Genomic DNA, 58,785 nt, shown 5'->3' on the forward strand with positions numbered 1-58,785 from the left:
AGTTCTCCGTGATTTCTTGGCATGTGGTGGAGTGGAGTGTAAAGATGCCCTTGAATCCAAGATCCATGATTCAATCGGACTATTGACGCTTAGAATCATGGCATCACCTGTCTCCTCTGTCATGTTGGCAGATTCCTGTGCACCGGTATCTTTCTTCAATGCTCGGCAATCTCTTTTAAAGTGACCCTTCTTGCCATAATTATAACAGGTAAAATCTTTCTTTCTCGTTCTTGATTTTCCCCTTATGGATTTGGCTTTGCCACGATTTGAATTTCTTTCTGAAGTTCTCTCTCTAGACTCCGTGTGCAAGGCTGAGAAGGTTGATGTTTCACTCGATTCTCTCCGTCGAATTTCTTCGCTCAATATCAGATCCAGAACATCGTCAAATTTTAATTTGTTGTTTCCCGACGAGCTGCTGACTGCTATAACAGTAGTGTCATAACATGTTTTTGCACGGACACAAATTTTTTTTTACTTGGCGGGAAAATTAAAATGAATAAATGATTTTGATTTTAAAAAATATTTTGGGAGTCACCATTGACCTTTTTGGGTTAGGTATGTCAAATACCTAAAAAATTGTATTTTAAAATAGTTTTTAAGAAAACATAATTTAAAAGATAAACTGATTTGCGTTTTAACCAAAAATTCGTTCTTTTTAATAATAAAAAAAGGGATTCGTGGTCGATTACGTTTGGGGAAGAATTAACACCCCCACAACGCCCAAAATTGGTACTCATTAATTATAAATTGTCTCTATTATTGGAAATTTAAAAATTCAAAGATATATTTAATTCATAATCCTATTTATTTCAATTTTAATACTATAATTTTAAGAAAATCTATTAATATATATATATATATATATAAGATATTTATTTATTTAGAAATATCAGAAAATGGCTTCTAGGTGCTTTAAGATAATTTTTTTAATATTAAAAATAAATAAATATTAATAAAACATTTATATAAAAATAATAATTTAAAATATTTATTTATTTAAAAATATCAGAAAATGGACATCCAGTTGCTTTAAGACTGCCCTTTCTTAATATTGAAAAATTAATATAAAAATATGATTAAAATGATTTAAAATATATTAAATTTATAAATAGGATTTTAATATAAATAAAATAAAATAAATAAATATTATTTATTATATATATATTTATAATTATAATAATTAAATATATTGAAAATAAACATATAAAATTAAAATATAACTAAACAGTGACTAAAATAAATAAAATTAAAACTATATTTAAAATATAAAAAGCAATAAAATTTGTAATGAAAATATTAAAATTAGTGACTAATTATAACATGTTAAAATTAAATATCTAATTAGTAATTAATTATTTAAAATTACAGTGGCTAAACATGTTATTTTACCCATTTATTAATTTAGTGACTAAAATAAAATTATATCAAATTTGTACATAAAATTAAAAGAAATTAAAACATGCTATTCGGGGTTTAAATATTAATTATTAAAATTAGAGGACTAAATATGTTATTTTACTTTTTATTCATTTATGGACTAAAATAAATATCTATAAAATTCGAATATCAAATTTAAATAAATTAAAACATGCCTTCATGATTAAAATATTAATTATTAAACTTAAAGGTCTAAACATGTTATTTTACCTAAAATATATATATTTATATCAAGGACTAAATTATAAAGTAAATAAAATTCACAGGCCAAATTAAAACATTCATAATTTAAATCTAGTGACTAAAATATAAATTTATAAATTTAAGGTGGATGCGGAAAGGATTTTACCCTTATCAAATTACACACAAGCCCCTCCCCAGAATGATATCGTTCGGGGAGGGGTATTTAACCCTGAACCGAATGGCCTTAAGGTAATTTTTTTTTATTTTCTTCTTCCCCTATCTCTCTAACTGAGAGAGTTTTAAAACTCTCTCGCTTCTCTCTAGCTTCCCTCACTGGAGGGAAGCCGTTCACCGGCTAGCAGCCGTCTGCTGTCGCAATCCTCCGTCGCCGGCCACCGTACATGGTAGTCGGAACTATTTTTACCCCAAATCGAAGCCCATTTTTTTCTTATCCCAAATATGGTCTCTCTTTTACATAAAAAACCCTAAATCACCCTAGATCTAAAAAAACGAAGGTTTTTTACCTTCGATGGCTTTGTTTTTCTGGTTTCACGTGAAGACCCCGACGACCGTGGTAAGTGTTTTCTTCTTTTCTTTTTTTCTTTTCGAATGGTTTTTGTTGGTTGTCTTTTTGGTTGCCTTCGAGTTTTTTTTCTTGGTAGAGGCTCGGTGGCTTTTATAGCCACCACCGGTGATGTCTTCGGACCGGGTAATAGAACGGTTTTCGGTGAGTCACCGAACTATGTGGTGACTCACCCTATAGCTGCGACGTGGACGGCTAGAGTTGAACTCTCTAGAGCCCTTGGTTTGAACGTGACAGCGGCTGAAACAGAGTGGAGCGGCGACAAAAGCAACGACGGCCGCGTGGCCCTAGGGTTATGATACCCTAGGGTTTCAAGCTGGTGCATCTAGGATCATTGGATCAAGATTAGATCCAACGGCAGCAAGCAATGACGACTGGGAGTAGAGGAAAACCCTAATATGATTTTAGGGTTTGGTTGGGCTTGACAGGGTTGGATCGGGACTATGTTGTAAACGGGCTCTGATTTTGGGCCTGTAATATATAATAATAATATTTAATAATAATAATAATTATTATTATTAATATTATTATAATTATAACAACAACAATAATAATAATTAAAATAAAACGGGCAAAAATTTAGTGTCTACAAGTAGCATTCCAACTGTCTGGTAGAGATGATAAGAGAATTAAAGCTCGAACTTCAGCATCGAATTCAATTTCCACGAAACTCAACTGGGTTGTGATTGTGTTGAGTTCATTCAGGTGTTGAGCCACTGATACCCCTTCCGCCATCCGCAAATTGAATAATCGCCTCATCAAGTGAACTTTGTTTGAGGCCGATGACTTCTCATACATACTGGAGAGAGCTGCCATAAGACCCGCTGTAGTCTTTTCCTTTGCTATGTTGAAAGCAACATTTCGAGACAACGTCAGTCGGATAACTTCGAGGGCTTGTCTGTCGAGAAGAGCTCAGTCTTCATTCTTCATGCCCTCTGGTTGCTTTCCTGATAGAGGCTGATATAGATTTTTCTGGTATAGAAAATCTTCAATATGTATCTTCCAAAAGCCAAAGTCTGCACCATCGAACTTTTCAATTTTCACCTTCCCTTCGTCTGCAACCATCGCTCCCACTCGAATCTGGCTTTGTTTGGATCGTTTTTGACAATTTCCGCGAACCACCGTGTATTAGAACACCTCCGTCGACAAATTCGTATTGCCGACAAAATTTTTACTATTCACAAAATTCACTATTCACATGAATAGTAATGAATATTAACCTCGCACAAAATTGACAAAATTCACAACCAAAAGCTTTGATACCAGTTGTTGGGAAATAAACGAGTTCGAGTAATTTCCCTATAACCAGATTAGTGAGAATGCGAAATAAAAGAGGAAAAATAATACCCGAAATTGATAACGAAGTTCAGCCAATTTTACCAACGTCTCCGGACTGCTGCAGATCTTTTACTAAATAGAGAAAATTTACAGGTGTTTACAAAACACTCTCTACTCACAAGAGAACTGTCTAAACTCTTTAGTATTGATAGAAAGAAATGATTTGGGATGATTTTGAAACTAAATGAATTAGGGTATTTATCGTTGAAATTTAGAGACTAATCTTATAAATATTCTAAAATATACAGAAACTAAAATACTATTACCCCATTTTTATTTTCAATAAAATACTAATGTTGAAAATAATTTCTGCAGCCCAAAAATTTGATATTTAGCCTGCCATTCTAGAATTCCATTCTAGAATTTTGACTGACTTTTCAACATTTTACTCTTCTTCCCATTCATCCTCTTCAGCTACAGCGCGCAACTTCTCTCGTCCTTTGAAGTAACTGGAAAAACATGTGGTTCTTTTGGTTTCCTCTGATGGGTTTCGATTTGGGTACCAATTCAAGACTCCAACACCGAACATCCACCGTTTGATTGAAAACGGGGTTGAGACTGAGATGGGTTTGATTCCTGTTTTCCCTTCTCTTACTTTTCCTAATCATTACTCAATTGTTACTGGTCTTTATCCTGCTTATCACGGTATTATAAACAACCATTTTATCGATCTTAAAACTGGCGAGTTTTTTCATAGTGCTAGCCATGAACCCAAGTGGTGGTTAGGTAGCCACTTTGGGAGACTGTGGTCAATCATGGAATAAAGGTTGTTACCAATTTTTGGCCTGGAAGTGAGGTGAAAAACAACAACAACAACAACAACAAAACCCAATTCCCATATGTATGGGGTAAGGGGGAGGTAGGGTAGTAGGCTGCCCCCAACGCCAGGTTGAGAATAGCTTCCGTGAAAGACCTCCGGCAGTCAGAAAATTAAAAATATAGATAAAATGCAATGAATGTATAAATAATTACATAAATACATAGCTAAACAGTATTCATATGCAGTCATTAATATCATATGTGCTTCTGTAATGGGGAGTAATCCCTGCAAAATAATCCCTGTGAAAGAATCTCTGCATATAGACAGAACCCTAAGACCCGGCTAAATTTAACAGAAGAAACATGATGAGAATGATACACATGAGACAACGATAGCAAGCCCAGTTCTAATCTTTCATAAATACCAATAACAGAAAAGTATAAAAAGTAAAAGTCATGGAAATTACTACAAATGCATTTAAAAGAAGACAAAGATGATAAACCCTATAGATGTGACCCACACTACTCGACTACCCTAACCTCCATAATTTCCTATCACAGGTCTGTCTTCGGTAAGGCCTAAATCCATCAAATCATCTCAAGCAGTCATCCCACTTCCGCCTTGGTCGTCCTTTCCTTCTGGCACCGTCGACTGTAATCGACTACCCTCCTGACCGCATCCGACGGTAGTCGCCTAAGGACGTACCCAAACCACCGTAGTCTTCCCTCCCTCATTTTTTCGGAAACAGACACCACCCCTAAGGACATCCTAATAGCAGAGTTTGTCGTCATCCCACAGAGTCCTACCACAGTCCATCGAAGCATTCTCATTTCTGCGGCCTCTATCCTCCTTACGTGATCCTTCTTGGGTGCCCAACATTCTGATCCATACAACAGCGCTGGTCTTATTGCCATTCTATAAAATTTTCCCTTAAGTTTTAGAGGCACCTTCTTGTCACACAAAATTCCAGTAGCGGCCTCCACTTTAGCCATCCCGCCTTTATACGGTGTGTAACGTCTCATCTACACCCCCATCTTATGTATCATAGACCCTAAGTACTTGAAACAATCCTTTGAGGGAAGAACGTGTCCTTCTATGCTACTTCTACATCTTCATCATTTTGGTTCCCACTGAAGTTTGAACATAAATACTCTGTCTTTTCAATATTGATCCTTAAACCTTTTTCTTCCAAAGCAGTCTTCCAGGTAGCCAGTCTGCTATTCAACTCAGATTTTGTTTCAGCCACTAAGACAATGTCGTCAGCGAAAAAGCATACACCAAGGTACCGTCTGTGTCGCACAATGATGTCGTCCATAATCAAGGCGAAGATGTAAGGGCTAAGAGCCGACCCCTGGTGTAGTCCGATTTCCACCGGGAATGCCTCGGTGTCGCCAACTGTAGTCCTGACGTAAGTAGTAGATACAGTACATATCACGAATCGCCCGATATAAGCAGTTGGTATCCGTCTCGTTTCCAAAGTCTTCCAGATCGTATCGCGAGGAACGCTATCATAAGCTTCTCAAGGTCAATGAACGCCATGCGAAGATCTCTAGACTTTTCCCTATATTTCTCCATAAGCCGTCGAAGTAGATGAATCGCCTCCGTGGTAGACCTGTTTGGCATAAAGCCAAATTGGTTTTCCGAAACCCTAGTGACTTGTCTCAACCTAGCCTCTATCACCCTTTCCCATAGCTTCATGGTATGGCTGAGTAGTTTAATACCTCTGTAGTTACCACAACGTTGGGGATCTCCTTTATTTTTATAGATTGGTATCACCGTAGACTCTCTCCACTCCTCAGGCATCTTGGCAGTCTCTAAAATAATTAAAGATGTTGGTCAACCACTTAACTCCCTCATCTCCTAGGGCTAACCACACAGTTAGGAATTTGATCAGGACCGACCGCTTTCCTCCCATGTTTCTAAGAGCCATTTTGACTTCCTCAAACCCAATCCTACTTGTAGGGCAGTCATTGGTCGTAGTATGATGGTCGGCTGACCCAACAACGATATATCTCTATATGGAGAGGCACCATCATTAAATAAGCCAAGAAGTAAACTACCCCAAACCCTCTTAATATCCTGATCTTTCGTTAAAAGAACATGTTGTCCTTAATAAACCTAATGTTACCTAGATCCTTTTTCCTAATCCCCTAGATTTTGCAAGTCTGAAGATGCCATTTTGTCCTTCCTTAGTGTCTAATCTCTTGTACATTTCCTCATATGCCTTATCATTTGCTTTAGCTACCGTTTTCTTGGCTTCCCGCTTTGCCTCCTGGTATCTTGTTTAGCTCCCGACCTTTCTTCGTCGTTTGCATTGAAGAAACTCCTTGAAGCAAGTTTGTTTTGTCTTCACCTTAGTTTGGACTTCGTCGTTCCACACCACGATTCTTTATGTTCCTGGCCTTCCGTCGACAACCCAAGGTGTTTTTGCCCACCTCTCTGATGGAATTTGCCATATTTTCCATAACATATCTGCGTTATTTGAGTTTGTAGTTTCAAAAACCTGTATTAGACAAAAGCTTACTCCTAAAGTCATCAGTTGTTGCTCCATGTAAGTTCTTCCAGAGGATCCTAGGTTTACCCAGTTAGCCCTCCTATGAGTGCTCCGCCCGTTGGGTACGCGGAAACCAAAACCAAAATTTGTGTTGTGTTGCACATGCCTCTTCAGGGAACACCTTACAGTCAATGCAAGCCCATCGTTCCCGATTTCTAACCAAGATGTAGTCGATTTGGGTACAATGTCCCCCGCTGTGAAACGTAATCAAGTTCGCATCTCTTTATTAAATAAGGAGTTAGTGATCACCAAATCGTGAGCAGTAGCAAAATCAAGCAACATACGCCCCTCATTCCTGCTCCATAACGAAACCCCCATGAACACCGTCTACCGTCGATGCACTACCTATATGGCCATTGAAGTCTCCCCTATGAAAACTCTTTGGTCCTCCGGAATGCCCTAAGTACAATATCAAACTGATCCCAGAAGCAACGTTTCTCCCCTCCCCTAGGCCAACGTGTGGAGCGTAACTGAAAGGACATTCACCACTTCCGCTTCTATAATAACCTTAATCATCATGATCATATCCCGGTATCTACAAACTTCAACTACATTTTCCTTGAGACTAGAGGATACCAAGATTCCCACCCCATTTCTAGCGTTATCTACTCCTGAATACCACAACTTGTACCCATTACACTCTCTGGCGCGAGCCCCTTTCCACCTAGTCTCCTGAATACATGCAAAATCTATTTCCTATTACTAAGTACGTCGGTCAGCTCCAGCGCCTAGCATTTAATGTGCCTACATTAACGAACAAACTCTAAGTCTAGTCTCCTTGACACCACTCGCCGGTGAGAAGTTGATTTTCGTAAAAATAAGCTTTTTGTTTTTGAAAAAAAAATAATAACAGCCAAATTAAAATTAACTAAAGATATAGAGATTCGAAAACTTTCTGAAAATTAGAAAGGAGAACAAGAGGAAAGAACGCACTGAGGAACGGAAATCAAATGGCTGAGAGAGTAGATCTGGGGATTTGCAGAGCTAAAAGCAAAGAAAGAGAGCAAAGAATTATTAAATTTATTTTGCGTGAACCGAAGAGGAGTTAAAGGAATTTTCAACAGTTTTAAAGCTGAGAATATTTGAGTTTAGAGAGGAGAAATCAAATCGAAAAACGCAGGAGATGGCCTGTCCAGTTAAATCAGACTCTTTCGCTTCTTTTCTTGCCTCCTAAAAAGATGAAATTTTTCTTTCTTCCCAGCGTTGATGCTGGCGTGTATGAGATGATCAAAGTCTCAAATAAGAAATAGAATATGTATAACGAAGAAAACCCAGATCTAGATCTTGCATCAAACAGTGAAAGAACAGTCAAGACGCGTGAACCGAAGAGGAGTTAAAGGAATTTTCAACAGTTTTAAAGCTGAGAATATTTGAGTTTAGAGAGGAGAAATCAAATCAATAAGAAATAGAATATGTATAACGAAGAAAACCCAGATCTAGATCTTGCATCAAACAGTGAAAGAACAGTCAAGACAAATCAAAGCACACACCTTTTATGTATACATATAAATCTAAACAAAAATCAAAGGAAAGCAGAACACATAAACAAGATATGGGAGATAATCGCAAAGCAGAAACCTTTCTGAAAATCCTCAGACCCGAAAATGCAACACCCAAAAACTGTTCCCTGGAAATTGCCCTGGAAAGTTGTGCATGAAATATAATGGTTCTGTTCCCTTTGAGGATAGAGTGGATACTACTTTAAGTTATTTTGATTTGCCTAGTAGGGAGATTCCTGCGTTTATGACTTTGTATTTTGAGGATCCTGATCATCAGGGTCATAAGGTTGGACCCGATGATCCCCAGATCACTGAGGCTGTTGCTAGAATTGATAGAATGATCGGGCGATTGATTTCTGGTTTAGAAAATAGAGGGATTTTTGAGGATGTTACTATAATTATGGTTGGAGACCATGGAATGGTCGGTACATGTGATAAAAAACTGATATTCCTTGAGGATTTGGCGCCGTGGATTGAAATTCCGGCCGAGTGGGTTCTGTCTTATAGTCCGGTGCTTTCTATTCGTCCACCTCCAAGTTATGTCCCATCAGATGTTGCTGCAAAGATGAACGAAGGACTGGAATCGGGGAAGGTTGAGAATGGGAAACATTTGAAGGTTTATCTAAAGGAGGACTTACCTAGTCGGCTACATTATGCTGCAAGTGACCGTATTCCTCCCATAATCGGGCTGATTGAGGAGAGCTTTAAGGTGGAGCAGAAAAGGACTAAGCCAAAAGAGTGTGGAGGATCACATGGATATGACAAGGCAATTTTCTCAATGAGGAGCATTTTTATTGGTCATGGTCCTCAATTTGCCAGGGGGAAGAAGGTGCCATCTTTTGAGAATGTTCAGATATATAATTTGGTAACTTCAATTCTCAATATACATGGTGCTCCCAATAACGGATCTTCAACATTTCCGGCTTCTATTCTTTTGCCTAGACAGTAATAATTATCTCCGATGCACGTTTCGAGTGATCTTAGCTGCTGAAATATACTGTAAAAGTTGGCAAGATGATAACTTCATTGCCAAAATGACTACCTGTTTATCCATGAGTCATACATAATGAGAGAGTGCAGGAGGAGGTTAGTGAAATAGGATTCTTTGAGATGAGTATCAGATGTTTGTACTTTTTATCTCCAATAGTTCCTTGGCTCCCGTTTTTCATGTATTTGGCTGGACCATGTCATCTGAAAACTCATTATTTTGTGCCATTATGATGTTATAAAAGTATATAGTAAAATTACATTGCAGAAGAGCAAAGTATTCTGAAATTTGTCTCTGTTTCTCCACCCTCCTTAGACCTAGGCCATTTCAATTAAATATATGTTCCAAGCGTATAGGCAAGGGTTGCATGATTTGAGCTCATTCTTATTGGAAATAATTAATATTAAATTGTAGGATCTTTGAACTTATGCAATTTAAGGGTACAAATTCTTTACATCGGCTTGTTTTCGAAGATTTGTCAATGAAAAAAGTCACAAAACTCGGAACCCATGTCTTTGTTTTTACACATCAATAAGACAGACATTAATAATACATACTTGGATTCAAAGCAAAGTTGAAAGTGAGAGGGATCGGAAATCATTATTGTCTACAACTGCCGATTCCCCTATACCTGGGAGAACCAAAACCCGGGTTATTTTGTCACGTTTTTCAGATTTACGTGGGGGAGAAACATAGAGATTTCGGCAATCATTTGTGGCCACACAAAATCTTCCTTAGAAAAGTAGTGTTCCACGCGTTCTTACAAGTTTCAATACCGGTGTCGTCACAGCTTGCAAATTAAATGTTCACAAAAGATGTCCATTTCAGGTTTCATTGACGCTAAAATTGTCCGCTTCTTTAATTTTAAATATGTCAAGTTTGAAGGTTCATGGGATATAGGAGAAAGAAACAACTTTTGGTTGATTAGGTTTGATAAGTTAATGTCTTTGCTGGCAATACTCTGGCAGTTTCTGTCTACTCTCCGTTTACCAGAGGAAAAATTCCATTCTACTATTCCCCTTTTACACTTCACAATCTTCTCAGCTGGAGAAAAAAACCAATTCTACAACTTACTAAAACTTCATATTGTTCGTTTAAAATTCACAACTTGCGACACAAGTTACATACAAACTACCAAAATTCAGAGCGTGTTTTCCTCTTTGCCTTTTCGTGTATGTGCGTGTCGCACAGTTTGACCTTTTACTTGTCGAACTCCGATTCTTATTGACTTTCACCTATATAAATCAATGATTAAATCCCACCGAAGTTTGATACCAACCAGAAAAACAAAACATACTTCATTATACTACCGGTATATAAAAATCTTTCTTCACGTCAAGTGTTTTACTTCTTTCTTAAGAATCTCTAAACTAGACTAGACTAGATGGCGGATGTTATAAGATTGTCAGCGGCAGCGTTTCGTTGTTCATCGTTGCTCTTTGCATCCACGTTGAATTCTGGACAACCGGGTCTTTCACCCAAATTTAATTTAGGTAGTGAAAGTAGTAATCTTTCTTCTTCTTTTGCCGGTGTTTCTCGCCTTCCTTTGACTTCCAGAAAGCAATTGCAATCTTTCAAGGTAATGGGATTTACGTTATTAATTCATTACTAGAACATAGTTTTTTTTTTCAGATGATGTTTTAGTTTTCCTGCATTGAACTTTACTGGCAGTCGAGGATGGACTGAGGGGGTAGACTCCTCTAAAAATTTACAACTATCATATATTTTAGATTTTTTTATGTATTTTCTATTGAAAATCTATTTTCGACTCCTGAAATTTTATAAGTTCACCCCTTTCAAAAATTTTAGAAGTCCGTCCCAGCTGGCGGTGGCATTTCTCAATACCATATATGTAAAAGAAACTATTGAGATTGACAAGTTCTTGTTCTGTAGGTGCACGCAACTATCACTGAAATAAGCCAACCGCAATGGTGGGAAATAAATGCAGGGCCTAATATGATCGACATTCACTCTACTGAAGAATTTTTGAGTGCCTTAAATGATGCTGGAGATAGATTAGTTATTGTTGAATTTTATGGAACTTGGTGTGCTTCTTGCAAAGCTTTATTCCCCAAGGTAATTTATGCCTTTCTTGCATACTAATTCATGTTTTCTAATATCTGCAATTAGCCTACTTCGAAGTAGCTATGATGATTCTGAGTGCTTGTGTTTTTCTGATGTTGCTTTGTGATGACACCGACAGCTCTGCAAGATAGTTCGAGATCACCCGGAAATTTTGTTCCTCAAAGTTGATTTTGATGAGAATAAGGCTATGTGTAAAAGTTTGAATATTAGGGTGCTTCCTTATTTCCACTTCTACCGTGGAGCGCATGGACAATTGGAGTCGTTTTCATGCTCACTTGCCAAGGTGTGTATTTTATCCAGGCTTCGAAACTGGCATGTATATATGATTTATTAGCATATATATAATTCTTTTCCGTATCAATTGCAGATTCAGAAAATGAGGGATGCCATTGAAATGCACAGCCAGCCGTGTAAAGTCGGTCCATCTAAGAGGGTTGGAGGCCTGAATCTTGAATCAGTATCCGCACCGTTTAAAAATATTGGAGAATCGAACTAAACACGTGATTTGTTATAAAGTATTGTCTCTATACATGTGCGTTGCCATATATATTGCACACCAGTAACCTCTCCTTTTGATTTTGCACAATGTTTATGCATATTGCTATTCTTTTTCCTGTAAAAGAATACAAACAAGCAATTCCTAGCTTGCTCCATTCTTTTTACATTCTTAATCTGCCGGTGATATATGCAATGTGACCTCACAATTCAATCAGAAATCAAATTCCTATGTCACTGTTGAATTAGTATTTGTTTTTGGTCCATGGAATATTCAAAAGTACTGATGAATTATTCATTGGGATGGTCAAGAAGCAAATAGAATTCCATCAACGAAGGCTGTCATTTGATTTAGAGTTACACCGTCGAGAAGTCGACTTCTTTAGGAGAAAACTTTGTTGCAGAAATAGTCGCAGATGCCACCGCCCACCGGTTGTTTTGATAATAAGAGAATGAGTTGCATATGCCGGAAAACAATTAGAATATTCGTTTTTTGGTATATGAGGGAGAATGGAGTTTGCTACCCAGCTTCCTATATAATATATTATATTTGCTTACCAAAAAAAAATGCCTGGATCTGATCTTTTACAAATTTGGAGATTACAAATCTTAATGCATAGATGTGAAAGCTTACCAGGCTGGCTGGCTGGCAGCAATGTCCCTGGCGAGGAGATGCTAAATAAATAAATAGAAGGAAATTCGGCTAGCTTTGAAGGCAAACAATAATGTTGTTTTTTGTTCTCTTCTAGTTGGCCTCGCGTTTCTTGTGTGAAATCTCAACCTTTTGTTAGGTGCGTAACGTGCGTTGGGTCTACAGTTTTGTACTTTTCATGCTTTTTCTCCCTTCATTGAAAGCCACAATATTCAGACCAAACCAAACAAAATAATCCACACTTTTGGTGGTTAAGAACTATCAACTTTGTTTGTGTGAGCTTACATCACTTTTGATCCCCAATCTCATCATTTCCATGTAATTCAACCATAATCTGCATCTGCAATCCCACTTTCCGGTGATAAAGTTGAATAAATTTCAGGGGATCTGCATATATAATCATAGATCGGTAAACATCCTCAAAAGAAGATGAAAATGGTGAATTTCAGGGGATGGATCCACCATCCACAGATGGAAAATAGACCCCTTTCCGCTTTCTATACAAATGATATCAGCCCAGTCCAAAAGGGAACAGAGGAATCTTTGCCCCATCAATTAAGCTTTTAAAGGAACCATCATCAATCATATCAGCTTGGCTGCTCCTCACCCTCTTGTTTTTCTTGTTACAGTTCAAGCAACTCAATCTAAATCCATGAACACGACAAAAGATGGAACAGAGACAATAATTCAAAGTTGCACAAGATATTAAAATGCATCACAAAGATTGAACTTTTATTGATTGATTTCCATTTTCATGGTTTGGATTTGGCTTTTTCAACCAAGATCTCTTCTTTTACATCAGTTGGTCGGTAATTCCAATCTTTTTAATTGATTCAACATGCTTATATAAACATAGACTATACTTGGAATTCAAATTTGTTAAACTAGGTTTTTGTACAATGGAACACATTAAACTCGCACTTTGGAGAAATGCACTCCAAAAGCAGCCTTGAAGTGTGTTCTTGTTTAATAACAGCGTCCTCTTTCTCCACCAGAACCGCCCCAACAATCCTCTCATAACCTGCTCCGCCACAGTTCGCCACGTAAGCCACGATCGCCGCCTGAGCAGGCGGCAAACTGGGGTTATAAGCAGCTGATTCCATGTAAGACCCTTTATATATCTTCCCTTCAACGTCCAGCAACGCCACCCCAGATGGACACCCGCTGTAAGGCGCGTGGGACATATTGGCCGCTTCAAGAGCCGCGTGTTTTAAGTCATCGCCATCGATGATTTTTCCGTTGCATAAATCGCTGCGAAACCACAAGCCGTTTCGATGAGACTCGAGGAGAAGAGGGACGTCTTTTTCTAGCAAATCGTCTGGGCCGAACCTGTGAGGTAAAAAATGGGACAAATGAGTAAATTCTTGGTCGTTAACATTACAATTGTTGTTTATTTTGTTTTCTTTTTCGTCTTCCGACGAAGTTATGAGGATCTTGACATCGGGGGCGCCACGGAGCTCTTGGAGGAATTGGCGGCAATGGCCGCAAGGGGCAGCGGAGACGGCGAGGTACTTAAGACGTGGTTCCGCATTGATGGAAAGGTTGGTGATGAGGAATTGCTCGGCGTGGACGGATTGGTTGAGGGGAAGACCAGGGAATTCCAGATTGACTCCCAAAAAGATCCGACCAGAGGACCCCATTCCGACTGCTCCGACGTGATATTTTGAGATTGGCGGGCGAGCCAAGGTCTGGGCGGATTTGACCAACGACGGGAGGAGTTGGAGCACGGTTTGGCCTGATTGTTTGGCCATCTGTTCGGCTTCGGCGGAGTCGATCACGAATCTGGGTCGATCCATTTTGAGAGATAAGTAGATGAGTTGACCCGTTTACGGAGAGGGCAAGCGGGTCTTAGGGTGAATTTTGGATGAGGATTGAGGACGACGAGCGTTGTTTAAAATGAGGAAGGAGAAGGGAAGAGGGAAGGAATTATTATTAGTGGAGGTTATTTATAGTTGAATTGGTTCATGGTTGTCATGAAAACAGTAATGAATTATTTACTACACTAATTTTTACTATATGCCTCCTTCAAAGTTAACCCTTTTAACATTATTGGAGTAAAAGATAATTATATTTTTATAAAAAATAATTCAATTAACAATCATAGAAAAAATCTTTGATATAAATTTGTTTGTTTATGATTTAGGATTTTAATATTTAAATTTAGGTTTATCTATTCAAACATATTAGGTTTATGATTTAAGATTAAAATAAATAGATTGCGTATTATATAATTCGTGTATCAAATAGTAACTTATGATATATATTATAATAATAATAGTTTATATAAATTTTCTATTAATAGTGTTCAAACTTTGTTAATAAATTTTTTTAGTCTAAAGAGTGTGTAAAAGTACGATAAAGTATACAAATGATCCCGATTATATTGTGTTGTTTATTAAGTTTTTTTGCCATTAAAATTTTTAAATGATCACCCGACTATATGATGTTACTTTGTTGAGTTCTCTAATTATTAAAAGTTACAAAATGATCAATGACTATTCATATTTTCCAAACTCGTCATATTTTTTATTAAAAATTGACTGTCGTCTGACATGGATGTTAATGTGTTAATTAGGATATGATAAAATATGATATCAAAATCGTTTTAGTTGTATTTTGTGGATCGAATCTTCGTTTGCATTATATCATCGAGCAAATACTTGAAGGCAACGAAGGTGCTATTATACATGATTAAAGTATAATTTTATCATATCTCAGTCAGTATGATAACATCCAGCTCAGACTAATGTCAATTTTTTAATAGAAAAAAATATGATTTTGGAACATATGAATAGTCATGTGATTATTTTCTAACTTTTAATAATCGAGGGACTCAACAAAACAATGTCTTATAGTCAAGAGACCATTTGATAATTTTTAATAGTCAGAAGACTCAATAAAACAAGACTTAATATAAAAAATAAGTGTACAAGCTATACCCCTTTTTTTCACTTATGTGTCTAAACTTTTTTAGTCAATTTAGGTGTCTAATGTTACAAACTTTACCATTTTAAGTGTCCCGAACGTAACTGTCATTAAACAACTTCGTTAAGTGACATGTGTCATATTTATATAATTTTAAAGTTTTATTTTATAATTTTAAAATTAAAAAAAATTAAAAAATAGTTTCCCCCGTCTCACTTCTCCCCCCTCCGCATCGCATGACACCAGATTGTTGAAGAAGATCAAACGGTCGACCGATTGCTACTGCCCAAATGATCGACCCGACTGCCACTGCCCAAACAACTTGTGAAAGGGGTTTAAGGAATTTTTAGGGATTTAAATATTTGGAATTTTAGGGATTTAAGTTTAGAAATTTAGGGGAATGGAGCGACGGTCCATTAATGGTGGTTCGTTGGTAGTTATTCATCGGGTGAAGACACGATCGGAGGTAGGTCCAATCGACGATAATGATGATGGCAAAGGGCAGCTAGTCGGCATAAGTATAGGAATTTAAATTAGAGTTTTTAAAGTTTTATGGTGATGATTTGAGAAAAATTAGTTTTTTTTTGTTTTTTTTAAATTAAGTTTTTTATTTTTAAAAAAATTTAAAATTATATAAATATGACACATGTCACTTAACGGAGTTTTTTAACGGCCGTTACGATCGGGACACTTAAAATGATAACATCTATAGTGTTAACAATCTTAATTGACCGATAAAAAATTTAGACACATAGAAAAAAAGTATAATTTAGACACTTATTTTTATATTAAGTCATAAAACAACACTTTATAGTTTGAAGGGAACATTGTGTCATTTACTATAAAAGCATTAAATATAAAATTATGCATGTAATATTATTAAATATTTTATTAAAAAATTTCTGGTTATCAATTAACAAAAATTAGAATCAAATTACATGGTAAATGGGTTTGAGACAAGGAAAAAAAAAAGGAATTTTAGTGTCCGTTAAAATCATTATAGTATTTTATATTTTGAAGTTGAAAAGGCCAAAGCAAAATCAAACAAAAAAAATTGACTTGGAAATTCTTATATTTGCCAATTAGCCATCAAAATCATTGAGAATGAAAGCGAAAGCGAAAGCGAAAGCGAAAGCGAAAGCGAAACCATCTAACGTAAAGCTGTTTGATTTTAGTTCGTTGATTTTGATTCAAAGTCCATTTCTATGAATCAAAGTTACAACCTTTACCTACAATTTCACTATTTACCAACCAGTTTACCATACAGGTCAGAAACTTTTACGTGCCTTAGAAGACACTTCCCCAGGTGAGAATATGCATATTCTCCTTAAAGATCACAGTAATATATATATATATATAGACATTAAAGTTATTAATACCACTCTGTTATTAATCTAAGGCATTCTCCTTATGATTAAGTCAAGGTTTTATCGAAATTAATATTTATATTTAATATATTATAAAATATTACTTATTTTCAAACCCAATTATGTAGAGAGATGATTGATTAAGTTGTTTAGCATATTGTAAATGTGCACAATGCCGATGTGCAATGTTTAGTGGCACTTGGAGGAAAAGTCGAGGAAGGAACAAATCCCGGTTGGTTATTTTAATAAAAAAAAATTTAAAGATGCTTTATATTTTGGTAAGACCGAGACACAAAAGGATTGTTTAGTGGAAACGAGTCAATTATATGAATCATACCCTATGTGCTGGTGATTTATAATTTAGCACTTGAGAGTATGATATACGTAAATATGAGTTTCCAACCCAGGAAAACGACCTACATCCTCTTTTATATGTTAAAATATAAAGAGTCAATGTACGACCTAATCATTAGGATTAGGGTAAACTAGAAGTTTCAAAAGTAATAATCATTAATTTATAATAAAATAATTACTCTATTGTCATGCCGTTAAACTAATGACAACGTTGACAAAAATATTAATATCTACTTTCAGGCTTAAACTATTGTTATAACATTAAATAGATCATTGAACAATAATTTTATATCTAATTTACCCTCGTAACTTTCTAATTTTTATTTTCTCCAAACAACTCACCACCTCCACTATATTCAAATCACATTCTTTATAAAAACCAAAACCACACTTAAACAAATCTTTGCCATAATTGTTAACACCTTTCCTTTCCTTCCTCAAATTTTGGTGGTTATTACAAATGCCACTGACCATATATTTACCAAGTTGTGACTGACAGATGCCAAACAGTCTCAATTTGCATCTCAGCGTATATAGTTTATGATTTCCGAATGCCCCAATTAGAAAAAGGAAAAGAGCAAAACCACATTAATAGGTTATGTACTAGTGAATCTATTAGATGAACCTTGGCTTTAGTCTTCGATATTAGCAACATTTCAAAGATTGGAAGATCTGTCATCGATCAATTTTCTATAGGGTGATAAGAATACACAACCCATACCTGCAATGCTAATATTTTCCAATCAGTTTCTACATCAAGATGGACACTACTTTATCTGATGCTGCTGCCAGCAAAATAGCAAATGTCCAACTCTTGGTTGGAATCTCTACTTGGGCCATACCTCCCTGCATTAAAAATCTGAGGAAAAAATCTATAAAATGTAATGCACCATAACTATATGAAACCTTGAAGAGGCTAGACAGGAGAAGAAGAATCGCCAACCTTGGATATCCGGGTGCATGAGAACGTATTGAGATTCATATAGCCTATTTCATTGTCATTATCACAAAAGCAAAACAAGTTCGTCTTCTTGGGGTGGAAATCAAGGGACATCACAGGTGAAGTATGGCCATTGTGTATGCTTTCAAACAATAGCATGGCTGTGACAATGAACTTACCTTGTTAACCAGTAGCACAGAAATATTTATCACGCACACATGCTTCATTAATGTCTGCAATGCCAGAAAATTGACGGCAAATAGAGAGAGAATAGAATAACAAAAGATGTAATCTCAAATATCCACAAAACTTAAACAAATATCGAAGTTGTAAGAAGATGATGATGATTACGTTGGCTGCATCCCATAATCGCACAATTTTACCAAACGAAGCTGTTGCTAGTTGAGTTGAATTTGGTCTAGAGCTCTATGGCGAGGGTTTGTTTAAGTGTGGTTTTCCTTTTGTAAGGAATGTTGTTTGACTATAATGAGGCGGTAGGGTGTTTGGAAAAAATAGAAAATTTATGGGGTAAATTAGTTATAAAATCGTTGTTCAACAACTTATTTGATGTTTTAACAGTAACTTAGGGGTATAATTAAATATTAATTTTTTTGTTAATTTTGTCACGTCGTCAATTTAACGGGATGACGGTGGAGTGATTATTTTGTTACGAATAAATAATATTAGTGATTAAATTGTTACTTTTGAAACTTCATTAGAAATTTTTTTTACTCAGATGTTAATGATGATTGATATAGTTTATCCTTTAAAATTATATCTCGTTCCGCACTATAATATGAAAGAAAATCACAAGTTTAATGTTGTCCAACAACTTGCTCAAGCAATTACGAAATTTTGATGTCACATTACTTAATCAATCAACAATTGACATTTTAAACCTCAGTGATAGCTTCTTCTCCCCCAGAAGCTTTTAATTTTGCAGAAAAGAATCAGGTTCCCGGCCCTGTTTGTTAATTTTGGATGAGATATCAGCTGATATAACAGGAATATGCTGCTGCGTAGCGTATATCGTCAACAAGCCTCAAAGTTTGCAAATTGAAACTATACTTTATGCTGCATTCATGGAAATCCATGTGCATTCATATGAAGGCATCTAAATTAAAATGCCCAACTTGACGCTAAACTCTAATTTAAGCTCTTCTCTTACCAAACAAATAATATCAGTCTTATCTCCATGCTGTCGATATATTTGTAATCTATTCTTGCCACGCATGAAAAGTGGAGGGTAATTCATAATTAATTATATAAATTAAAAGTAAAAAATATGTATTAGGATTGAAGCAGGGGCCAAACTCGTCCCACTTATAAGGCAGCTCCGTTAGTGTATATGACCATAACCTACCACAGATTGGTTAAAAAAATAAACAAATGTAACCAAATTTCAATGGAGAATCAGAAAATGGAGATTTGTTTTGAAAGATTTATCAAATCCAACCCTGTTTGAGCATTTTTCAAGGCACTGCAATCAATGACATAAGACGCATATCAGTACGACCACTGCCACTATGGGAATTGTGTGGCTTTCCCACACTCACTCCTCAGACAAGCTTAGTTACACTCATCATATATTGTTGTTGAGTTAATTTAAGACAAAACAGCGGCGTCCTCTAAACTAGCCGCTTTCTTGTAGCAGCAGGCACTGTCAAAACCAGCAACGGAGACAATGAGGATGAGGAAACCAAGGGTAATGACAGGGCATCGGAATATGTGGATGCCAACGTTGTCGGGCTTTTGGGCGAGCCAGATGCCTGAGACAATGGTGAGGATGGAGCAAAGGAAGGCTACGAAATTGAAAACCGCTGTTATGTAATGATGAGGTGGCCCAACCTTTATTTTTAATAGACTTAAAAGAATTAGACTAACAGCCCGACCTTTGGCCCAAATTTAAAAAGTTATTAGAGGATATGTTTCGAATGTGAATATTAGATTCAATTGCAATATAAATAACATGACTACGATATCTATTAATTGGTTCAGTAATTAATAATGTATATATTATCTTATATTGTACAAATTCAAATTTTAATATTTAATATTTATCTTAAAAATACAATGCCTTTCTATCATCTAAAAAAATAACATGACTTCAGTATTTCCAAAGTAATATGCAACGTTACATTGAAAGGTTATTTTTTAAACATTACTATTTACGAAATTATCATTATCACTGTACACTTTTTACGTTAAGATAGCCATATACGTCGAAATTGAGGGGAGTTAACTCATTTTTGGCATGAGATTTCTCTGATTAGATAGGACCTCGTTTGACATGTGTAAGCTGTGGTTTGCAAATTGCAAACTTGATGACAGAACTTATGAATTTTTTAAGCAGCGATTATTTATCCTAATGGTTATCAATATTAATATTAAATATTAGTAGTCTAATGTGACTACAAGATAATATTTATCAGATCTTTTTAGTTATTAATAATATACACACCCTGTAAATATAAATACTCGAACTTCATGAGAAAACATGTCTCCGGACATTGTACGACTTGAATTAAAGATCGGATCCCTTTTATCACTAAATTTTTTCAATAGATTCACTACTATTAATAATTAATAATTCAAATATATAATTAAAACTGTGGAACAAAGCATGTGTGATTGTGTTTATTAAAGCTGTTTTGAGGAAGAAGGGTTTTTTGTGGATTGCTTGGTTGTATGTGTTGGGGAAAACGGGTTATTTCCCACACGAACGTAGTTTTAAAATTGACCTAAAATGTCAAGATTAAAACCACCAAAGGTTGCACAGTTGATAAACCTGTCAAACTATTGAATATTGAAATACAATGGAAAAGAACCGAATAAAAAACAATAAAGGAGAGAACACACCAAATTTACGAGGTTCGACGAGAATATCGTCTACTCCTCGGGCATCACACCGGATGATAACTTCACTATATCGCCAATATTACAACAAATGGAATTCTTTGGAATTCCCAAAGTGGGAGAATGAAGAATACAAGAGGAAGAGAGAACTTGTTTTTGGGATGATTTCTAATGGAAATACTTAAGCCTATTTATAGTTGAGTTTCAAGAACAATATGTTCAAAGTTTGGCCACCTACCAAAGAATTTTCCAATGTGTACAAGTTAGCCACCAAATATGAAATTAACATGTTCAAAGTTTGGCCACCAACCAAGATGAAATTTCCAATAAGTTGGCCACCAACCAAGATGAAATTTCCAACTTGTCAACTTAATTTCTAGACAAATCTAACAAATCTCCACCTTGGCTTGAAATTACCAAGCCTACTCAACTTCTTCAACTCCCCAAATTTGTAGTGCCTCTAATTGCGCTCACAAGCGCCACACACCCGAAGGTGTTCATACTTTCAGGATGTTAATCAAGTTCAAACAATGATTGAACTTGATTACTGTTACCACCTTGGTTATCATATCTGCAGGATTTTCTGATGTCACAATTTTCTAAAGTAGAATCTTTCCTTCTTCAAAGATCTCCCGCACAAAGTGATACCTCACGTCGATATGCTTAGTCCTTGAATGGTAGACTTGATTTTTCGCTAAGTGAATAGCGCTCTGACTGTCACAATAGAGACTAATGTGACTTTGAACAACTCCTAAGTCTTCCATCAACCCGTTAAGCCAAATTGTTTCCTTTACAGCCTCTGAAACTGCCATGTATTCTTCCTCAGTAGTATACAAGGCCACCGTAGATTGCAATGTAGACTTCTAACTTACTGGGGCTTTAGCAAGAGTAAACAAATACCCAGTAGTTGATCGACGCTTATCCAAATCACCAGCATAATCGGAATCAACATATCCAACCATACACTGACCAAGTGTTTCATCCTGTTCAAAAACTAAACCAATATCCACGGTTTGTTGGAGATACCGTAGAATCCATTTCACAGCTTGCCAATGTCCTTCTCTAGGATCATGCATGTACCTGCTCACAACTTCAACTGCTTGTGAAATGTCAGGACGCGTACACGCCATTGCATACATCAAGCTCCCAACTGCATTAGCATATGGAACTTTTGCAATATACACTCGTTCTTCGTTAGTTTTAGGAGATAATTGAGAACTAAGTTTCAAATGAGAAGCCAATGGGATACTTACATGTTTGGTATTTTCATTCATGCCAAAACATTGTAATACCTTTCTCAGATACTGCTTCTGTGTTAAACAAAGCTTCCCTCTCTGTCTATCTCTGCTTATCTCCATACCAAGAATCTTCTTGGCCTCACCTAGATCTTTCATCTCAAACTCTTGATTCATCTGAGCCTTTAATTTGTCTATCTCCTTTTGACTCTTCGAAGTGATCAACATATCATCAACGTACAAGAGAAGATAAATGAAAGATCCATCTTTGAGCTTTTGCAAATACACACAATGATCATATTTGCTTCTAGTATACTTTTGCCTCCTCATAAAGCTATCAAATCGCTTGTACCACTGCCTCGGAGATTGCTTCAATCCATATAGCGATTTGTTCAGCTTACAAACCCATTTCTCACAACCACCATCTTTGTATCCTTCTGGTTGTGTCATATAGATCTCCTCTTCTAAATCACCGTACAAGAAAGCCGTCTTTACATCAAGTTGAGCTAACTCCAAATTCAACTGTGCTACCAAGGCCAACAATATTCTAATGGAGGAATACTTCACAACAGGGGAAAATACTTTATTGAAGTCGATTCCCTCCTTTTGAGTGTAGCCTTTAGCTACCAACCGTGCCTTGTAGCGAAAATCTTTCTTGTTATGAGATCCATATTTCTTTACAAATACCCACTTGCATCCAATGGCTCTTTTACCTTTCGGTAATTGTGCCAGTTTCCAAGTGTTGTTCTTTTGGAGAGATTGCATTTCTTCATCCATGGCACTTTTCCACTTATCACTTTCCAAGCTTTGTATTGCTTCTTGGTAAGTGATGGGGATATCATCATCAACAACTGGAAGAGCATAGGTCACCATATCAACAAATCGAGCAGGTCTACGAATTTCTCTCCTTGGCCTTGTAACTGCAAGTGTTTCTGGTGTCTCCAATGGTTCTTGGGTTTGAACCTCTTCATCTTCTGATTCTTCTATTGGAGTTGAAGAATCAGCTGCATCAACTTCTGGGATCATCATCTGCTGAAACTCCACCTGTTTTAGAGTATGCTCCACCTGCTGCGCAGTACTACTTGTCTGGACAGCTTCACTTGTTACATTCTTTACTAGGGCAGATTCACCAAAGGTAAGATCTCTGCTACAAATTATCTTCTTGGTGTCTAAACACCAAAGGCGGAATCCCTTCACTCCATGGGTGATTCTCATAAAGAGAGCCTTCTTTGCTCTCGGATCAAGCTTGGATTCCTTCACATGATAATAAGCAGTGGATCCAAATACAAGTAAGGAATCATAATCAGTAGCAGGTTTTCCAGACCATACCTCCAATGGTATTTTTCCTCCTATTGCTGATGACGGCAGACGATTGATGAGATGGCCAGTATATGTCACAGCCTCAGCCCAAAATGCCCTGCCTAACCCAGCATTAGACAACATACATCGAACTTTCTCCAATAGTGTTCGATTCATACGCTCTGCCATCCCATTCTGTTGTGGTGTATGTCTAACAGTGAAGTGTCGAACAATACCATACTCATGGCAAACGTCAAAGAATGGGTCACTTTTATATTCCCCTCCATTGTCCGTCCTAAGACGTTTGATCTTTCTACCAGTCTGGTTCTCGATCATATTTTTCCATTTCAGGAAAATTTGAAGCACTTCATCTTTAGACTTCATCGGATACACCCAAACTCTTCTGGAAAAGTCATCTACAAAAGTTACAAAATAATGGTTTCCTCCCAAAGACGATGTCTTTGAAGGACCCCATACATCTGAGTGAATATAATCTACAATACCTTTTGTATTATGTATAGTGGTGCCAAACTTCACTCTCTTTTGCTTTCCCAGAACACAATGCTCGTAAAAGTTCAATTTGCAAGTCTTTGCACCTTTCAACAATATTTTCTTTGCCAGAATTTGCAAGGATTTCTCTCCAGCATGTCCCAACCGCATATGCCACAACTGGGTTGCGTCCAAATCATCATCTCCGGAAGCTGCTGCAACTGCTCCAATAATTGTACTACCTTGGTAGTAATACAAATTATTTTTCCTGATGCCCTTCATCATCACAAGTGCGCCATATGTGACTTTTAAAACTCCATCTCTCATAGTGACTACTGAACCTTTGGATTCTAAGGCTCCCAACGAGATGAGATTTTTCTTCAAACTGGGCACATATCGGACATCCGTCAGAACTCTGGTTGATCCATCTTGATTCTTCAATCGAATTGAACCTATCCCAACAGTTTTACAGGCATTGTCATTGCTCATATAAACAACTCCTGTATTTAGTTCCACTAAATCGGAGAACCAATCCCGATTAGGGGACATATGATAGGTGCAACCCGAATCTAATATCCACTCATCGGAATGGAATATTGTTGATGAAGCAACCAATGATATGTCAGAGTCATGTGCATCATGCTCTGCAACACATGCATCTGGAGCAGCTTTTCCTTTCTTCTTCAGCTTCGGACAATTTTTCTTCCAATTGCCTTTCTCATGACAAAAGGCACATTCATCTTTTCCCAGTCTGGACTTCGACTTTGATCTCCCTCTCCACTTTGGCTTTTGACTTTTCGAGCGACCTCTTACCACCATGGCCTCCGCTGCTTCGTACTTGCTCTCCTTCTTGGTTTTCTTCCTGAGTTCATAACTATACAAAGCAACAGTTACATCTTTAAGGGTAACATTATCCTTACCATGAAGTAACGTTGTCTCAAGGTGCTCAAATTCATCTGGAAGAGATGACAACAACATCAAAGCCAAATCTTCATCTTTGAAGGTTTCATCCATGCCCAATAAGTCTTACACTAGCTCATTGAATGCAGTGATGTGTTCATTCATACTGGTGCCTGGTTGATAGTCAAATCTGAACAATTTTTTCTTCATGTGGAGAAGATTCTGAGAGCTTTTCTTCAGGAATTTTTCCTCCAAAGCTTTCCACATCTTAATTGCAGAAGTCTCGTTCTTGTAGCCATACTTCTGCTCCCTGGAAAGACAAGATCGAATCGTGTTGCACGCCAAACGATTGATTGTTCCCCATTCTTTCTCCTCCATATATTCGGGCTTTTCTTCCTCAATGGCGATGTCTAGACCTTATTGGAATAAAGCGTCTAATACCTCGCCTTGCCACATGCCAAAATGACCGGATCCATCGAACAACTCCACCGAGAAATTTGCATTTGACATCACCCTCCTCACCGGTCCAGATGAAGAGCTTGATGTCTCAACTGATCTGTATTTTGGCATTTTAATTCTAACGAACAATATTCAATATCACGAACTGTATCTTTTCAGCAATGGAACCACCAGGATAACCTCAACCGAAGCTCTGATACCAATTGTTGGGGAAAACGGGTTATTTCTCACACGAACGTAGTTTTAAAATTGACCTAAAATGTCAAGATTAAAACCACCAAAGGTTGCACAGCGGATAAACCTGTCAAACTATTGAATATTGAAATACAATGGAAAAGAATCGAATAAAAACAATAAAGGAGAGAACACACCAAATTTACGAGGTTCGACGAGAATATCGTCTACTCCTCGGGCATCACACCGGATGATAACTTCACTATATCGCCAATATTACAACAAATGGAATTCTTTGGAATTCCCAAAGTGGGAGAATGAAGAATACAAGAGGAAGAGAGAACTTGTTTTTGGGATGATTTCTAATAGAAATACTTAGGCCTATTTATAGTTGAGTTTCAAGAACAATATGTTCAAGGTTTGGCCACCTACCAAAGAATTTTCCAATGTGTACAAGTTAGCCACCAAATATGAAATTCACATGTTCAAAGTTTGGCCACCAACCAAGATGAAATTTCCAATAAGTTGGCCACCAACCAAGATGAAATTTCCAACTTGTCAACTTAATTTCTAGACAAATCTAACAGTATGAGTATGTTATTAATGGGTCTACATTCTGGAGCGTGAATGTGGTTAGTGAAAGTAGTTGGGTTTGGAGAAGGATGTTGAAGTTGAGATTGATTGTGTTATCCTTGGATCTCTCTGGTTCTAGACCGACGGTTTCGGAGATTTGGAAAGTTGTGAGGCATAGAAAGAATAAGGTGGACTGGCATAGATTGGTGTGGCATAGATCTTATATTCTGAGGCATTAGGTCATTTCTTGGATGACCATTTTAAATAGGCTTCTTACAAGGGATAGATTGATGTCGTTTGGACTGATTGTGTTCTTTGTGGAAGTGGTTTGAAGTCAAGGGACCATATCTTCTTTGGCTGCCCTTTCTCAAAAGTTGTGTGGACTGGTGTGCTGCGAATTTGTCATTTGCAGAGAGCGGTGAGGGATTGAAATTGGAAACTCAGTTGGGCTGTTGTACGCCTGAAGGGTAAGTCTTTGCTTACGATCGTTATGGAAATTGCTTGGAACTCTTTTATCTGTTATGTGTGGAGGGAGAGAAATCTCCGCATTTTTTCAGCATACTCGTATACAGGTTGATGATATTATTCGATATATAAGGGAGGCAGTTAGGTGTAAATTGATAGGGATGCTCATAGATAGAACACGTTTCTTTGTAATGAGCCAAATCTTGTATAAGGGTTTGTTTGTTTTTGCTTTACTCGTTGTAAGGGGTTGATTGTTTGTAGTTTTGATTTGTTTCCGGGACAAATAAAGCTCATTTATCTAAAATAATTCAAATATATAGTTCAATGAATTTTTTGGTCACAATGTATTTTCAATACGTACTACTAAAATAAGATAAGTTTAAAGAATAATTACATATAATTGTTAATAAATTATATAAATTGTTATTGATTTATGTGATTGAATATTGCATAAAATGTTACTAAAATTATAATAATTTATATAATTTAATAATGTTTTATCTTCCACAAATGTTATATTTTTCATAGAAATTGTTGAATAATGTTGTAAGAGAAAGTCGAGGAGTCTATTAACATTAAAAAAAATCAAATGTAAGATATTTTTAAATAAATTTTTTGTTGATACAAAACCAAAGTGGAAAAGAGATTTCACTTTATATTTAAAAATTCGATCTAATTTAATGTTTTTGAAAAATTTAAAAATCTCGTATTTTAAAACTGGTGAGTTCAAACAAAAAAAAACCTTAAAAACAAGGTATAGGTGATCTCTCAAGTATCCCATTTTTATTATATTACAAGACTTAAAATGGAAAATGGCTGAAGGCGGGCAAAAGGATTGCAGAGAAGAGGGTTTAACACGTCGCTGATTTCACAGAGTAACAGAAAAAACATGTCAGTTTGTTGAAAGGTCACTGTGACTTAAAAGTGACATAATAATTTTGAGGGTTTTGAGTGGGAGCTAAGGAAGCTACGTTTCTCTCTACATTCTCGCTCATTTTTCTTTTCCTTTTCCTTTATTGTTTGTGTATGTATATTTTTATGTATGTATTGCTTTATTGTTTGTGTATGTATATTTTTATATATATATTAATATTAAATATTAATTAGTCTCTCGATTACAAGAGATTGTTATGTTGAGTCTTCCAACTATTAAAAGTTGTAAAATGATTACTTGACTATTTGTGTATTTCAAACTCATCATTTTTTGTTAAAAAACTGAAGATCGTCTGAACTAAATGTTCACTTGCTGACTGAGATATGATAAAATCATATTTTAATAATGTCTATTGGCACCATCGTTGCTTCTAAGCATTGTCTTGATGACATAATATTTCAAACACTGGCTTAATGATATACTATAAATGGAGGGATGATCCGAAAAAATATAGCTCAAACGATTCTAGAAATAGATTTTTTTTTATCATAATCAACAAGTTAATGTCCAACTTAGAAGGTCGTCAAATTTTTAATGAAAAATGACGAGCTTGAAACATATGAATGGTCAAGTGACCAATTTGTAACTTTTAATAGTCAGTGGATTCAACAAAACAACGTCTTATATTCGAGCGATCATTTTATAACTTTTAATAGTCGAGAGACTTGACAAAATAACGCGTTATTGTCGGGAGATCATTTGTGTATTTTACCCTAAAAAATTGGGTAACAAAATTTTATGTTAGTGCCGCTATGTCGTAGATTATTCAAAGTTTTCAAGCATGTGGTTGGAAAGCTTCGTCTCCTTATCCTCCAAGTATATAGAAAAGAGGTGGAGTTTAATAGTGGCATAGGTGTGCCAATTTTCTAGTCACGTGGTAATTTCTGTGAGAGACATAAATCCTTACAGCAAACGTTGCACAGATTTGTTAAAGATTCGCTTCATCTGATGATAATATCAGTACATGCATGCTCACCATCACCAGCACCAGTCCAATATACATCCAATGATAAATTTGGAATTTTTCAAAAATCTCTATTGAAAAAAAAACCCATCGTCGGTTGCATTAAAGAAATACTATAATAATCATTGAACTTGAAAGAAATTATCTTTGAAGAATAATGAAGGCTTTTTCCCCTAAATTCTTTCTGGTCTATCTGGCACTAATTTGCAGCAAACTAATCAGTTATTTCGTAAAGTACTATAGCATATATTAAAATTTTGTTTTAGTCTAGTCCATAAAAATTGCTTTGGACCAAACAAATTCTAGATTATCATTATTAGCTGATTTGGTATCTATGGGGATGATAGCAATGGTCCCAAACTATCTGGTGGGACAAGAAATACTGTCTTTTCCCATGTAGTTATCCACCAGTGTCAAATTATTATGCGCCATAGATATACCTTTTTCATGAAAAGGTGCAGCCTATTTATTAACATCTTGTAGAAAACCAGGAGAAGGATCCGGATCAGGTAAACAACAAAAACAAACACAAAATTGTAATGGAGATAAAAGGGGCTATTAAATGTAGGTTTTAAATCAAAAGGGTTATAACATGGTTTTTCATGTCATTTTAATTTAGTCAATTTTGAGAAAATCCCAGATGTTTGGATTCCGTTTCTTTTCTAAAAGAAAGATGCCCGTTCTTTTTTATCTTCAATGATCCTAAGTTCGGTTTTTTCCACTGCTGTCGTTAACACAACTTGCCCTAAAATGAAGTGATAGAAAGTTGTCACAATTGCGCTTAAACAATGTTCGTTTGATTCATTTTAATATGATTATGAGATAATACTGAGTTGGATAAATGTACACGTATTTATAGAATAAATTGTTCAAATTGGAGCCATCTCAAAATATATGTCACCCCATGGTAAAGTCACTTGTATAATTTGATATCCCCTTGTAGGCGCAATTCAACCTAAAATTGGAAACTCTTTAACTTTTTTAAAAGAATGAATTGGAATTTATTCGTTCTAATTTATAAATTAAAACTATATATGTAACATAGAATTCAAACTCTGGTTCATAACATTAATAGATTATAAGTTTATCAATTCGACTGCGACTTTGTCAATAATTGAACCGGAACTTAAGTAGTCGAATTATTGAGGAAATCGATAAGGAAATCAATAGACTAAAGATGAACGTATTTTTAATCCCAACATGCAGCGTACGTTACATCGACGATACTAATTAATAAACAAAAGATGCCTATCATTACTAAAACTACAATAATGCATGAATTAAACTCATTCCTTAGGCTGCTATTTTCTGACTTTCTGGACCTTTGCACACCCAAAAACAGCGGGAAAATTCATCTTAAGCCCATTGAAACAACTGATTATATTAATGCCAAATAGGCTAATCCAACTACTTGCAATCATGGACAAATTAAAGAACAAAAGGAAGATTTAGTTCTACAAATAATAAATATTAATTAACTTACTACATATAATATATTGCCGCCCTCAGCCCTCCTACAACATCACCAGTTAAGAAAAATATTTGTTAAGCTTTAAAAAAATACAGCAAACAATAATACTAGTTAATTACTAGAATTATGCGGCTTCAGTTTGAACATCAATGACAAGGTTATTTTCATTCGATTTGTTCTTAACAAAAGTTGTCAAGTAACGCTAATAGATCTGATGAATAGAGTTGTCGGCGATGACTTACTGTTATCTTCCAAACCCGGCCTTGGGGCGGCAAGTGTGAGTTCCAAATCAGGCGCAAGATTTGAAGACATGGATGTTGCCACTGCATTTGATGTTTTTAACTGAGAATCAACGTGCTGCAACTGCAACTTATCCAGCATGGCATGATGATGGTGATGGTGGGAATTTGACGTGTTAACATTAGGTCCAACCATGGTACTGCTTCGGACCTGTCATGTTGGGAACAAGAACCACAAGCATAAGATGTCTTGGTTTCGATAATATAATCTAAGATTTCGTCAATTGAATTGTAAAATTAGGGAAAGTATACCATGTCAAACAGGCTTGAACGTCGCTTCTTCTTGTTGAGAGTTGATTGTCGAAGAAAATATTTTTGAGCATGGCTTGCAACTTGGGTTGGAGTTCTTGTAGTAACAAAGTTTCTAGATATGCCTCTCCAGTCTCCTTTCCCTAGCTTCTCCAACCCTATTAGAAATACCCGGTGTTCCTCTTCTGTCCATGGAACTCCTGATGAATCCAATAATATTTCTGGTTATTTATCTATTTTCTTAGGGGGGGAGGGGGATCTCTGCAAATAGGACCTGAATCACATGCTCAAAAACACAGATGGTGAAAAACATTAAAGAAATCAACTGACCTTTTCTTCTTTCAGGAGATGGACCCATGAGACCATCAGAAAGATAACAAATGGAAGGTTTATCAGAATTGTCGTCCGTGGAGATTCTAGGAGAAGACAAAGAAGAAGAAGGAGAGGAGGAAGACGATAAGTAATCCATGGTAGAACACTTATAGAAGGCGACGGATGATGAAGATATGTCGAGTTGAACACCGAAGAGCCTAAGTCCGCCCACAACACTAGTGTTACCTCTAAAACTGGTGCAGGTCCTTGAATTATGGCCTATGTTTCCACAATGTGAGCATTTCCTGCCCATTTCTGTACAGAGAAAAAGCTAAACTTCTCGTACAAAACACACACACACCCAAAGAGAGAGAGAGAGAGAGAGATCAGAGAAAGAAGGAAAGAAAGAGAAAAGGATTAGAGAAAGGAAATAATAAATAAGAGATAGGTTCGATGGTATATATGATGAAGGAGTAGGTGTGGGGTTTATGAAAATGGAGGTATACCTAGATCAGGTGATTGGATGGTCATAAATTATTGTTGTATATATTTTTCCAACTTTGGTTCCAAACAAAATAAATTATACAATATTAAACTTCCCTTTCTAGATTTCTTATCTTATATTATCTCATGATCCACATCTTTCTTTTCTTCTTTTTCATCTATATATGGAGAATGGATGTAGCTGGCATGATATATATATTATAAGGTTTTTTTAATAAATAAAACATAACAACAATTGAGATTGAATAGAAGTCGTTAAATATTACTATTTATTAAAAATAACACTATAAATCAATAGAATTAAATCTATTGAAATCATTAAAAACATATTATCAAATATTGTAATTCAAAATTCTATTAAGATATTATTTTCATAATATTAAATTTTGAAGGAGGGCATGGCCCTCCACCCGGCATATACATATACGTATAAGTTGACTCTAATTGCTGACTTTGAAAAAGAATAGTATATACGAGCTAATAGTGCTTATAACTTTAAAATAAAAAGAAGAGAAAGTCAATAGTGTTCATTCATCTGGACTAACAAAAACCAACCAGAAAATTAATAATAATAATAACCTAGAGATATGGAAGAATGAAAGGGGGACAAGATCGTCCAATAGTTTGGAGGTGTCGGTAGTTAGACTTGGACGGCTTCAGAGAAGGGATAAGAAATATCATATAAAATCATGGGTTCGAAGCTTGATGTGGATCAACCATCCTAAATTAATGCGTTATAATAATATATTATCTAAAAAAATTGATTTTAAAATTATATAATAAATATTAATATTTAATTCATTAAATATAATCTCCATACATAGAATTATAAAAGTAAATCATACCCTTATTGTTATTGTCGCTGCCAATTTTGAGATATGATTGGGCTGGTTTAATTGATAAGATTAAACAGAATTTGGGACAGTGGTCGCACCGCCATCTTAGCCTATGTAGGCAAGCTGCAACTAATCAAGGGTACTTTGTTTAATATAACAAACTATTTGTGTCGTCAACTCGTGCTTCCTCAAATTATAATTCGCAGAGGTTATTTACTAGAATTTTCTAGAAAGGTACGAATTTGTCTATTGCAGGTGCTCGTGTGAATTGGAAGTAAATTTGTACCTTGAGGTCGGAGGGTGGATTGGAACTTAAGGACACGCAAAGTTGGAATAGAGCGTGTCTGCTTCAGCTGATTAAAAATGTGCTTGCTAGTTAGGGCTCTCTTTGGGTGGTGTGGATAAAAGAGTACGTGGGAATAGTCTTTTACCCTTAAGTTGGTTTGGAATGTTTTTTTTTATTGCATATGGGAGGAGATGAACTCTGAACTTTATGGGAAGCATAGCAGAGATCATGAGGCTGTTTTAGACGTTGTAAAGAGCTGGTTCGTGTTCGTTTAGGTGGTACGGTGAATTTGCCTCTTTGCTCTAATTGGGGATTCCTTCGTAGGGGAAATTTCTAGTTTTTCTTTACATTAGTTGGGTGTGAATTTCCTGCAGCAGGTTTTCGGTTTTCTTAGATAATTGCAATAAAAGGTTTATCTTATAAATTAAATTGATTTATTTCATTCATCGTGAAATGATTATTATCAAAAAGTAATATTTGATCTTTTATTTATTAATAAAATAGATTTAAAGTTTTTAATGAAATATCTTTTGAATCTTTCAAATCCTTATTTCATCGATAATCTTGGTGAAAATGTTGAATTTTTTTTCAAAGTCAAGACAGAAAAATAGGAAATACATTCACATTCTTCTTCTTCTTTTTCTTCAATATAATTGAAAATAATTTATCATCGAAATTCCAATTTTCCAGTTTTGTCCTTTACTTGAGGTCTTCACTAACGTGCTTACTGGGCGGCCAATACTCGGAAATCGGAATAATTATTCCATTCTTACCGAATTCTTCTTCTTACTTTAAAAAACAAAAAATTGATAGCAGCCAAAATAAACAAAACTAGACAATCTCACTCTACTTGATATCTCTCATAATATATTTCGTCTATTTTTAATAAAAATATAATATTATATTTGATAAGATATGTACCACTAATGATATTAGAAGCTAAAAAGAATATTCCCTTTCCTATACAAGTTAATTAAATTTGTTTTTTTAATAAAAAATAATTAAATTTGTTTTATATTAATTAACATGTATTTGGTGTATAGTTAAAAATACGTTGTATAGAATTTAAATCTTAATATTATTCCAATAATTAATAACAAATTCCAAATATAAACTATAATGTATAAAAGAATACTAAATTAAATTTATTTTGATATTTATTAATTTGATGAATCAATATTATCAAATCATGAAATGATATTTAACGGTGGGAGGTGCCTTCAATCAGAATTCAAATAGACTTAATAATAAAATACTAAAGATTATATTTTTATTGGATAGATATCTTAGCCAACTTGCATTTGTCCCATATAGGGTTATCATATTTGATATGGACCAACATTGTTTTGATTTAAGCATATATTAAATATTAAGGTAATGGAGTTTAAGAAAACCAAACCATCCACCGGCAAGTTGAAAGAATTTATTAATGGGAAACGATACATTAGCATCCAAGTACATTATCATGAAAACGAATCTCTCTCTTATAATATAAGATAATGTTCTTTAAGTTGTTTTCTTCTTTTCACAATGAAATCATATTTTATTTATAATTAATTAATTTTTATCAACCAGTCATACATATATCTTTTAAATATTTTTTTAAATTACGCATACTTTTAAAATATATACTTAAACATAAAATCTATGTCAATAAATATTTTGTGTAATGATAAAATATATTGTACTTAAAAATAATATTATTAGAAAATAACTATAATTTTCAAACATAAATAATAATAAAAATGAAACTTGTACTAAATTTATCAAAAAGTTTGGTATGTTTTGATATAAATCTTTATAACGTATTTCATTGATTTTTTTTTTTGAACAATCTCTATTTAGGGGAGGGGACAAGAGAATTTTGCTATTTTATTGATATTTTAGGGAAGAGAGGAGGAATTAACTGAGTTTTTAACAACTTATTTTATAGATTATTGACATATGCTATTTTAGTGATATTTTATATAACAATAATGATCTTTTATATATTTTCTAATATCTAATGGGATTTTAATTATTACTGATATAATTATGATATTATTTAATGGAAATTGTTTAACGTATTGGCGATGATTTTTTAAAAACATTTTTAAAGGATAACAAATAATATAGGAAAGAATCATTGCGTTTTTCATATATATTTGTAATCCATTCATATACAAAGGATTTTGGATGTTCAATGATCCAACTGGTAAGAATATATGCCAAATTTCATGAATGTGGTTGCTTAAAGATCATCCAAATTTGATTGTAACAACTAATGGAACTCAATCAATTTGCAAGTTCAATCGCCAAATGTTACCAGTTTGCTTCCAATCTTTTCTCCTACGCTCTCTTTCTTCTTCTTCTTCTTCCGTACAAATCCAAAAATAAATTAGTATATATGATTTAACCATTAAGCTTCATATTATATCCATATAGGTCATGTTGATCAATTTTTAAATAAATTAAATAAAAAATAAAAATGTTAAATTTCATTTATTGAAAACGAATCATGTGGGTGATTAAAATAATATCTCTACCAATTAAGCATCAAGTGTTCCAATCTTAAAACTTTAAGCTTGTATTTTTTATAAGACGAGAGATTATTTGAAATCAAAGTAAGACTGGAGGGAAAATGCAATAATAAATGGGGGGGGGGGGATTTGCACCGCAAATGTTGCTTTCAAAGGAAGGACGTCAACCACTAGGCATAGCTAATAACATGAGATGCATGCACTTTGCTTCTTTTATCACTTCCACACCAAAAGAATCCTTTACTATTTGGCAATAAAAACACTAAAAGTAAGAGATAGAGAGGTAAGATTACATCATAGATAATATAATCCAAAATTTTAAATTCAAGAACTGCAGGCCGTAGTTGAATGTCTAATGTGCAAACCACTTTCATTTACCAATAGGCTAACAGTCGAATATGTTGTTGAGAGGTTACACTTGTTACACTCTCCGTTCTCCAGGTGTTGTTTTGGAATGAACAACTCTAACACAACTTAAGTATACATATGATTATATATTACACTCTTAACCATCCATCAATTAATATTATCACTGGTTGATGAAATAACTTCACCACTAAAAAGCTAACAGATTAATGAGATAAACTTGTTATAATCTTAATATTATCTGTTAATTAAGTGTCAATTCTCTTTTATCATATTTCATCACGTGATACCAAGGACATAGAATATATAGTCGACCTTTTTTCATAAGAGAGCTCATGTAATTCATTCTCTCCAACTTCCCTCTCTATCTTTCCCCAGACTCATCTTCATTCTCTGTTGTCGGAACATAGCCCTCGTCCACACCAAAAAGAATAAATCAGGATGGACCAATCAACTAACCAACCTTCGTTTTCAACTCGTTAAACCACCCTAAACCATCGTACTTCATGTTGAACATCAAAAAAACTAATTGCAGTTTCATTTTAATTCAATGTATACACTGCAAATCAAACCTCTATGGAGTAAACCAGAGCTTCTCGGTTCTCATGCTGGTATATGCTACATGCTTGAGAACAAGAAGCTCAAAAATTCCATTGCTCAAACAAAATCTGCATAGTTTGGGCCACACAAAAAAAAAAACTCCACCCACATCCATCCATTCGTACCTATATACATGAATTCCACTTAACTGAACTGAGACGTGAAGATGATGCTCATATTAATGTCCAAGTAAAAGACGCATAGCAGAAGTAAATAAAAATTCTTTATTGAATTAATACCCTCCAATTATGTACATTGATTGTGAATCTAATCCTGGAAGACTCAACATCCTTGAGGGAGAAACTGTTACAGGTATAACCGACTAACTTTGCTACTGGACCACACTTCAAAAATGTATGTAAGCTCGACCTCATACAAAGTTTATTTGGTGAGGGATTGAAACTAATGGAAGTCTTAATCTACAGCTTAAAAGAATGGAATGTACAAGTTCGATGGCCTGACTCAGGGTCAATTGTAACAAAAGAGCTTTAAACATGACACAAAGCTCCTCGATGGCTGCCCAACGGATCAATGAGATGAATATTACTTATTATCATGTGTGAAGAGATGTTGTTCGGGTATTTCTTTTATTTGTTACCACTTCTATCACAACTTCATCATGGGATGGAACTCTGAGGGTTGATTTCATCATGTCATAGACTGTAAAACCAATTGCCACAGAAGGAACAACCTGGAGAAAACATACAAATATTAGTTTAACAAGAAATTATTGATGTAAAGTATGAAAATTGGAAGGGACTTCTCTCTTACCTTCAGGTAGTTGATGCTCAGCCCTGAAAATAATTGCTTCCAGCCTTGATTTTTAGCAATCATAATGAGTGTTTCCATTGTTCCTTTCAACTCAGGACTATTCGATGCCAAGACCCTTTGGACCTAACAAGACAATTCACATTCATTACACTAAAAGTTCCGGTTTGATCACTGCTTGATTTATGGATCTGAATCCGAGGAGTAAAATACCTGCATTTGCCTCCTCACAACATCAAGGGGATATGTGAAAGTTTGTCCCAACAGACCAGCTACAGATCCACATGCTAGATTCACCATTATATTTTTCTTCTGCTCACGAGGGGTATGACGCTTCATCTCCTCATAGAAGTAAAACTTCAAACCAGCATATGGAAAGATTCCATAAAGCGATGGTGCTGAAAAACACTCTCACATATGAATAAGAAAACCCCCCACAATAACGTAACCACCAACGCACAAGTTTACTACAACATGATTAGTTTTGAAATGCATACCAACACCACGGTAGAGACCTCTGAGCCCTGACCCTTTATAAGTCTTTGAAAAACAATCGAGAATCCCTCTGTAAACTTGTTCTGTATTAACTACTTCTATGGCATTAATCTTTGATGGAGCAACAACCTGCCCTAGCAAATGAAATTTGGTCAGACAAACAGAAATGCTCAGAGAGAAGGATCCAAGCCCAATGAGTGTCGGCACTGAATGCCTTGCACCTAATTGCAGCCTCGGCTATCACAGTATATACCTGATAAGCTAATTTGGTCCGAACCAAATCAAGAGGATAAGTAAAAAGCACCGCAGTTCCTCCAGCAAATGATCCAGCAACAAGATCAAGAAGAGGGCCTCTTGGAATGTCAGGAAAACGTTTGATGATCCATCTACGGTACTGTTCGTAAGTCATATAATGAAGTGCTGCATAGGGAACAATTCGAGCGACACTAGCACCATTTCCTCTGTACATACCAATAACTTAGTAAGCAATTGAAAATAAATTTCACGAAAACCTTCGAGTTAAAAGCTAATGAATCGGACATCACCTGTAGAAACCCATGATGCCTTCTGTCTTTGCAATCCTTTCAAAGGATCTAAAGAGGCCTATGCTGCGAAACTCGGCTTGTCTAGTCTGAAACAAAGTAATGAATTAGTAGTTCCATCGGCTAATGCAAGATGAATCTTCAATTATTGCATGCCCCCGTAAGATGGCTGAACAATAAGGAAAGCTACATTCTTTCAGTTATAAATTATTTGTTTACAAGATGAGTATATCGATTTGTTATTCCCATAGCGAAGAAGACGATCAAAGTATAAAATTTATAGGGTTCGACACGTTAAATTTCCCAAGTCTCGACAGCAATTGAAGTTCAAGAATTACCGATCTAGGCTGAAAATGTAATCAACCTCAAAACCCATATAATTTTCAGCATAAAAACTTCATTGCATGATAACTTCAGCTATGTTAAAAAACAAGCTCGAGAAATCAAATATGAATGCAAACCCATTAGAAACACTCAAACATCAAAGAAGAAACAGAGAGTCGAACAAGTACAGGCCATTTTGCAAGAACCAAGAAATCAAGTCAACCTATGAAAAGCCGGAAAAAAAAAGAAACCTGAAACAAAATCTTCACACGCTCAAGAGGAGCGACAGCCGACTTTGCAAGGCCTCCAGCAACACCACCAGCAACCAACTCTTTAGCAAACAAAGGCATGGACTTTATGATCCCATCGAAGAACAAACCCATATCTCTTTCTTCTCCCTTCTTTGCCATTCTAAGCACACGTCTTGTAGCCCCAGATAGCGAGAAAAAGAGAGAGGGGGGGAGAGCGATATTTGATGTAAAAGATAAAAAAAGAGTATTAGTTTTTAATAGAAAAGAGCAGGCTTAGGAGAAGAAAAGAAACATTTGTATCTGATGAGGGTAGGTACCGGTGTAGGGGGGAAATGTGGATTTTATATGTTGTGGCCAACTGATGACAACTGCGCAGACGAGCACATGCCTTGGCTCCTTTCTTTCTTTGGTATTTAGATTAGATTCCGAATGGGTGAAGAGAGGGGAAGGTAATTGACCCACGAGTTTGGTGGACCTGCTGATCTCAGTTATACTTAATTCTGTAATTATACTGCTGCTTTTATAGCCTTTTGATGATAAAGAATATTGTAATCTTGGCTGATATTATTTTTATTCATTGGTTCCAACTTGTCCACTAAAAGTCTGTTTTGGTGGCCATTGGATGAATTGTATATGTGTTGGCCCATTCTCCTGGTTTTGTTCATGTCACTTATGATCCAGCCCTTATTAATATATATATATATATATGACCTGTTTTAACTCCTTTTTTTCTCAAATAAAGAATAACGTACATCAGATGTCAGTCTTTTACTGAATTATATTTAAAAGATAATTTAATTCATTAAATTTTAAAAGTTATAAGATAATAATTAATTTAATAAATATTTAAAATTATTTATTAAACATTAAGGTAAATATATCAATGATCATTAAAAATCTGAAATACTTTTACTTTCATCACCGAAATATTTTTTTCACTAAAATCATTTTGATCACTAGACCATTAAACTATGAACAATTAATATGATATGTTCACATGTCAACAACAATTGAGTCCACATGCACATATGTTATTTTCTTATTCTTTTTATTAATCATTAATATTTGATCTATTCATCTGCTAAACCAGATCAGATATTGCAGAAGTAAAGACGATCCTCCCAACCTAGTTTGCTCCATTTGCAAACGCCAGATTTTGAACCCTTGACCTTGCTTAAGAAATGTAGTGCCTCATTAAATCAATTCTTCCATTAAAGAGACATGTGTCACCATCTTATCAATAAGAAAATAAAGATTAATTCTCTTAATAACAATGACTCCAATGATTTTTCTTATTAATATTTTGATGACCTAAGTGTAAAACACCATAAAATTTCAGTGACCATTGGTATAAGTTATCCTAAATATTATCACTGATAACAAATAATCATTAAATTTATCCAACTTCTATAAATATTATAACATCACAATGACTATTTTATAAAAAATTAATAAATTTAATGATCATCTTATAATTTTTAAAAGTTGAATGATCAAAATAACCATTTGATATCCGGTGTAATAAAAATAAAATGCCTCTGTCACAACCAAGATAAATAAATAAAATAAAATGCCTTTGTCACAACCAAGATAAATAAATAAAATAAAATGCCTTGTTTTTCTTATGGTTTTTATTTGCAATAATAATGAAAATGAAGCAGGATTTAAGGTTTCTATGGAGAAGAGGCAAAACAGTAACGGTGTCAAGGTTTGCAGGACAACTTATGTGAAAACTGTGCATGAGAGACTACAATATCATAAATTTCCAGGAAAATATTAGTAATATCTAGTTCATGATATTCCCAAATAGATTCTTCATAGTAACATGTCATTTAAAAAAAAAATTCAAATTTAGGGAAAAAAAAGAATTAAACCAGAACAGATTCCCAAAATATGCCTGCATTGTAAAATTAGAAGCAATATGACCCCTCGATGGTTTAAGGGTTCAGATGAAGATATCGACACGTGGAGCTTGCCACCAGATGAGTTCCATTGAGAAAAAAAATGGTAGAAGATGCTTTTATTCGGAAGATATTCTGTTAATGAGGTGGAGCAAGATTCTTTCGAGCTCTTCACCATTGCTCCATTCATGAACTTCTGCTTTGACAGAAGCTCGGTCACTAAAAATACGGTTCCATAAAGGGTAGTTCTTCCTTGGCATCACATAATCACTGTCTCGAAGCTTTAGAGTTGGGCAGTAATCACCTGATCCATCTCCCAGGTAGATAAAATTTGGCTGCCTCTCTCAGGAGCAGAAGCACAGATTAGGTCAAGTACTAGACCCTACAATAGAAATCGGGGTTAAAACTCTAATTTACGACGAAGAATCAACCACTCCGAAGAAAATATTTTAGAGCAATATAAGGTATATGATTCTGGGATGCTAAAATCCAGTAACTATTCAGCAGTAACAGAGCAACTAAACAAGAATGTCTCTTGAGCATTAGCCAACATTGTAATGAAACTTTAACTTTAAAATATTTTAGGACTGTTCTTTCTCTTTTGTTAGTAGAACTTGGATTACAGAATGCAAAACTGCTAAATGAGAAAAATATTCTACCCAAGCAACCAGATCCCAAATCAATAAAAATTCAACATATAGACAGAGATAAATCGATCCTATTTTTGTAGGCAAATCGACAAGGAATGAGCATTGCATTAACAAATTCAGATGATTAGAAACAATGAAGAATGAGCATATTTCCTTGAAATAAAAACCTACATGTCTACAAAATGCAAATGCAGAACCAACAATCCTTTAGCTTCGGATAAACTAATATTCCAGATAATCAACCAGATGTTCAATCAACAAAAAGTAGAAAACTAATAAATCAGAAATCATCGCATGATTTGATAAATATTATCTATCAGTGAACATGTTTACCTTGCACAAATTAGTTGGACATAGACTGCAGCCATGTGGAGATAAGGAAAGATCCTGAGCCTTCCTTCTTCCACATAGCTTGGGTTCGTATAGATCTTTGAAAAGCAACCCAACAGACCATGATGTTCCAAAATTTTATCGATGAAAAACTGATTTGCATCACTAAGTATCCTCAAATCGCATCTGACATTCCGTACCATGTAACCAACATTAACCGTAAGAGCTTTGAAAAAAAACAAAACATGAAAAAAAAGGATGTCCAAGATAACTACCCAAGCGCATAGGCGGATTTAATGGCAGCAGCAGTTCTTGGATTTACCGGAGTCTTTTTCAAGGATTCTGCAATATCATCAGCAGTCTTCCCTTGGGAATGAAGCTCCTTCATCATCCTATCCTACAATAGATTTAACATATAACAACAAAGTTCATGAAATCAAAAAGGCTTCTATTCTTTTTTTTCCCCGGCAATAACCACAAAATACAAGCCTTTACCACAGATAACAACAAATCATGATCTTTTAGTCTTTAATAATCACAAATAGCAGATTTGATCTAACACAATAAGCTAATTTCACAGTAGAGTAGTAAATTATTAGCATCGATTTCAGAAAACCTACTACTCCCACTTTCTTCCTAGTAATAAGCATATTTATTTAGACCTCGAAAATGGTGAAGGAAGAAACTTTATAAGATGCTCCCTGAAGTTTTCATTTCACTAATAGATAAATCGATTTTTCCCCCAGCAATCACACGGTGAGAAAATGAAAAACTGCAATTAACTAGCAATGGCAATTAAAATTGAAAAGGGGGCTTTAAGTCAAATGTAAAACAAACCATAAGGGAATTCCAAGGCAAGGTAGATCGAAGTTGATTGAAGAGGTCGAGGAGGCCCATCTCCGTCACAACCCATCTGTCGCTATCTCCGTCTATTAACGTCCGGTCAAAGTAAAAAATCACCACAGTGACAGTAGCCGTCATTTTAGGCGGCATCCGGTGCCTCCGCCTCTAATCGGTATTTTGGTGGCGGGGGGTACGTATCAGAATGGGGCCGAGGCTTAGTTATTTGGTGGCTACGGAGCAATTGAACTTATTGTAGCCGTTAGATCTATAATTCTAGATAAACATTTTAGTAAATACTAATTAAAAGGTAAATAACACAAATGATTCATATTATATGATATTATTTTGTTGAGTTTTCTGACTATTAAATATTTAAAATAATTTCTCAACTATAAGGTGTTACTTTTTTGAGTTACTCGAATATTAAAAGTTACAAAATGGTCACCTGACTATTCATGATGTTCCAAAACTCGTCATTTTTCATTAAAAAGTCGACAGTAGTTTAAACTAGACATTAACTTGCTAACTAATATATAATAAAATATGACCTCATAATCTTAAACAACTATCATTTCTCAATTAATATGTTAACATCCAACTCAGACTGTTATCAATTTTTTAACTGAAAAGACGAGTTTGAAACATAATGAATAGTCGATGATCATTTTATAACTTTTAATAGTTGAGAGACTTAACAAAGCAATGCCTTATAGTTATAGTATCATTTTGTAATTTTTAATAGTTGGGGACTCAACAAAGTAGTATCCTATAATTGGGGACCATTTATGTATTTTATCCTAAATAAAAAAAACAAAAACATTATTATAATTATACTAATTATTATTTAAAATAATATTTTTAATTACCTTTAATAATATTAACCGTAATTTAAAATAATCATTTTTATTCATTTTAATAAACTAATACACGATTAATTCATGAACTTAATTAATAGTATATTAATATATATTTTGATCAATCTTGATTACTAATTTACAATCACTTAACTTTTTTAAACGTCAATTCGTATAATATATACTTTTTGTGAGTCTTGACCAATCCTGAAAGTATGAGAAGAGAACAGTCTGATTGAGTTAATTAAGCTTATGCACCTGTCTTTATCATTTTCTATATGAAGCATTTATAGATTCAATTTCCAGCATGATAGCGTTTCTATAAGATTCTTGGTTTGATTATTATATTTTTTTCCTCTCGGAGAATAACTTTCGAGAGAAATGAAAGTACAAAGGGTGATTGGAAGCAGAGGAACAGCAAAGGAATAGAAAAAAAAAATCGAAGTGAAACGTTGAAGAAACATGCAAATAAGGTCTTCTCCAACACGGTAACAAAGGTGGTGGAGCAGCTAGTAATAATGAAGAAATACTCTGGCAACAAAATCAGCGCATCTTGTAGAATTGAACTCTTGAAACCACACCGCGTCGACCGCTCAATGAATATTTGACCATTATATCCACATCTCGGGGATTCTTCTTGTTTGGCGCCACAGTCATGCTCCCAGTTATTGCATCGCCTTCACATATGGTTAGCACATCCTCTAAATATAACACTGTTTGCTTCCAATGGGTGGCTCGCGATTTTGGTCCTGCATTTTGTTTTTTGATTTGCAGTAGTGAGAAGAAAAAAAATATTAGTTGCACCAAAACTCCATACTTAGCAGATGCATTACTTCCGTATTGCCATAAACCAAGGGCAAAAATATTCTAGGATGCTCCCCGATTTGTATTCATCAATAAGATAGAAAGGACAAAGAATGGGAAGATTCTGCAGTTTATTACTGCTGATTGAAAACGGAATTTGGGAAAGAATGAATGTTATCGTCACGTTCTGCAATAAGCTTGAAAGGTGCAGTGAAAGAAGCATCCTCGGGAATCGTCTTAGAAATATCCTTTGTCTGAAACCAGAAATGCAAAATGAAAAATTCAGATGTATTCCAAACACATTATTTTCAAAAGGATTTCCAGCAATCATGTATATATAGATACCAATTATATATTCATACACATGAGAATTCTTCTACAATGTATTTCTCACCTTGAGAAGGTGGCAATTTGTCACAATTTGTTTCTGGTCAACCGTGTCAACAAGAGGTTCCATCATAGCTTGCTTTTTTATGCAACTCATGTCAAAGCCGTAAACATTATTCCAAACTGTAGCAAGATGGTGCCATGGAGAAAATATGGGTATATATAAGATTAAAGAAGTCGAATTCCGATGAACAGCAATGGGAAAACTGGTTGAAAGCATACAAACACATATGAACGTGAAAAATCTAGAATAATAACAAATCAGCAATCTGCTATACTCACATTCAATCTTGTCATCTTTGTACTCTGCATCCTCGATAGCTGTCAAGTAAAGAGAAGCTTTATCTGGTAGCACAACTACATCATTGACCTGAGACGGGTAAAGGAATAAGAAAATTGAATGAAAAAGAATGTACATAGAAGAAACCAACAAATTTTGCTTACATGAGCAAATAAGAGTGAAAATGAATTTTAAAGGCCCAGTCCCTTCACCATATGAAAGCACAAGGAAAAAAATGCACAGGAGAAGTTGACATGATCATGGAATTGAAGTTTCAATTTGATCTAAGCCTCCACTTAGAATCCACCTTGTACAAATCACAGCATCTAAGCAACATGTTTAGAGAATTTAATGAACCAAGTAGCTAGCTGCCATTCTATGCGCCTCCAACCAAGAAAAAGAACTTGATATACTAGCAAGTGTACGAAAGGAAAAGGTTCTGTTGACATTTAGATTTGTAGGTTAGCTGCAAATACTGGATGATCACAAGAAAAACAAAATGCAGGCAGCCTCTCATCACAACTAAAAATAAGCAATGCCTAACACAAACAGCTCGACAAATGTGTCAAGCCAAGCATTTACCATGTTGAATTTCCCACCTTTAATTGCATGCATGTATTCCAGGTTGAATATCAGTTTTACATGGCACACACATAAATTGCTCATCAAGAACTTCCTACTACATCATAAAAGTGCAAAAACAAACTCCCACCATGAAAAAACTGATTATTGACATTTATAGTATCAACGATAGCAGTAACTTACAAGCCATTTATCACGGGCATATAACACTGTATTCAACATATTTTCAAATAATAAAAACTAACCCATCCACTCTCATATAATAATGTCTACATTTGCAACTGGAAGCACAATTTCTTCAATCTTTCCTTTCAAAACTGTGACTACTGTAACAATAAAAAAATTGAGTAAGAATTTGTTTCAACAATTTTTTTAGCCATATCAGCCATATGAGAGCATTCAACCTAGTAATGGAAGAAATATTAACCACATTAGGAAAATAAGAGAAGACACCATGAGCGTAAGAATTTGGTCAGACAGATTATAAACAAAAACTAGAACAGAAAATAAAAGAAAAAATGTAAACTGGAAGACATACAGCATAAACATGTGCTGCCCCTGCTTTTGCACAAAACAGGGACAAAATTCCAATTCCAGCTCCCACATCAAGAACTACTTTGTTCTCGGCACTACATCTTTGAGCATTTCCTAAAATACAGGGACTCCAGGTTAGCATAGAGGAGAAACTTTTTCCAAACAAAAAAATGAAAAAAATTATGCAGCCCTACCATGTTCTTCCATTTTAACCAAGAATACTAATGCAGAAATAATTTACATAAATTGAAGTAGAAGGTAAGTGCAAAAAAGATATTTATTTTGGATAGCAAGTTCGATGCATTAATTCATGGGTGAGCTTAGAAAAAAAAAAGAACAATTACAATCAACCCTTCGTTCACAGATATTCGCCACCCAATATCTCACAAGGAATGGTGACCAAAACAATACTACTCCAAAAATAAGTCAAAAATAACCAAACAAGATTCAAGGGTACAAGTTGCTGCACACTTACTTCATCAATACCTGCATATACATGCAAAAATGGGGAAATCAAAATAAGATTTAAATGGAAGTGCTCACTGGGAGTAAATAAAACAATGTATAGACTTGAAACATTAGTCAATTCAATCAAATGGACCATCTAATACCAACAATGCTAGTTCCATATATATGCCACCAATTAAAAAGAAATTAGATAGATATAAGAAAACTACCGAACTCAAAGAGTTCCAACTTTTGCAAAGATTTAAAATTTCTTCCCATCATCGGAAGCTTCTTCATATGATCCTTTCCGTAGTTTTCTAATCAACACGAAAAATAATGGTTAAAAACCAATAAAGTGGGTGAGAAAGAAGAAAATATACCGAAATGAGAGTAAGAATCGAAGTAATAATCAGCACTGGTTTTATCATCATCGCCATCATAACCGAAAAAGGAGACGTAGGGTTCTCCTATGGAAACAGCTTCAGGAGTTTTATCAACGGCTAAGATTGAATCGTCGAGATTGGAGCTGTCGATGGCGATTTCCTCGTCGTAAGTGTCTTGGAAGCGAATCTCAGTTCCTTCAAAACTGTTCGAAGAGTTCATGGTGTTTTGAGCTGTGTTGTTGCATTTAAGGCGACCCGTATTCTTCTATAATACAGTGATCAGGGTTTTGTGGAGGGGTAAGCGTGGGAAGATTAGGGTTTTCGCGGGAGCTTTCCGCTTGTGCTGCTTGGGAAAAAGGTGAGCTCCAGTGTGGCGCGGGCTATTACTTCCTTCTTGCATGCTTGTTATGTATTACAGTTAAATTATAACTACATTCCCTAATGTTTGAATAAATTTCTTTTTTAACGAATAATGTTTGAAAAATTATGTTATGGTCATTAACATAATTCATTTATCACTACTAGTTTTGATTAAATTAATGACATGATATGTTAATACAAAAATTAATATTTAATCTAATATATTATATCACTAATTTAACAAGAGTTAGAAATACAATGATTATTTTGTTATAGATTAACAACATTAATAATCATAAAATAACTTTCCAAATATTAATGATTAAAAAAATTAAAGATTTAAAATGTTCTTTAACTGTTTCAAAAGAAAATCAACCATTCCCTTATTTTTGTTTGTACTCAATTGGATACTCAACTAATTAAATGGTTTAAATAAGTCTTTTGATCGATATTAGTTGGTGAATTCACGAGATAATGTTCTCGAATTTTTTTTTCACGATATGGTGCACATTCCAGATTAATTGCTGGAATGGGGTGAATTCTACAGTGGCCTTGGAGGTCGCCATGGCATCCGGGCGACCTTGGAGGTCGCCATGGCATCCAGGCGACCTTAGAGGTCGCCATGGCATCCGGGCGACCTGTGTGTATTTTGCAAAGGAATAGGTCGCCATGCAATCAACATGGGACGTGGGAATGCATGGGGGAGGGGATGCATGTTGTGCATTGGACGTGGGAACTGTGCATGGCCATGCACGTCGAACGGTGTAGGTCACGGCGGCGTGGTAGGTAGGTCGCCATGGAGTCTCGGCGACCAAGGTCCTGTAGCTGTTGTAGCTGCATGCATGCGTTGCATCATAGCTCAGAGATTCTTGCACCCGTAGCTGTATGTGTTGCATCTATAGTTGCGTTATTGCAGCGTTAATTTAGCTGTCAGCCTTTCAATGCTCAATAGTTAGACGATGCAATGCTAATATTATTTGCTTCAACAATCAAATTTAATGACTTTGTCCAACGCTCAGTTGCTTTATATAAAGGATATGGGGTTTAGGGTAGAAGCACAAGCAGAACCAGCACATATAAACTTTGCCGAGAGAAAGAAAAGGAAGAAGAAGAAAAGAAGATAAAGGCTCAAACATAGTTCGTGAGGTAATTTTTTTATTGTTTAATTTAGTTTATTATATGAAATTATTAGTTTGTTAGTTTCGGGTTTAGGGTAAAACTAAAATCTAGTTAATTAGTTTGTTAGTATAAATTATTAGTTTGTTAGTTTAAGTTATATTATATTAGTTTATTAGTTTAAGTTATATATTATATTATATAAAAAATTAGTTAATTAGTTTCTTAGTTTAAGTTATTAAATATAAAAAATATTAATTAATTTGTTAGTGTCTTTAAACGTATATTAGGTTGTTCGTTGAAGTTGAAGTTATATTATAAAAAAATTAATTAGTGCTTAATTAGTTTGTTATTTTAACTAAGTTATATTATAATAAAGAAATAGTTTATTAGTTTAAGGTATATTATAATATATTAGATTATATAAAATTAATTTGTGGGAGCTATTGTTGTTTAAATAAATATTTTGTTTACACATACATGACATTATTTCACAATATTTGCCCACGTACAGATTGATTCGAAGAAAGAAACAAGGCAGGAAAAGAAAGTAAAGGAAGAAGGCATAAAGACGTGAGTAATTTATTATTTTTTGTTGTCCATTTTTTGTTGTTGTGTATGTGTAAATTAGTTAGTTAGTAAGTTTATATTAGATTATATAACTAATTTGTGCGAGATAATTTCCGTTTTAAAAAATATTGTGTTTAAAAATATTTAGTGTTGTTTTAAAAATATTTTGTTTAATTTACATTGTATGTGTATATTAATAAGAAGTAAAAATTAATTGAATGAAATAATCCGGACAACGCATTATCTCGCGAAATAATTATTTCGAGAACATTATCTCAACAGTTTTGCCTAACAAATTTGTTTGATATTTTTAAAAAATAAAAAATATTATCAAACTAATCATTATTATTAGTAATAATTACTAAATGATTAGTATCAAATCTAAATCATTAAATATTTATAATAAATAATTATTAGTGATTATGACTAAATCATATTATTATTAAATCATTAAATATCAAATCATTAGATTAATAGTAATTATCAAATCATTATTAGGTTTATTAGTAAGCAATCAATCAAGTTAAATAATAAATTTTATTTGATCATTAATATAATAGTATATTATATTATATTTAATAATTTATGAAATTATCTTATCTAATTTTTTAATCTAAATTAATTTATTTTTTTTATTTGTAGAGAAAATGAGCAACAACTTTTTCACGATTGTCCATTATAATGGACAGATTATGGAAAATGAGGTCGGAGTAGTTTTTCAGTCTGAAAAACCAATAAATATGATGTTCAAAAAAGACATCACATTTATAGAAATGAAGCATAAGATAGAAAGAAAAATTCGAGCTGCAGTTGATGGTTTGAGGTATAGGTTTATGATATGCTCTAACCCAGTCAGATATGCTGCAGTTCCACTTGAAGAAGATGATGATATTGGAACCATGGTTGGATTACATGAGTCAACCAATATAGCAGTTATTGAATTATTTGTTGATGTGCGTAACATATGTGATGTTCCTGGGTCATCAAGAGGTGTGGCTCAAAATCCATCTGAAATGGCTTTATATAGTCAGTTTGAGGAGCCGACATACAGGTTCCCGAACAGTTTTATGGCACTATTGGAAAGTGTAAATGAAGTCGGGGGGACATCTACAGCAGCAGAGTATGAGACGAGAAACATACCGGAATTGGTTGTTGATATTGACGCTGAAAATCGATGGGGAGAAATTCATGATGATTCAAACGAAGATGAAGAAACTGAAGAACCCGTTTTGGGCGGCGACGAAAATATTTTTGGTGGAGGTGCAATTGATGAAGTTCCGACACCGTATGAAGCTACTCCTCACATGTACGAGATAGATTATGATGCAATGAGGGCACCTGAATTCCCAGACATGACACATTTACCTTCGTACCAAATGACTGAATCATTCGATAATTCTGGTGAATTTTCAGTTGGGGTGCAATTTAGAGGAAAAAATGAAGCTACGCTGGCTATTAAAGAGTACTGCATCAAATGCCATGTTGATGTCCATGTTGCAGAGTCCAACCAGAAAACCCTATACGCAAAGTGTGTAAAATATGGCCCAGAGTGCAAGTGGAAGATCAGAGTGTCGAAAAATCAAAGGCACGATGTTTGGGTCATCACGAGGTACAATGGTTCGCACACATGTTTGCGAAACTCCATCGAACAAGACCACCGACTATTGGACTCCGATGTAATATGTGAATACGTGAAGGCGATGGTTGAAAAGGATCCAAGGATATCTTGTTCAGTGTTAGCTGCATCTATTCGAAGCCAATTTGGATATCAAGTAAAATATGGCAAGGTGTGGAATACGAAAATGAAGGCAATGAAGTTGACGTATGGAGATTGGGATACATCGTACAATGAGCTACCACATTTGCTACAAGCAATGAAGCGATTTATCCCAGGAACTATAGTGAAGTCTCAAACCATGCCCGCATATGACGAAGAAGGTCAACTTCTGCCAGGGAAGAAAATATTTCATAGACTATTTTGGGTATTCAAGACATGTATTGAAGGATTTCCATTTTGCAAACGTATGATCCAAGTAGATGGTACGTGGTTGTATGGTCAATATAGGCATGTACTTTTGATGGCAGTTGCTCAAGATGGTGAGCGAAATATCTTCCCAATTGCATTCGCCATTGTTGAGGGAGAGACAACAGAGGCTTGGGATTTCTTTCTGACCAATCTACGTCAATATGTCGTTCGTGAAGATGGAGTTTGCTTGATATCCGATAGAGGAACGGGTATTTTGGCGGCAATTGAACGACCAGGAAGTCGTTGGATACCTCCGTATGCATATCCGACATTTTGTATCCGTCATATTGGCAAGAATAGTATCGACCAGTTTCATAACGCACATATTCGTAGCGAGATAGTCAGCATGGGTAAGTTTTATTTTCAATATTTGTGTATTTTTTACGTGGTTTTTTTAATTGCAGTTTAACACAATATATTATGGAACAGGATACGAACTACGTCGACCAAATTTTGACAAGAGATTGGAGAATTTGAAGGTATTTTACGATGATCAGCGTGTTTGGAAGTGGGCTTCAAAAATACCGCGGGAAAAATGGTCGCAAGCATATGATGAAGGTCGGAGATACGGACATATGACCACAAACCTTGTTGAGGCCATTAATTCGGTACTAAAAGGTACACGCCATCTCCCAATAGCGAGTGTGGTGAAAGAGACGTACTTTAGACTGGGTAAAGTTTGGTAGGACAAAGGCAAGGAAATTGAGAGTCTCATAAATAGAGGTAAAACTTGGGCTCCTACAGTGGTGGAATCAATAGAAGCAAATGAGCGATTGGAAACATCAATGGTTGTTCATAATTTCGACCGAGTTGGTCATACTTTTGTCGTGTCGTGCATACGTCGTAACGTCGGAGGAGAAGACCAAACATTTAGAGTTGATTTACGACACAAATGGTGTGATTGTGGTCGTTTTCAGGCATGGAAATATCCATGTGCTCATGCAGTCGCTGCATGTATGTATGCTGGTGTAAGCGCATACACTTATGTTGATGAATGCTTCCACCTACGTAGGATATTAAATGTCTACAGCTATGTGTTCAGACAGATCCCGAATGAATCATATTGGCCCAAAAAGAATCATGATGAATGGCTACCAAATCCAATGCTTCGCAGAAGTCCAAAGGGTCGACTTGAGTCCACTCGAATTCATACCAGTATGGATTTTCATGCTATAGAGAGAGATCAAGCAAAGAGATGCGGATTATGTAGGGGTGAAGGCTATTCAAAAAACAATTGTCCTAATTTACCAAGATATAGGCCTCATCATTAGTAATCATATATGTATTTCTATGTATTTATTAATCATTATAAAAATGATTTAATAATGATTTAAATATTTAATGATTTGATGATTTAGTAATGATTTGATAATAATCATTATAGTAATGATTTGATAATAATCATTATAATAATGATTTAGTAATAATCATTATAAAAATGATTTAATAATGATTTAAATATTTAATGATTTGATGATTTAGTAATGATTTGATAATAATCATTATAGTAATGATTTGATAATAATCATTATAATAATGATTTAGTAATAATCATTATAAAATGATTTAATAATGATTTAAATATTTAATGATTTGATGATTTAGTAATGATTTGATAATAATCATTATAGTAATGATTTGATAATAATCATTATAATAATGATTTAGTAATAATCATTATAAAAATGATTTAATAATGATTTAAATATTTGATGATTTAGTAATGATTTGATAATAATCATTATAATAATGATTTTATAATAATTATTTAGTTATTATTTAGTAATTATTTATAATAATCATTTAATACTAATGATTTAATAATTATTACTAATAATTATAGAATACTAACAAATGAGTGTACAAGTGTGGATTACTGAGTTTAAATTTATACATAGTCGAATTTATTAATGATTTTTAAATATTTAATGATTTGATACTAATGATTTACTAATTATTATTAATAAGGATTTATTGTTAATATTTAATTATTTGATACTAATGATTTAAAATAGTTGATTTACTAAATATTTAATTATTTGATACTAGTAATGATTTGATACTAAAAATCATTGTTAAGATTAAAAAAAGTAGTCTAATTTCAATAAATAATTTGTAATAAATAGCAAACGAGTTTACAATTGTTGTCGATGTCGGGGTGTTGTTGAATGATAATGTCGGGGCGGACATCTGATACGTTGTGGCCGTTGTGGCTCAGGAGTATTGTACCCATCCCCCTCATTCATTGGGGGTATTTGAACTGTCATGTGTTCAAAGTCATACGTCGACGAAAACGTAGGAGAATAGATGGGTGCCTCAGGCTGCACAAACTCTGGTATGTATGCCGGGCCAGTAGAATCATCAACTGCGTGATGCAACGATTGTGGTGCGCTATTATCCACATCGGTCATTTCCGCTTCAGTTTGTAGAGATGAACTCCCACTCCCACTCGGTAAAGAGTATTCAGCTTTACCAAATCTTTTCTTAAACCTCAAAAATTGTCGCCTCTCTACTATTGTTGTGAGGAACGGCTTTCCATTATCCAAAAAATAAGCAAGGTAAGCCGAAGTCTCAAAATTAAAGTCGTCGTCTTGAATGGCGTCAAGAGTTGGCATGAATGAAGCCCTATTGTTCCAAGAATTAATGTAGGTTGCATGCTTCTCAACCCAATTAACGCTTTCTTTACGACGACCATCAAATCTGTGCAGGTCGTCATGCGTCTCAACCCAATTCACTGGACGACGACCATCTAAGTTTTGGAGGAGGTCATGATCTCATGGACTCCGCGGAATAGGTTGGTGGAAGTGGAATTGCCTCAGCACTCTATCCCCAAATTGGATCTCAACAAAAGCAAAATTGATCAATGGTGTAACAGCACACCAATATTGAAACCCATCTAAAATATCGTGCGGTATCAACGCAAATAATTCTTCATTCATGTATGGTCTCCAATTAAACTGTAAAATTACAAAAACAATAAAATTTATTTAAATCAAATAATATAGTTAATTTAAATAATAATTAAAAAATACAAATTATGCATACCTCCTTTTTGGCCTTAATATCGATCTTCAACCTGAACTCTTTAATGTTGTTGTGCACCAACCCTGTGCCTTCAATTTTATGCCTCCATCTGTATATCAATCAAAACAAAAATAGAGACATTTTGTTCAATAATTTTAATCAAAATAAATATTTTTTAATTAATATTTTATATTAAAATAGAGGATTCATATTACCTTCCGGCAAGTGGAAAGTCAACCGCAGTCCGACTAATCGGTGTCAAAAACGGAAGTCTATGCCAAGCCCATGATTGTAGCAGCAACAGACATCCACCGATTTCTACTGTATTATTATCATTCACGACTAATGACGCCTTGCACATCTCACGATACAAGAACGCCAATATCGCCGAACCCCAGCTATATTGCCTACAATTCTCAAAATTTGTTAAAAAAAGAAGATACTGAGTGTGAACATAACTACCGGATTTATCAGGCATCAAAATTCCCCCAATCAATTGTAATATATGCTCGTGTTGCATATATAATTTCGTGCTCCGTACTATTTGATTGAAGTTGAAATTCATTCTTCAACCATGACAACCTCACCCGCCACCCTTTACACTCTGGTGGTACGGGCGCTTTCCCAAGAAACAAGTTGCAAAGTTGTTCCACCTTATTAAACTCATGTGACATTACCACCGGCATCCCATTAGTTTGGACCCCGAGTTGCATTGCCACATCCTCCAAAGTTATCGTGCATTCGCCACACGGCAAATGAAACGTGTGCGTTTCTGGTCTCCAACGTTCAATCAACGCACTGATCAAACCTGGGACCAACTTGTAATCTCGCACAAATGTGATATACCAAAATCCAGCCTCTTGCAAATTTTCTTCTATTAGTGGGTGTGGCTTGGGCACTTTATGTAGTCGAAGATGAAGGACTCGCTGCTCGTCCTCCTACAATTAAATATTTCAAAAAAATTATCACAATCATAAAATAATATTCAAATATTTATTAATTATAATTCATTAAACAAATATTTTATTCACCATTATTCCCAAATGACTTGAAATATGTTCATTGTCAAGCCTCAACAGTGGAATTTGGTCAGCCATTGGAATGAATCTGTAAAAAAAATTAAACAACAATATTTAAAAAATCATTTAATATAATCTAATATAAACTAACTAACTAATTTACAACACTAAACTTTAATATAATAACTTATAATATAATAAACTAATAAACTAACAAACTAAACTTTTTAAAATATAAGTTAAACGTAAACGCTAAACCCTTAAACAACTAATAAAATATTCTTTTATATAACTAAAACTAACTAATAAACTATTTTTTCATTATAATATACTACTAATAAACTTACTAACTAATTTTTTATATAATATAAATTCAACAAACAAATATAACTTAACTATTTAACTAACACAAACTAATTAAATAATTTTTTTATATAACTAACTATTAACAAAACAAACTAATTAATTATTTTTTAACTATATAACTATCAAACATATACTAATTAAATAATTTTTAATTTATGTATACTATAACTTAAACTAACAATCATATAACCCTAAACTAACAAACTAATTAGCTGCTTTTTGTTTTACCCTAAACCCTAAACTAACAAATTAAACATTTATAATAATAAACTAATTTAAATATAAAAAAATTTACCTTATCTCCCTTTCTTCTTCTTACTTTCCTTTCTCCCTTTCTTTCTTTCTCGGCTGCAATCTCTTCTCCCTTTCTTCTGCAATCTCTTCTCCCTTTCTTTCTTTCTTTTATAACCGGCTGCCTCAATTATTTCACCAACCGGCTGCCTCAATTATTTCACCAATAATTGTACAATTGCAGCTATGATATTTCACGCAGCAATGGTTCAATTATTGTACCAATTATTTCACATGCATGCATTGGCTCAAATGGGTCACATGGTTTCATTGGGAGCTGTAGGCATGCAGCATGCAGCGGGGAGCACGTGAAGGAATCTATGTGGCTGCATGTGCATGGATGATGGGAATGTCGCCGGGACTACATGGCGACCTACAAGGTCGCCTAGGCTGCATGGCGACCTCTCTATTCGTATAGGACTGCATGGCGACCTCGCATGGCGACCTCTCCCCATTGGCTCGTATGGCTCGTATGTCACCCCGTATGTCGCCTGGATTGCATGGCGTCCTACAAGATCGCCTGGATTGCATGGCGTCCTATGATCACTGTAGAATTCACCCCATTCCAACAATTAATCTGGGATGTGCACCATATCGTGAAAAAAAAATTCGAGAACATTATCTCGTGAATTCACCCGATATTAGTTGCTATTATACTGATGTGATTGTTAGTTTTACTAAAGTAACACTATTAGCTTATTATCAATTTTGCTAATGTGATAGTCAATATAATAAATAAATTTAATTATTTTTTAAGTTTGACGAGGGTTTTTTAATTATTAACTAAAAAATGATGAAAATATAAAATTATTTTTAAATAATTAAAATAATAAATATTTATAAAATAATTGGAAAAAATAAAATCTATAAAGAATTAAAATATACTAAAAAGCCCGTTAAAGTATTAAATGGGATTTAAAATTCTTTACCGATAAAGTATTTTTTGTTTACCGATATAGTATCTATCAGTGTTGGTTACAAATTCTATTTGATTTACTTTATAAATTTAAATATATATTTGATTGGAAAAAATAAATACATAATTAATTTTTTTTGGAATAGTTTTGGGATATTTTGGATTACAAGCCAAAAAGAAACTAAAAAGTCTGTCGAAAATTCTTGTGTAAATACGAAACGTTAGAAAATGAGCACTGGATCGGGCTACGAATGGGACAGTGTTATTTATTTTAATTTTTTTGAATAGTATAAAGTGATTAATGAGGTGGTATTTGTTTATAATTTTTTTAATATATTAAAAATACACTCTGCAAATACAATTACTTGAACTCATGATTTCTTGGGAGAATAACATTCATTTTTACCACTTGAGATCATTTAATGAGTTCGGATTAAATTAAATTCAAATTAAAATAATTATATTTATTAAATAATATTTGTCAAAGTGATACAGACTAAACAAGTATACCTTACTCATCAAATATAAATATTATCCACCATCCCTATAATGAGCTTTTATCATATTGGATTTAAATTAATTAATCAATAAATCAAATATTAATAATCAATATAAAAACAAAAATTCAAGTAACATAAAACTATATTAAATGGTGGCAAATACATTTATTTAATCAAGAAGTTAAAGAGAGACGTTGGAGAGTATGAATACAGGGAATCAAATATTATTACTTTAAGGCATGTACTATGTAAATAAATATTATTTATCTATGAATAATTTCATCATGCTGCTTCATGAATCATGGCACTGAATATCCAATCAGTTTTGGTCGGTGGGAAATTAATTTAGGGCTCTTATCTTGTATTGTATCCATATTCTGTAAGAGTAATTACGATAGATTAATAGGGACCAACCAAAGCTGCTTCGTTGAGCTGTCTAAAATCTAAAATGTCTTTGGATTTTGTTGACATGGTGATCGAGGTAGGTGTATCTATTAGTAATACATGGTGGAGAACAAAGACACGACTTTAGTTTTCTTCCTTGGGCCATGATTAAGGGATTTTTAGAGCAAGAGAGGCTAGATTCCTGGAGTTTGTCCATCATTTTCATCTTACTACTATGAATATTATCTCTTTTAAAAACTGTCTCAATATACATGCTTTACTGTTTGATTTGGTTGATATTATTTTATCGATTCTCTTTCATTCTATACAATCTTCTTAGATAATCCCAATTTTGACTATATATATATATATATATATATATATATATATATATATATATATATATATATATATATATAAGATCCTATTACACAATGTAAAACTTTTTTAGTTTTACAATTTATGAACGTTGGATAAGTGAAAATAGATGATTACGATTAACAGTAGGAAATGAGAAGATATTCACTGGAAAAATAAACAAGGAGTCAATATCAACCATCTATTTTCACTCATCCAACGGTCTTAAATCTGTATAAAAATAAAGAGTAACAAGATCATATCCCATATATATATATTAGTTTTTTATTAATCTAAAATAAATACAATATAATATTTATTTAAAAATAACTAACGTTCACCCCTCTAAAATTATTAATCTATTTTGCATGTATCGCTTTCTTATTATTTCCTCTAGTCAAAAGGGTGTTCAGTATGTTTACTGCCAATTATAAAGTTGGCAAAGCATGTGTATGTTTCATCAAGTTACGAGGTCAAGGCATTCAACATCATATCATATAAATCTCTAAACAACATACGATCAATAAATATAAAAAACCCTATTTTCAAGAGTTCCAAGGTCAGTTAATGATGCACGAACGCTTGTGATACGATATATATGCTAGCTAGCTGCTGCTCCTGCCCCGCGGTTTGCCTGGTTGGCAAAGGGATGGATAATAAAAAATATATATAATGTATACTGCAGGAGGAGGCGAGGGTGGAGGGGGATAACGGCGGAGAAAGCACATGCAGAAGAGGTCTAGAAAATTCTTTCATGAAAAGGGCAACTCTTGCCTCATGTGTGGGGGATTATTTGTTAAAAGTACTTTTTTTTTAAAATTAATATATTAATCCATTTATATGGGGAAAGGAAATGGTCCACTGTCAATAGTTTATTATAGGCAAATGGGAGATTTTTTTTTAAATAAGAATAAAGACCATTACAATAGAATATTAATTGCGAACAAAAGCAGGACCATGAAGATCACGAGTAAGATGAGATATGATCTTCAGAGGGCCTTCCAAATATACGTATGATTGAGATTGACCATCAATATTGATAGTAGATTTGACAAGGAAATCAACTGCATCATTGACTTCACGACCAAGGAGAAGAAAGTCAAGCATCTATGGTTTTGAAACAAGGCTTGCAATAGAATGAACAAGTGATATGGGGTTGGAATTAGCCGTTGGAGAAGACACTAGTTTAAAAGCTTCTGCACAGTCCGTTTGGCATTGAAGACGCTCAATTCCATGGGACCACGTTAGTTGAAGTCCTTAAAAAATGCCCCAGAGTTCAGCTTGCAAGGGAGACGAAATCCCGACCGATTTATTAAATCCAACAATCTAATCTCCATCATTATTTCGAATGAGATCACCTGCCGAACCAAGATAATAAATATTATGAACCACACCGTCAGTGTTGAGGGTGCACCAACCAGCAGGCCCAGGTCGCCATTGGACTAGCTCAGGACATGAAAAGATAACATCGATCGAAAGAGAAGGCGTTGCTGTGATGAAATATTGGGACCAATTCTTACTTTGACAGCAT

The 58,785-nt window shown here is 34.6% G+C and overlaps 6 protein-coding genes and 1 pseudogene across 6 annotated transcripts; 2 read left to right on the forward strand and 5 right to left on the reverse strand.

Annotated features, from left to right (window-relative positions):
• The first annotated feature begins 8,488 nt into the window (after window positions 1-8,488).
• On the forward strand, window positions 8,489-9,434 carry LOC120218799 (ectonucleotide pyrophosphatase/phosphodiesterase family member 1-like). Its single transcript, XM_039215695.1, has one exon. The coding sequence runs from the start codon at window positions 8,509-8,511 to the stop codon at window positions 9,301-9,303; it is 795 nt and encodes a 264-aa protein (XP_039071626.1). The 5' UTR covers window positions 8,489-8,508; the 3' UTR covers window positions 9,304-9,434.
• Window positions 9,435-10,598: 1,164 nt separating this feature from the next.
• On the forward strand, window positions 10,599-12,170 carry LOC120218802 (thioredoxin-like 2-1, chloroplastic). The gene is made up of 4 exons (XM_039215697.1): window positions 10,599-10,921; window positions 11,236-11,418; window positions 11,546-11,710; window positions 11,795-12,170. The coding sequence occupies exons 1-4, from the start codon at window positions 10,727-10,729 to the stop codon at window positions 11,921-11,923; spliced, it is 672 nt and encodes a 223-aa protein (XP_039071628.1). The 5' UTR covers window positions 10,599-10,726; the 3' UTR covers window positions 11,924-12,170.
• A 1,087-nt stretch (window positions 12,171-13,257) lies between these two features.
• Window positions 13,258-14,561, reverse strand: LOC120218797 (cytidine deaminase 1-like). Its single transcript, XM_039215690.1, has one exon. It carries the CDS (start codon window positions 14,368-14,370, stop codon window positions 13,459-13,461), a length of 912 nt encoding a protein of 303 aa, XP_039071621.1. The 5' UTR covers window positions 14,371-14,561; the 3' UTR covers window positions 13,258-13,458.
• A 15,603-nt stretch (window positions 14,562-30,164) lies between these two features.
• On the reverse strand, window positions 30,165-31,466 carry LOC120218801 (transcription factor MYBS3-like). The gene is made up of 3 exons (XM_039215696.1): window positions 30,858-31,466; window positions 30,531-30,727; window positions 30,165-30,429 (listed from the first exon to the last, which is right to left on the reverse strand). The coding sequence occupies exons 1-3, from the start codon at window positions 31,150-31,152 to the stop codon at window positions 30,172-30,174; spliced, it is 750 nt and encodes a 249-aa protein (XP_039071627.1). The 5' UTR covers window positions 31,153-31,466; the 3' UTR covers window positions 30,165-30,171.
• A 4,683-nt stretch (window positions 31,467-36,149) lies between these two features.
• LOC120218803 (mitochondrial carrier protein CoAc2-like) lies at window positions 36,150-38,544 on the reverse strand. Its single transcript, XM_039215698.1, has 7 exons — window positions 38,331-38,544; window positions 37,759-37,844; window positions 37,467-37,674; window positions 37,216-37,342; window positions 36,932-37,116; window positions 36,722-36,844; window positions 36,150-36,641 (listed from the first exon to the last, which is right to left on the reverse strand). The coding sequence occupies exons 1-7, from the start codon at window positions 38,487-38,489 to the stop codon at window positions 36,504-36,506; spliced, it is 1,026 nt and encodes a 341-aa protein (XP_039071629.1). The 5' UTR covers window positions 38,490-38,544; the 3' UTR covers window positions 36,150-36,503.
• A 1,663-nt stretch (window positions 38,545-40,207) lies between these two features.
• On the reverse strand, window positions 40,208-42,207 carry LOC120218804 (annotated as a pseudogene).
• Window positions 42,208-43,187: 980 nt separating this feature from the next.
• LOC120218805 (probable protein arginine N-methyltransferase 1) lies at window positions 43,188-45,753 on the reverse strand. The gene is made up of 5 exons (XM_039215700.1): window positions 45,500-45,753; window positions 45,145-45,365; window positions 44,382-44,469; window positions 44,107-44,222; window positions 43,188-43,966 (listed from the first exon to the last, which is right to left on the reverse strand). The coding sequence occupies exons 2-5, from the start codon at window positions 45,181-45,183 to the stop codon at window positions 43,847-43,849; spliced, it is 363 nt and encodes a 120-aa protein (XP_039071631.1). The 5' UTR covers window positions 45,184-45,365; window positions 45,500-45,753; the 3' UTR covers window positions 43,188-43,846.
• Between the last annotated feature and the right edge of the window lie 13,032 nt (window positions 45,754-58,785).

This window comes from Hibiscus syriacus, unplaced genomic scaffold (genome assembly GCF_006381635.1).
Source record: "Hibiscus syriacus cultivar Baekdansim isolate YM2019G1 unplaced genomic scaffold, ASM638163v2 tig00110201_pilon, whole genome shotgun sequence".
Lineage (NCBI taxonomy): Eukaryota > Viridiplantae > Streptophyta > Magnoliopsida > Malvales > Malvaceae > Hibiscus > Hibiscus syriacus.

Excerpts from the sequence above, each read along its gene's own strand:
- LOC120218799 (XM_039215695.1), top strand. The coding sequence starts at position 8,509 with ATGAAATATAATGGTTCTGTTCCCTTTGAGGATAGAGTGGATACTACT.
- LOC120218802 (XM_039215697.1), top strand. The coding sequence starts at position 10,727 with ATGGCGGATGTTATAAGATTGTCAGCGGCAGCGTTTCGTTGTTCATCG. Across the intron at positions 11,419-11,545 it reads GCAAAGCTTTATTCCCCAAG|CTCTGCAAGATAGTTCGAGA; the intron begins GTAATTTATGCC and ends TGACACCGACAG. Across the intron at positions 11,711-11,794 it reads TTTCATGCTCACTTGCCAAG|ATTCAGAAAATGAGGGATGC; the intron begins GTGTGTATTTTA and ends TATCAATTGCAG.
- LOC120218797 (XM_039215690.1), bottom strand. The coding sequence starts at position 14,370 with ATGGATCGACCCAGATTCGTGATCGACTCCGCCGAAGCCGAACAGATG.
- LOC120218801 (XM_039215696.1), bottom strand. The coding sequence starts at position 31,152 with ATGGGCAGGAAATGCTCACATTGTGGAAACATAGGCCATAATTCAAGG. Across the intron at positions 30,728-30,857 it reads ATCTCCTGAAAGAAGAAAAG|GAGTTCCATGGACAGAAGAG; the intron begins GTCAGTTGATTT and ends TGGATTCATCAG. Across the intron at positions 30,430-30,530 it reads GTTCAAGCCTGTTTGACATG|GTCCGAAGCAGTACCATGGT; the intron begins GTATACTTTCCC and ends CCAACATGACAG.
- LOC120218803 (XM_039215698.1), bottom strand. The coding sequence starts at position 38,489 with ATGGCAAAGAAGGGAGAAGAAAGAGATATGGGTTTGTTCTTCGATGGG. Across the intron at positions 37,675-37,758 it reads GGCATCATGGGTTTCTACAG|AGGAAATGGTGCTAGTGTCG; the intron begins GTGATGTCCGAT and ends TGGTATGTACAG. Across the intron at positions 36,845-36,931 it reads TTGTGAGGAGGCAAATGCAG|GTCCAAAGGGTCTTGGCATC; the intron begins GTATTTTACTCC and ends TTGTCTTGTTAG.
- LOC120218805 (XM_039215700.1), bottom strand. The coding sequence starts at position 45,183 with ATGTTGAATACAGTGTTATATGCCCGTGATAAATGGCTT. Across the intron at positions 44,470-45,144 it reads ATGCCCGTGATAAATGGCTT|GTCAATGATGTAGTTGTGCT; the intron begins GTAAGTTACTGC and ends TACCCGTCTCAG. Across the intron at positions 44,223-44,381 it reads CAAAGATGACAAGATTGAAT|TTTGGAATAATGTTTACGGC; the intron begins GTGAGTATAGCA and ends ATCTTGCTACAG.